This window comes from Acipenser ruthenus, chromosome 3 (genome assembly GCF_902713425.1).
Source record: "Acipenser ruthenus chromosome 3, fAciRut3.2 maternal haplotype, whole genome shotgun sequence".
Taxonomy (NCBI): Eukaryota; Metazoa; Chordata; class Actinopteri; order Acipenseriformes; family Acipenseridae; genus Acipenser; species Acipenser ruthenus.
This window is the reverse complement of record NC_081191.1, coordinates 55,498,023-55,553,463: the sequence shown is the minus strand read 5'-3', so window position 1 is coordinate 55,553,463 and position 55,441 is coordinate 55,498,023. Positions and strand designations below refer to the sequence as shown.

At 38.8% G+C, this 55,441-nt stretch overlaps 1 protein-coding gene across 6 annotated transcripts; it reads left to right on the top strand.

Annotated features, from left to right (window-relative positions):
• Positions 1 to 18,395: 18,395 nt before the first annotated feature.
• On the top strand, positions 18,396 to 47,142 carry sirt5 (sirtuin 5). Of its 6 annotated transcripts, none has more exons than XM_034058323.3 (9): positions 18,397 to 18,602; positions 23,382 to 23,508; positions 24,810 to 24,943; positions 30,839 to 31,064; positions 32,622 to 32,709; positions 32,829 to 32,882; positions 33,686 to 33,809; positions 41,880 to 41,995; positions 46,760 to 47,142. In XM_034058323.3, the coding sequence occupies exons 1-9, from the start codon at positions 18,489 to 18,491 to the stop codon at positions 46,833 to 46,835; spliced, it is 1,059 nt and encodes a 352-aa protein (XP_033914214.3). In that variant the 5' UTR covers positions 18,397 to 18,488; the 3' UTR covers positions 46,836 to 47,142. The 6 variants fall into 6 exon arrangements, with proteins under 6 accessions (XP_058870012.1, XP_033914214.3, XP_033914215.3 ...); XM_034058324.3 differs by having other exon boundaries at positions 18,470 to 18,602; positions 23,426 to 23,508; XM_059014003.1 differs by lacking the exon at positions 18,397 to 18,602 and adding an exon at positions 18,624 to 18,722.
• Positions 47,143 to 55,441: the final 8,299 nt, after the last annotated feature.

Genomic DNA, 55,441 nt, shown 5'->3' with positions numbered 1-55,441 from the left:
GCACAAAAGGGTTGTGAATGTGTAGTCTCAGTTCTATCCTTTGCTTTTGCCTTTGGAGTCTGCGTTTGGTGTCAGTAGGCATAATCCAACATGAAGACTAGGGAGCTGTCTATGAAAGAAAAGCAAGCAATTTGGATGCTAAAAGAAAAGAAAAATTCAATTAGAACCAATGCACAAAAGTTGGGCATAGCCAAATCAACAGTTTGGAATGTCCTTAAAAAGAAAGAAACCACTGGTGTCTTCAGCAAATCGGCAACGACCAGGTCGGCCAAGGAAAACAACAGCAGTTGATGATAGAAAAATGACCAGAGCTGTGAAAAACACCCCTAAAATAAGCGTCGGTGAAATCACCAACAACCTCCAGAATGCTGGGGTGAAAGTGTCACAATCTACTGTTCGCAGAAGACTTCGGCAGCAGAATTACAAAGGCTACACTGCAAGATGCAAACCTCTGATCAGCACCAAAAACAGAAAGGCCAGATTAGAATTTGCTAAAAAGTACAGAGATGAGCCAGTAGAGTTTTATGGACAGATGAGATGAAGAGTAACCTTTATCAAAGTGATGGGAAGGCAAAAGTGTGGAGAAAAAAAGGAACTGCAGATGATCTAAAGCATACCACCTCATCTGTGAAGCATGGTGGAGGTAGTGTCATCGCATGGGTATGCACGACTGCCTCTGGAACGGGCTCACTCATCTGATGGCAGCAGCAGAATGACTTCAGAAGTGTACAGAAGCATCTTGGCTACCAATGTACAAGAAGATGCCACCAGACTCATTGGGCGGCGCTTCACAATGCAACAGGACAATGACCCAAAACACACTGCCAAAGCAACCACGGAGTTCATCAGGGGAAAAAAGTGGAAAGTTTTAGACTGGCCAAGTCAATCTCCTGATTTAGATCTGATTGAACATGCATTTCACTTGCTGAAGAGGAGACCGAAGTCAGAAACTCCCCAAAACAAGCAACAGCTGAAAATGGCTGCAGTAAAGGCTTGGCAAAGCATCTCAAAGGACGATACCAAGCGTTTGTTGATGTCAATGGGTCACAGACTCACTGCTGTTATTGCATGCAAGGGATTTGCGACTAAATACTAGCTTTTATAATTCTTATATTTGCTTTAAGTTGAATACGCCTTATTCACGCAGCGGCCATGTTTGGTTGAAAACCAGGCTTGGTGTGCGAGCAACTGTCATGGCCACCGCAGCTACTGATAATATCACTATGTGGACGAAATCTTGAATATGTGTTCCTCAAATAAAAGTTGAAGAAATTGATAATTGGGCAGATAATAATGCGAGGATTCCAAAAAACATACAGCAGAAAGGGTACAGCAATTGGATCAAGGGTTATATTCATGAAGTAGAAGGTAAATTAGCAAGCGTATTTGTGATCGGAAAGTGAATAAGCTACTAGCCTATACTAGATTCGTAAAATATGTTTAGATCTCGCAGTTTTAGTTAGAGAATGTTTACTTTAATTAATATTAATGTTGATATTAAGCCTCTGTATTGTTTCACGTTTATTGGTTTGGTATAAGCATGTGTTAATTGTTTTCTAAATACAGTTAAGAGGCAGGAGAATGGATGTAGCATTAGGGCTAAGGTGTTCCGGTCAATGAAAAAGAATGAGTCACCTTACAGGGTTCAGGTAACACTATATCCAAAAACCAATGCTTGCTTTGTTTCTCCAAGCTTAGTTCTGTTCAGTTATTAATCCCATTATTAAGATTCTGTTCAGTTGTATATGTGAAAAAAGCAAGGGCTTCATCATCTCCAGGGCCTAATGGAGTTCCGTACAGAATGTACAAGAGTGCTTCAGGAGTTCTACGAATCCTGTGGAAATTGAGGAAAGTGGCATGGGAAAAACAGGTTGTATCAAGAGCATGGTGCCGAGCAGGTGGAGTCTTTATATCTAAAGAAAAAGATTCTACAAGCATCAGTCAGTTTCGCCCTATTTCCCTATTAAACGTAGAAGGCAAGATTTTCTTCAGCATTATTGCTCAGAGATTCTCAACTTACCTATTAAAGAACTGCTTCATTGACACTTCAATACAAAAAGCGGGCATTCCGGGTTTCCCAGGATGCTTAGAACACATCAGTGTGATCTGGCAACAACTTCAATCAGCTAAAAAGGAGAGGAAGGAGCTCCATGTGACATTCCTGGATTTGGCTAATGCATATGGTTCAGTGCCACATGAACTTCTTTGGGCAGCATTTGATTTTTTCAGTGTACCGATGACAGTAACAAAATTAGTGAAAGCCTACTTTGGTGATTTGCAATTTAGTTTTTCAACTTCAGAATTCAGCACTACATGGCAATGCCTAGAAGTTGGAATAATGGCAGGATGCACCATTTCTCCACTGGCTTTTACCATGGCAATGGAAGTAATCATTAGGGCATCAAAATGGGTAGCGGGAGGAGAGCGCTTGGCTTCTGGAATGCGACTACCACCAATTCGAGCATACATGGATGACATGACAACCATGACTACAACAGTAGCCTGCACTGATCGGTTATTGGGAAAATTAACCAATAACATTGAATGGGCACGAATGCAATTCAAGCCCACTAAACCAAGGAGCATCTCTAGAATTAAAGGTAAAGTAGTAGATAAAACGTTCTTCATTAATGGTGAGGCAATACCAACAGTGTCTGAGAAGCCAGTGAAGAGTCTTGAGAGATGGTACGACGGGGATCTAAAGGGCATATTTCGTGTGGGAGAAGTTAGACAACAAGCAGTGGAAGGGTTGAAGAGCATAGACAGCAGCGCTTTACCAGGCAAACTAAAACTCTGGTGCTTTCAGTTTGGTCTACTGCCGAGGTTGCTGTGGCCACTGACTGTGTACGAGTTTTCTTTGACAAAAGTAGAGAAGCTGGAAGCTTTAATCAGTTCATACATCAGGAAATGGTTGGGAGTTCCACGCTGCCTCAGCAGAGTGGGACTTTATGGTAAAGGAATACTGCAGCTACCAGTCTCCGCTCTAACCAAGGAGTTTAAGTGCGCCAAGGTCAGACTGGAAATGACATTAGTAGAGTCACGCGACAAATGTATAAGGGAGGCAGCACCTGTGTTGAAAACTGGAAGAAAGTGGTCGGCAAAGAAAGCTGTGGAAGATGCAAAGGCTGCCCTTCGAATTGGTGGTATCATGGGGCAAGTTCAGCATGGAAGAAGGGGTCTTGGTCTCAGCTCAGCTCCTCCTACATGGCACAAGGCAGCCCCAGCTCAAAGGAGGAAGCTGGTAGTCAACGAGGTGCAAAAGCAGGAGGAGAGGATGAGGTGTATAAAGGCCATTTCCCAGGCGAAGCAGGGAGAATGGATATGATGGGAGAGTGAGGAACAACGCAAGATTGGCTGGCAAGACCTATGGTCAATGGAACAGAGCAGGATCAGTTTCCTCATCACGTCAACATATGATGGTCTCCCATCACCACAGAACCTAAACCTCTGGTTAGGAGATTATCATTCATGTCCTTTGTGTTCATCACCTGCAACATTAAGGCACATTTTGACAGGATGTAAGGTGAAAGAAAGAAACGCTGATGTACAGGTAAGTAAGCTGGGCTGAGTTGAGTGGGGGACGGAGGGGGGTGATGCTGGGACGCCAGAATCACCGTCAAGCCCTCTTGAGGTGTCGTGGGCTAGTTGACGAAACACTAGGATGGAAGGTGCCCACTTGAAGACCCCAGAGATGTACCCTACTTAGCTCAATCCAGACGGTTGTCATGCTGATGCGCTGGGGAGACCGCACTGTGGTTGATCCCCGAAGCCAGCATCGCAGCCGTTGTGTGTGCTGATGCGCTAGGGAGGCAATAAGCTGATCCCTGGAGCCAGCATTACACTTCAGCCATTAACACCAGACAGAAGGATATCTACATCATCATATGGAAGGAAGCGCAAATGGATGGAGACACATATGGATCACATTAGTTTACTGTAAAGCTGCGTCTTAGTTGTTGCTTATCTTGGCAAGAGCTGAGTTCAAATCAGCATGAAGTTTTAACATCTACTCTCGTGTAATGGAAATCAGGATCTCATCCGGCCCAGGGGAGTTGTTTATTTTAAGAGCTCCTAGTCCCTTTAACACTTCTGCCTCTGTTATGCTAAAGTTATTTAAAATTGGATAGGAACAGGTCGACATGTGGGGCATGTTGTCCATGTCCTCCTTTGTAAAAACCTGTGAAAAGTAATCATTTAATATATTTGCTATTTTTTTTTCTTCATCTATGATTTTGCCATTTGTGTCTCTTAGACATTTAACCTCCTCTTTGAATGTTCTCTTCTGTTATAATATTGGAAAAACATTTTGGAATTGGTTTTAACCCCCTTAGCAATATTGATTTCTGTCTCTCTCTTGGCCTTTCTAACTTCCTTTTTGACTTGTGTTTGCAGTTCCAAGTGCTCTTTCTCTGTACTTTGTTTTTGGTCCCTTTTAAACGCTCTGTAAAGTGCCTTTTTGTTGCTGAATATTTTTTTTAATTGATCTATTAAACCATTTTGGCCATTTTGTTTTAGATTTAGATTTGTCTACTTTTGGGATGTAATTGTTTTGCGCATCTAGTACTACATTTTTTAAAAACAGCCATCCTTTTTCTGTGGATGTTCTCTCTATTTTACTCCAATCTACTTCTGTTAGTCTCGGTTTTATACCTTCATAGTTTGCTTTTCTAAAATTGTAAATCTTAGCTTTAGTCATTACTTTTGGGGTTTAAAAAAATACTTCAAATGAAACCATGTTGTGTTGAGTTTGACAATGGCTCTCTGACCTCTGTTTTAGTTATTCTGTCTTCATTATTTGAAAAGACTAAATCAAGACATGCCTCCCCTCTAGTCGGTGCCTTGACAAATTGCGATAGGAAGCAGTCATTTGTCATTTCCACCATTTCAATTTCGTCCGTCGTGCTCCCCACCGGGTTCTCCCATTTTATACAGGGGAAGTTGAAATCCCCCTTTAGTATGGCTTCTCCTTTTCTACATGCATTTCGAATGTGATTGTATAATTAGGAGGCTGTGTGGTCCAGTGGTTAAAGAAAAGGACTTATAACCAGGAGGTCCCCGGTTCACATCCCACCTCAGCCACTGACTCATTGTGTGACCCTGAGCAAGTCACTTAACCTCCTTATGCTCAGTCTTTCGGGTGAGACGTAATTGTAAGTGACTCTGCAGCTGATGCATAGCTCACACATCCTAGTCTCTGTAAGTCGCCTTGGATAAAGGCGTCTGCTAAATAAACAAATAATAATAATAACAGATTATTTTGCTCAGCGTCTGAATTTGGCGGTCTATAGCATGCTCCTATTATTATGCCCTTTGAATTTTTGTCCATTATTCTGACCCATATTGATTCTGCATTGTTTTCTTTGTCCTTATTTAACACCTGGGCTTCAAGCTTTCTTATGTATAGCGTTACCCCTCCGCCTCTTCTGTCCTGCTTGTCTTTCCTATACAGTGTGTACCCACTAATATTATATTTGTCTCCATCACTCTCAGACAACCAAGTTTCTGTAACACCTATCACATCGTAGTTACTTGTTAGTGCAGTAGCTTCAAGTTCTAACATTTTGTTTCTGAGACTTTTAGCATTAGATAAATACATTTAATAGTTGTCTTACCTGAGTTGTTGCCCTTGTTTTGATGTGGTCTCCCTTCTGTTTTTTTGTTTTCTCCCCCCCTTCCTTGCCTGTTTTAAATGCTTCTGGACCTCCTCAAGGATCCTTTCTCTGAGTAGATTAGTTCCCTTTTAGTTTAAGTGCAGTCCGTCCCACCTATATAGATAGTCCTTGTTGTAGAATGTGCTCCAATTTTCAAGAAAGGTGAAGCCTTCCTGTGTGCACCACGATTTTAGCCATGCATTTTGATTTTGTATTTCCAGCTGTCCATATGGTCCTTTGCAAGGTGTCGGCAGTATCCCAGAAAATACCACAGTTTTGGTCTTGTCTTTTAATTTCCTTCCTAGCTCTCTGAATTTGTTTTGCAGGGATCTTGGTCTATCTCTTCCAATGTTGTTTGTACCGATGTGGACGACTACTACCGGGTCGTCTCTTGTTCGTTCTAGGAGCCTGTCCACGTTCTCAGTGATGTGCTTGACAGAGGCTCCTGGAAGGCAGCACACTGTTGTAGTAAGGGGGTCCAAACTGCGAACTGAACTTGCTGTGTTTCTCAATATGGAGTCCCCAACAATCATGACCTCCCTTCTTTTTGCTGCCTGGTCAGCACTGTTTATAGGGTCCTGGATGTTGTTCCCTTCATTCTCTTGATGTTGGTTTTGGTCATCTAAATGTTGAAGTGGCTCAAATTTGTTGGATGTCTGGATTTCTGGTGGTTGTGTTTGACGAAGTTTCTTTTTTTCCCTGCTTCTGCCTATCTGAACCCAGCTGTTTCGACTCTCTTCCATCTCCCTGGTGGCTTTCAGTCTGCTAGGGGTGCAGACTTCCATGAATTGTGGGTGTGTCAGCTCCTCAAGCTCCTGTTGCTGTCTCATTTCCTCCAGCTCCTTTTCTAGCAGGCTTAATCGTTGAAGCAAGTCCTGGATCGTGTAGCACTTTACACAAACTTGGTTGAGCTCTGTTGGGTTTTCTCGGATTTCCCACATCATGCAGTTGTCACAGATTACTGGCTTGAAGACCATGTTGTTTTTTTGGTTTTTTTTGGAAGTTTAGTTTAGCTTCTGCAGCTGTCAACCTGCTTTCAAACTGCTTCTAACTGCGTAGTACTTGTCCACAACTGTACTTCTCCCACGATGTCGCTTCCACACGCTGTCGCTGGGAAACCTGGCTGCCTTTGTTTGTGTTTGTGCTGCGGGCTCCACCCCTGCCCCGTGTCTCAGAACGCTGCGGAAATTGAATCAGCTGCTCCGAGTTTCCGTTTGTTATCAGAAAAATACACGCAGCTGTAAGGCTTTAAGCTGCAATGTTTTCTGATTAAAGCAACTCCAGATTTAATTTAAAGATGTAATTCCTCCTTTCTGCTTCTAACTGCATTGTACTTGTCCACGACTGTACTTCTCCCACAATGTCACTTCCACACGCTGTCGCTGGGAAGCAAATACAATGTGAACAATGTGCAAAAATGCAGAAAATCAGACAGGGGGCAAATACTTTTTCACGGCACTGTATGTGTGGCAAAGTGGCTGATTGTGTACAGGTGCAGGAGTGATGCAGTGCGTGATGAAACAAACAAGGAGTTATAATAGAGTTGGAAAGGTATTTTTATCCAGGTCTGGTGACCAAATAATAAGACCGCCCCACAATAATACTAACACGGTCACCAGTCCTGGGTGCGTGCAGTAGTGCTTGTGGTGGGTGATACAGTTTATTAGTGACAATCGTGCAGAGCTGTTCCAGGTTAGTACTGGCCCTTAGCAACAGCTCCGGAAACGTATTTAGCCGTCTAGTAATATACAAAACAAGACAATTACAGACAAACAAAACCAAACACTCACTAACATTTTTTTTTATCTCTCGCGGGGTCTCTCACAGTCCTTACAGTTCAAAAGTTTAAGCCAAGTGAAGGAATAGATTGCGATTCTCCATCCCCTTTTATGCCATCACACATGACCCCTTGGTAAACGAATGCAACTGCCTCTCCAATCTGCGGCTGCCACATCGTTTCCCTTCTGGGTCAATGCGTTCTTGCAATGCAGTCTTGCCTTCATCCAGACTGCCCGACTTCCTGACCCTGGGAAAGAACTGTTAGACCAGCCCGTCCAAAGAACGCTGCTTAGCACCCTCACAGGTTGGGAGGGAGATTTACAACCAATAATCATTGTATTTCTGTCACAGTATGGTATAGGATTGGTTCCTGTAAAAATGTAGTTAATAACTGACAGTTGTCTTTATCAGGGTTGCTAATAAGCGTCATCTACTTTATTTCACTTCAACCAAGTGTATACTTTAAGGTGAAAATTGACATAGTTTTAATAGTTTTATCCATTTGATCTTTCTTTCAGAGTCACCTCTAACAGACTGGCTACCAACCAGTTTTAGAGTTCTAAGCATTACTATTACCCATGTGTGGAAGGGTGGTGGGCAATTCACTGACACACACGGGAGACAGAAGTTTTATTTGATTTGGATATTTCTATTAGCCCACAGAGGGCGCTGTTGTCCGAGTACCGACAATGGTAAACAGGACCACAGAAATACCAATACTGGTAAACAGTTAAAAGCTGGCGCACTCACAGGTGCTCAAAATAATAATGAAAACAAAAGGCAAAATGAAAAGGGAAAATAAAACACAGTAATAAAACTACAAAATAAAGGTGCTGCTACGCAGTGCCCCGACTGCCGCTAAGCCGGTCAGCTCGGGATCTCCGTCCTGCGCTGTTATGCACTATATACTGGGGTGGCCAAGGTTCCCCTATCACTACACATGTCCTCTTGGGTACGTAACAATATATTTTAATAAATTGTTTGTTTATTGCTGGCTGTCTTCCTCAGCCGTGCTTGCCTGTTTTGGTCACTCGCTCCAAGGGCATAGGTTTGGTTTGAACATTGGTGGGGACACAATTTTTTATGGGGGCGGAGTCGCGGTCGCTAAGGGGGTCCGGGGGCATGCCCGCCCGGGAAGAAATTTTTTAGGAGACAGCTATTAAATGGTCACTTCTGGGGGCTTGAAATGAATGATGGACATGAATCGAGGACAATTTGATTGACATGAAGTTGGCTGGTATACACTCAAAACACTATGATAAAGTGGCCCTCCTGGAAGCTGGTTTGACATCCCTGCTATAGAATTATAATAACCTGAATTATAACCTATCCCAGCCTTACTGTATGCTACCAATACCCCTGCCGCTACAAGCATGAGCACATGCAAGCTTACGTGCACGCACACACACACACACACACACACAACATACTGCATTGTAGAGGGCATAAGTTTCAAAAAACAGTTATAGGTTTATTCACATAGAGTGCAGTTTTTTTATTTTTTTTATTTTAAATTTAGTCGTCGCCAATTATTTTTACCCCGGTTTTCACCCCAATTTAGCATGCCCAATTATTATCTGTATCCCCGGCTCACCGCTCGCAACCCCCCCGCCGACTCAGGAAACGGAGGCTGAAACACGCGTCCTCCGAAACGTGCTCCTTCCAAGCCGTCATTTTTCGCACTGCAGATCCACAGCAATGCTACCAGACCTATAGTGCCGGAGGACAACACAGATCTGACGGCTCCGCTGCAGAGCCACAGGCGCCCTATCGGCCACAGGGGTCGCTGATGCGCGGTGAGCCGTGGATTCCCCTGCCGACCTAAGCCCTCCCTACCCGGGCAGCGCTCAGCCAATTGTGCGCCGCCCCCTAGGAACTCTCGGTCACGGTCAGCTGTGACATAGCCTGGATTCAAACCAGCGATCTCCAGGCTATAGGGCACATCCTGCGAGGAGCGCCTTTACTGGATGCGCCACTCGGGAGCCCCCAAGAGTGCAGTTAACAGTCTTGCTTTTAGGTCTGTAGTTATCTGACACAAACATTTATCCCTAGCTAACATTAGCTGGCTTGCCAGCTACATTTGCTTCCTCCTGCTGAAAAGTGCAGCTTCCTCTTCCTTGCTTCTATGTAAAAGACCCAAACACATGCCTACGTCTGTCATTGACAGAAACGAATTGTTGGCAGATCGCTCTGAGTTCAATAAGGTCCAGTTTGTCCTGATGGACATGGCACACTGCAGCGTTGTTTAGGCGCATTTGTGACATTGTGGATCTGAGCCACATTTTCAGTCTTCTGAGTGCGCTGAAGCTTCTTTCAGATTCTGCTGAGGACACAGGAATGACCAACAACAGCCTAACAAGGGCCTCAACCTGATCAAACAAGCCTCTAACCTCACCTGACATTCCTCTTAGGATATCTGCAGCTTGAGCGCTGGACTTGTAGGTGTTGTTTGAGAGGAACATAGGTAGTTGCACTTTCAAACTCTCCCTGTTCAGCTCTGGGTACTGATCTACAACCTCATCCATTTCCCCAGTAAGGAGAACTTTCTCCAGTTTCAGAAGGATTTGTAAATCTGTCTGGTTAAACCGCTCTGTAAACTGCAAATCCACTGTGTCTAACATTTTATAGAATTCAATCCTGTAGTATTCTTCAGGTGACTTTGGAGCATGCTGGCTTGCCCTACCAGTATACCATTTCGGTGGCTGTCTTTGGTGAGGCATTTGAATGGGCTCAATACCAAGGGAGTCAACCATTGCCACTGCCTTGTCAAACACATCCTGGAAGCTTTCCTTATTTATTTTGCCTTGAAGAGTGGATTTAACATACTCTATTGCAGCTTGCATTCCTGCAATGGTTTGTGTCTGTTTTTGCAGAGACTTATTCAAACACTCTAGTTCCCCTATCACTTCTGATGCTAGAAGGAGTCCAAGGACAGTTTTCCCTTTCTGGAATCTGTCTAGGAGACCATTAGCCCTCACACCTGTGTCTGATCCATTAGAAGCCATCTCTTCCAAACTAGACAACACACTGTCATACTGACAGAGAACTGAGTTCACAGCCTTCCCTCGGACCGTCCACCTGGTCGGACATAGTGGTTTTAGTGTTGTGTGGTGTCCTTCTGATCCTGCCTTTACCTCAAACATCGCCTTGAATTTTCCTGATTGATTGCTCAGATTCCCCAGCTCATGGACCCACTGCAAGGAGTCACGTATTAAGGGAGAGGCTGTGCAAGCAGACTGTGTGATAAGATTCAAACAGTGTGCACCACAGTGCACATAGAGAGCCAATGGCTGCTGTCTCTTCAGCACAGCCTGTGCTCCTGTGTACTTCCCTGCCATATTGGCAGCACCATCATATGTCTGACCGCGTAAGCCAGACATTGGAAGATTCAATCTCAAAAGGACATCAACAGCTACTTTTGCTATCTCTTCTCCAGTGGTCCCTGAGACTGCATACAAACCAATGAACAACTCATGTGGCACCAGGTCATGGTCCACATATCTGAAACATACAGACTCTTGCTCTTTCCCTGCTACATCTTGAGTGCCATCAATTATTATGGAGTACTGCAGAACTGGTAGAGACCTGATGGATGTTGCAGTGTCTCTGACAATTGTATTGCCCAACAAGTTCAAAAACTCATTTTGGGCCTGAGGACTGGCATAATCATGACAACGGGATAACCAAGTAGAGAGAGTGGGGTCATCCTTCCCTATGAATTTTAAAAGGTGGAATACATTCCCATCATTTGCCTCATGGCCTCGAAAGGCTCCACCCTGCCTAGCAAGGTACTGCACTGAACACACAATCTTCTCAAGACAATGCCTTGCCTCTTTCTGTTTTATTGCCCAGACACTTGACAGCTGTGCATCTATTGGCCTTGCCTCTTGGGCGTTAACTGTGACAGCATGATGGTGGGATTTACTACATTGATGACGATCAAAGCTAACTAGAGCATTCTTCCAGTCATTGAATCCCTTTGAGGAAAAAGCAGTGTCTGTTTTTTTTTCCAATGTGCACTTCTTGATGTTGTATGCATTGACACACTGGAAACATAGAACTCTTTTCAAGGAGGGGCTATAGTGAAGCTATGGATATTGCTTGTACCAGCTGTCTTGAAAACGCAGGACCTTATTTGACAATCTCTGTACTTCTATATACTTAGGGTCAGGTTGGTTTGGCTTGTTTTCAACGATGTCCATAACATTGACATCTTCGCTGCTACACTGATCTTCAACCGTCACTGCCACTCTCACTGTCACTGCTACTGTCACTGTTGCTGTCTACATCCTTCCTAGCATGCAACCCTATTGCTCTGCCTGCCTCTCCTGTGTCTGTGCTGCTGCTCGCACCTGGTTGCATTGCTTCATTCACCTGATAAAATAATAAATTGATGCATGCCATATAAAGAGAAAATATATGGCTATGCTAACTTTATTTGCTGAGTATTACTATACAGCATTAGCCTACTATCATATCACAATGTGCCTCAAACAATAATATAGCTCAAAAGAGTCTAACACTTTCAAAGTTATAATCACTAAGTCATTACAGACCTCACCTGCGACCCTGTTGCTCCACCTGCCTCTGTACTGCTTTTACCAGGTTGCACTGCTTCATTTGCCTGATAAAATGATAAATTGATGCATGCTGTTTAGAGAGAAAGTATGACTCTGCTAACTTCATTAGTAAATTATTTTTTCATTTGCTATGAGAATCAGTATCAATTGTGTTTATTACTTTAACGACATCTTCCATCCTACTTACACTTTGACTTTTTGTAAAAAACGTCCTTACGTCCATCTTTCTTTTTTTGGCTGCCATTCTGCTTTAGTCACCTAAAGCCAAACTGAAGTGATTAGCTAATGTTAGTTGGTTGACGATATCAAAACATGCTCACGCACACGCACACTCTCTCTCTCTCTCTCTCTCTCTCTCTCTCTCTCTCTCTCTCTCTCTCTCTCTCTCTCTCTCTCTCTCTCTCTCTCTCTCTCTCACAATGATTTAGCTGTGAAACAAGCTACAGGGTTCATACACCTTTTCAACATCAAAATTCCGTTCTTTTTCCAGACTTGTTTTTTAGTTAGTTTCTACTAGGTTTTTTTTTATAGTTATCCACATAGGCGGGCAGCCACAGAGCATTATAGCTTTTTGGTCCAGAGAAGAAGTTACTCCTGGTTTTCTAAAAGTATCTGTCAGAATCTGGAGGTGCATGTCTAGCAAGAGACAATGCAGGTATGCAAAAGAGAAGTAAGATACAATCTAAGAAATGTCCAATATATTTGAGAACTATGTTGCATTATTTACAAAGAGAATATAAAAAGTTGTATACTGCAAGTATACTTGTGTCAAAATAGGATAGTATAATGGTACCAATAGTATATTAAAACCAGACAACCCTGTTTGGGTTCAAAACCTTTTGTTCACTATAGTAAAAGGACAATACAAAACGAACAATATAAACTGCTGGAGTAAGTTAAGGAGGTCACCTTGGATAAAGGCATTAACAAGATTATTAATAATATTAGTACTGTTTTTATTCTTTGATTTTCTTTATTATTACAGTACTTGTCACTACTACCACTTATATTATAATAATAATAATAATAATAATAATAATAATAATAATAATAATAATAATAATAATAATGAGATTGTGTGAATAAAAGTAGAATTACAAGTACAGTACCTATTTGTGGCGTGCTGCAGCCAGTATTCTGGCTATATCCTATTCGTTGAAGAACACAGTACAACCCCCCCCCCCCCCCCCCCCCCCCAAAAAAAAAAACAACGCATTAACAAAGCTTCAGTTTTGTGTTTCCTTATTAACAAAAACACACACACACACACACACACACACACACACACACACATCAATGTTACTTTGCCGTGGCGGTTGCATAGAGCTGTACAAGCCAACATCAGCAGCAGTTTTATAATTATTTTTATTTATTATTATTATTATTTTAAAATCAGTATTTAATCGTATAATGAAGGCCATATAGCAAGGATGTAAATAGTATATCTACACTCGGCTGACGGTTTGGACCCGACACTGTTGCTGCACTTGGGACTGTAAGTTACAAGCAAGCACCATACATTTAAAATACAATTACCGGTACATTTTATTAATCACATTAAATAAATGAAAAAAAGCGACGTTAACATGCTACGTTTATACACACTATAGGGGCTACAGAATTTTTTTTTTTTTTTTAAATCCGAGTCAGTGATGACAATAACTTGTTTTGTATTCGTATTCCCCCCCCCCCCCCCCCCCCACCCCCCTGGGTTGGGAAATAACATTAATGATTTAATAAAGGTAACAACTAGATAACAAAATGTGAGTCTGGGTGAACAGAGTACAGTAGCTTGTAATTATTTTGCCCTTCGTTTCACTGGAGCAGACAGGGTCATATACCAGTGTGCTGACTGGATAGGATTGCTTGAGTTGTGATGACGTCATCAGCGGTGATACACGGGGCAATCCTCGCGCGATTTGGTCGCAAGCAATATAGTTGCTACTACTATCAAATTGCTTAGACAGTTGTCGCTGCTGACCCTCTTTCAAAATCAATTATTATTAATAATAAAAAATAAAAATAAACGCGGAATTATTTTCATTCTCCCGTGATACTAGTAAAGTTCCAGACTTTTTCAAGACTTTCATAATGGAGACATGGTTTTTCAAGCATTTTCAAGCCCTGGAAATCAGTTTGGCATTTTTCCAGACTTCCAGACTAACGTACGAACCCTGAACTTTAGCTAGCTAGCCACCAAGGACGTGGGGTTAGCAGCTAGCAATGGGTCGCTGTCAGCAACCACCGTTCTAGTTCTCCTAAAAATGCCCCCCCTATTTGGTTTATGCATCGTGTAAGCGTACTGGTCTGTTAACCAATTCTGTTAACCAATTTGACACTTATTTTCTTTATACAGACACCCCGCTATTCTGAGCACTTAACAGGCTACCCGGAATAGTTTTTCGTGCAGTTTTCTGTAAATACATAACAGTTCTATGTATGAAAAACTTTAAAACGGGAGTGACATACTGTGTAACGAGAAGTGTTCTATGTCATTATTGAGAGGGGCTATGTATACAATAAATGACTTTTTTTTTATTTATTTACACAAACACTAACACAGCCAATTCTTGTTTTAATTAATTTATAAATTGTTTACCATTCCCCTCTTTAAAACTGTTCTCATTCTACCTAAATGAATTACAACAAACTCTTGAACAGCATCTCAAAATAAAACACACCAGTCACTATCGCTATAGCCTATCACCACAGGCCATTAATCCCCTGCCCCTCGCCCATGAGGGGGGTTCTGTCGCTTGTACAATTATCTCTCAGTTTGCCATGCTCACACAAGAATAGACCCAGCCTAAGTTTGTCGCATTTTATTTTAAAACTGTTTTTTGTTTTTGTTTTAAGTAAATATGTTGTAACAAAGTTGGAAATGGTCTAAAATACGACTGCTGATGTTTGTATCATATTGTTTTGACATTTTTAAGCTTTAAACTAAATACATTTAAATAGACATTCATGATCCGTGCATTTCAGCATAAACGCCTGATTTCAAAGTGTTTAAATATGTGCCTAAAGACTGTTTTGTTCAGTTGATAATCCTTCAGTCTGTACTTTTGAAAACTTTTGTGTTTGTTTACTTCTGCATAAGTTTACAGGCTGCTCCAGCATTGCCAAGAGAGACCCAAACCAGTCTTTCTGCACGGCTGGGTCAACATATGCCTTATTTCATTTGTATACATTAAAATATACAACAACAACTCTATACTTTAGTTTTATTTACCGCTTTACTGTAACAATTTGTTTTCTTAAGATCAAAATTGACTTGAAACTACAATCTTTAAAACTGTTGCTTTAAAACTACACACATGGCCCTTACCCGAGGTACAACTTCTGTAAAAACTACAAACCCGTGACAGGAAGGGGTAGTGGCACTTCCACAACGCCCTCAGCACACTGGGGGAACTGCCAGCCACACTCGCAATTCTCTGTCAGTTTGTTCAGTCAGATACAGACAAGCACTGACACTGAAAAGGTTTGTAGCGTTTTATTTTAAAACTGTTTTTTTTTTCTTCAGTTTAAGTAAATACATTGTAACAAGTCTAACATAGCGGCAGCCGATAGTCAAAGTTTGTATTGTTTTTTTTTATTGGACATTTTATTGTTTTAAACTCAAGACACTTGGTACGGACATTTCAGAAGCTGACCGTACTGTTTTACACGTGCTTGTATATCCAGCTGTGTAAAATAAAAAATGCAATAAGGTTTTTAAAATGTTAACTTAACAATGTATACAGGGTCTCACATTATTATTATTATTATTGTTAATGTTAAAAAAACACTTTATTTTTTAAATATACACATCCTTCTATATCGGGGCAATATAGATCTGGACATGCAGCCTGCACACGTGTTAACAATTCACATTTCTCACATTTTAAATTGTTTTTCATTTGTAAGTAACTGCATTGCAACCTTGTTTTTACCATTTACTGCAGCGATTCACTGTTGATTCTGGACCGTTTCTTATCTTCTAAACTGAGCGACCAGCAACAACCTTAGCACATGACCAGCAATGCTGTCAGCCAGTGCTGGGGCCCCTAGTTTCTTATTTTCGAGCGACGCCCCTTAGCTCCATGTGGGGCACAGTTTCAGTTTAGTGTAAAACTGTGTTATCTTTGCCTCAGACACAGGTACATATAGACACATTTAAGGTTTGTAGCATTTTATTTTTAAAATGATTTTTCTTTAAGCAAATACGTTGTAACAAGTCTAACATAATGGTAGCCGATAGTCATGGTTTGTATTCTTTTTTTTGGGGGGGGGGGGGGGGGGGGGGGGCTTTTTAATGTTTTAAACTCAAGACACTTTGTAGGGACATTTCAAAAGCGCTGTGTTGCATTTACACGTGCTTGTACATCCAGCTGTGTAAATAGATAATGCAAGAAGGTTTTTTTAAAAATGTTAACTTAACAATGTATACAGGGTCTCGCATTTTATTTTGTTTATGTGTTTATTTTATTTATTTATTTATTTGTGTTGGTTAACAAGCGTTTTAAAGTGTTTAACACGTTTTAGTCGTTTTTCAACAAACACGCTTCTTTGTTCTCTGCACGTTTTAACAATTCATATTTCACCACTTTTAAACTGTTTTTTTATTATTTAATTACACGCATTGTAACCTTGTTTTAACATTTTACTGCTCATTTTATTTTCAAAACTTATTTTATTTTTCAACTCTATACATTTTAACAAACTGTTTTAACATTTCCAAGCTTATTTTATTTTTTAACAATATCTATTTGTATCAATAAAAGCTGCATCTACCACGTGGACATACATCCTTTGGATCTTAAGTCTTTTCTTGAAGTCATTTTTTTTAAATATCCTTGTTTTAACATTTTAATGCTTTAACACTTTCAAGCTTATTTTATTTATTTATCTTTTCAACACTTTGTACCTTTTAGTTTTTCCCATTTTTACTGCTCATTTTATTTTTCTGAAATAAAGAATATAACAAACTGTATACCCATTTTCAAACTTATTTTATTTTTCTAAAAAGCTTATTTATATTTACATATAACAAAACAATGCATACCTCTGTTTACCCATTTCACTTTTAAAAATACATTTAAAATAAAAAATAATATTCCAAACCTTTGTTTAATTCCCCATTTTAATGTGATAAACTACAATCACAGAACATGGCTTCCATAAGTGCATTAAAAACTACATACAAGTGACCGGAAGGGAAGTGAGATTTCCATATTTGCTTTAGAACTGCAAACACGTGACAGGACGGGAGGGTGGGACTTCCGGAATTGTTTAAAGACTAGAAACACATGACAGGGATCGGGAGGCAGGACTTTTTGTCTATTCTGATTGGCTAAGGGCGCCTGTGAAAACCAAATGCTGCATTCTCATTGGTTAAAAATTAACATGGTGATCTCTTATAGCGTATACTACTGGTAATGTTATAGTCTGTGCTTACTGTAACTGTACCTAAATATTGTACTTTGTAATATTGTATCCTTGTACTGCCCTGTAACACTTGTAAGTCACCTTGGATAAAGGCATCTGCTAAATAAAGAAATAAATAATAATGTGTTTTCAAATAACCTGTTCAATCTATTGATATCAAATATAACTATTTATGAGGCAAGTGCTGATTAAAGAAAATACAGGTATGTACATTAGAAAAATGCATTTCACTGTATTGTCAATTACACAATTACACTTTATTCAGTAGCTGTCAGAATACACAAAGAAATACGCATTTCAGAAGCATATAGTTAAAGTACAAAATGTTACCTGAGTAAATGTTTTATTTTCTCTCTTTCTTTCATTCCTTGTCTGCTGCTTTAATAAGGGTGCACTCTTTGGGTGAGGATTTTAAATGTAAAATCATCATAAGGACAAGCTTTGAATGATTAATTTCATATGATTAAGACAATTGAAAGAAAACTAAATCTTACAAAAGTTGTATTAGATATACTTAGTACTCAATAAATAGCATTCTAGCACTACTGCGATAGTACAGCACAGATAATGTAATCATATTTAAATGCTGTTACAGTATGTACTGCACATTCACAATTCACAAAATAGCAATACTGCAGTAGAAAAGTCAAACTGCAAATGTACTTCATGTATATTGCAGTCATACTGCAGTACTACTGCATTGTAATACAGTTAACTGCATTAGTACTGCAGCTTATTTTTGCAAGGGGGGAGAACGACAAATACAGCTAAACTACTCAATATTCTGATTAAATGAATTTTAAACATTTGTATTGCAGGAGTTTATATTCATTTTACATGTAATAGCTCACTATTCCCCCCTCTCAGTAATTATGTGTTTCTCATGGAGAGTTTTGAGAAGAGCACGTACATATGTGGAAATGTCTCATAAAACAAACACCATCTGTCTCGATGAGAGATGTACGTGCTATCCTTCACGGTTGGCAGGAACTAGTCAGTTTCACCAGCAGAGGGCAGAGCTTCTATGGTGTAATGGTGTGTGGTGTTTATGTCTGTCTTTGCTGAGTGTACTTTAATACGGAACAGAGACGGGCCTTTTCACGACAGGACTTTACGACACGGCCACGGGTCTGTTTATAAACATTTGCACGAAGCTACAGAGGTGGGTCATATAAATTTGTGTCAAATATATTGAGCTAAAGTTTATTAGGGACGTTTAGTAAGCCTTGCAAGCATGTGCTGGGTGTCACTTTATGCGAGACGGCTGCACAGTACATTGAAGGTTTTTAGGTGTTTTCCTTGTTTAGTTGTATTTAGAAATAGCAATGATTCCTTTTAAATGGTGTCTTTAGGAACCATGGGCGTACCGCTAATTTTGACTTAATCCCGCTGAAATGTGTGAGTAATGTTGTATTGTGTTTATTTAGGCGGTGTGGGGAAGCATGTTGTGGAAATATCAATTACTTTTTAAACTGGAGTAAACGTAAAGTATTTTTTGTTTCTATGTTTGTTTTAAGTCAAAATAGTATGAATATTTCTTAAATATATATTTTCTCAAGGATTTTTATGATATTGAAGTTAAAAATGCATGGGGTATGTGATGGTACTGTATGTGATTGGAAACTGTTCGCCAGAATTTGATTAACTTTTCCTAGGCATTTATTATGATATAATCTACATGCTGTGGATAAGGTCATCATACCTGGTCATTATTTCTTAGTTGAACTTTTCATTGTGTTGCTGAAGATTTCAAAAAGATTTTCAGTGCTCCCTGTGTCGTTGTTTAATGAAACCCTTCCCTAAAAGGTGTTGTTGCTAATATTTTAAAATACATTTTCTTACATCTGGCATTTTCACTGCTCCCCATATCACTCCTACCCTGCCCATCACATCTCAGAATCAGTATGATAAACCTACTCTGGATGCAGCCGAGTGTTGGGTGGTGTGGCTTAAACCATAACCAAAAACATAAGACATATCTCTTGCCGCATGCCTGGGTGCGTTGTGAGGCACAAGACTACAAATTGTCTTGAACTTATTGCCTCTGAATTCATTGTTCATTTATTTTTGAGGATATGCGAATGTATTTAGTTGTTTATTTTTATTCTGCTTGAATGTGTTGTTTTTCTGTAAAGTAAAACTAAAAAAAAGTAGAATAAAGCTGCTTACGTCCATGTTTTTATACACACTGGTATGTAAATGTGATGTTTACAGTAATGACGCTCTGCACCTTCACATTTTAAACACCAAGCCGTTGTCTGTTCTGCCCACCAGTTAGGCTCACAGACAGACAGACAGGCAGGCTTGCTTGCTGGAGGTCACTCAGCACAAACAAAACTGCTTACTGCATTTTAATACACACTGATGTCTGCCACTACTTTATTACTTCTTGCATCGACTTTAAAATCTGAACCCAATTGCTTTTTGTTTAGTTTTTTTTCAACGCAACCACACACTACCCCGGCTATAGAAACTGCTGATGGGCTGTATTTCGTACAAAAGACCCGGGCGCTCAGAGGTGCTCTCACAGTAGGCGACCAGATTTTGAGATTTAAAAAACACATCAAAGGAAGTTGATTAACATTTTAAATGTATACATTTACTTTTATTTTCTGGCTCTGTTATACTAATGTATAATTATGAAAAAAACAGAATATCTAAAGTTCCTTTCACATTGCCATGCATTGTTTGCGACCCGGTCATGCTGTCGGCTATGAGATTTCACACTGCTTTTTGAAGATGCAGGGTCGACCTGGGCGACAGAAAGAAGTACACAATGCGCGTATGCAATGCCCCGGAAGCAGCGTTCACATGACCACCCTTTAATCTGTACAGCTTCTCTGGATTGAATCGTCAGCACAAATGTTGATTAGAGCCAATGTTTCTTCATACCTGCTGCATGTGGCTGATGGTGTGTCTCAAAGTGTGTCAACCCACATCCTGAGGTGGGTGCTGCTGACCCGGGTACCTGGTTTCACACGACATGGGATTGTGACCCGGGTAGGCGCGCCAGCAGTGTGAAAGCGGCTTAAATGACCTGTGGTTCCTAACCACCTGTAATGGCGGAAAAAATGTCCTTTTTTAAAAGCTGTTGACCCAGACGCCCTTTGATTTTTATACTGTTAATTTAAGTCCATAATGTTATGCCTTACAGTTCTAAATTTAATGTAATTTAACTTACATTTTTAATGTTACTGTACAAACTCATCATTTTAAAGTGAATAATCTTTACAAAGAACAGCAGAAACAGCAAATCAGTACAAATACAAAATATTTAAATAATACAATATATTTATCATTACGTAAAACATTTTTGTATTGTCAGTAGCAGACACATTTCATATAATTGTAGCAATTGATGTACCATTGCATTAAATAACAACGAATGGTTTGGGGAAAATCTGCCACCATATGAAATTATTAAAGTAGTCTTAATTGCTGAACACTTTGATTTCGTTCCCTTTGATATTAACATTCTGTACTAAAACGACAACATATGTCGATCAATACAATTAACCCCCAATAGTTATTTGCAATTTGAGTATGTGAAGCGGTAGCGTCACTGGCAGAGCTGGTTACCGGCAGGAGAGAGACTCGGAGACAGAGCTGCAGTTAAAGCGTGGAGGCGCGTTTATTTACAAACCAAAAAAAAAAATGTAAAACTACATTGAACAAAGTGATTGTGGTGGCTCTTAACACAAGGCGTTGTTTGGCAGGCACTATGTTTTAATTGAAATATTTTTTCTACTCTGATTTATATCATTTCTATATGGATGTATCTATTTACTTAAATGCATTTTGACCATTATTGGTTGTAAATCAGAGTAACATAAAAATGAAATTGAAACCATAAGTCGTGTAAGGAAAAGGAAGAATTTATAGCAACCATTAAGTTTTTTTATTTAAAATCACTACTAACAGTTTAAAAGAAACATGTGAAGATATAGAGATAGAAGTCAGCACTGGAAGGCACGCTGCCTGAAATTAGTTCCACGATGTCGGCTGCAGAGAGCCAATATCCCCAGCCGAACGTGCAGCATTCTCACGCAACACCTTGAGTTATGGGCTAGGGCGTCTACGATTTAAATAGATTTTTTTTTTTTTTATCGATTCCATTCCTCATTACATACATAAAGATAAATACTGGATAATTGATTAAATAATTACATTTTTGTAGCATGCATAGTTCATAACATTTAAGTCTATCAAAGAAACTGCACCCAATGCCCTACTTTGCTATTTACAGTGTTTCTGCCAAAGACAAGCAGTGGGCGTGTCATTTTTGTCTTGCTCAAGTGTTAACTATCTGACTACCAGCAAATCAGTTTTGAGGATGCTTTGTAAGTACCCTCTGTGTATTCAATGTAAACAAAAAGCGTGCCGCCTTGGATGCAGAGGAGGTCGACAGGCTTGTATTCCTGGCAAACAGCATGTACTGTGTACAGTTTGCACATCTTTGTAGTTTCAAAATGAACTGTTAAACCTGGGAATAATACTATGTTGTGTTTTTTATTTTATTTTTTACAATGCATTTTTCAAACTGGGCTGCATGCTCCGCCTGGGTTTCCTGATTGATGACCACATCTAGTCGATGCGTGTACAATCAGTGCCGACCACAGCAGAGAAAATTCCTACCATGCTCAAAGCTATATTACAGTTAATCACCCCTCGCATTCCATTGTTGTGCACAAGCTTTTACTGAACAGCAATTATATTAAAATAATCACATCTCAGGGGAGGGGGAAGCGATTTCTGTGGGCGGCACAGAGTACAATTATTGATATTATTTCAAATGATTATATTTTGTGTGCCCAATTAATAGATTGGTATTTGGAGGTTTAAATGACAGCCCTGTTATGGGCATGTGTAGTCTATGTCTTAGTGGACCTGATGGAAAACCACCAACTCACAAACACTCAGCAAAAAACGACAATAAAAATAAAATAAGTTTTAAAACCACTACCTCAACACCATGTACTATAGGCCTAGCTGTGTAGGTTTTATAGTTTTCTCTCCAGGTCTACTGAATAATTGCATTATAATCCATACACTGGGGAAATTTTACATTTTGAACCCCCTTTCTATCTTTTAAAATACTAATCCTATTGAAAAAATGTTTACACATTTAAAGAGATAGTCACAAAGTGTTTATGTTCCAAGGAGATATTAATGGTTGAGATCATAACTATAGCGGCACTAGCGTGCCTCAATAATGTTAATGTTCTCTTTATCTGTTTACAGAATAGGCTTAAATAAATAGGGTTACCCAATATATAGACTATACATTCATGTTTTATAAGGTTGCATTTGTCTGAAATTGGGTACTAGTACCAACCATTACATCACACAGAACTAAACAGTTAGGCCTACACAACCCACTGCTCATCAATACTGTAAAATGTACATATCACCACCACCAGTTGTTTTGCAAGTCATGAATGGCAGGAGCAGCACCCATACTGTTTGCCTTTCTATTTTGTGTACCATCTCATTATAAATTGATTTCCATGCTCCAGGTATCAGCACAAAGCTGTGTGTTTGAACAATTGAAGTACAGTTTACTCATCAGTCACTGCCCCTGTTTGACAGTCGCTATGCAAAAATTAATACATAAAATCAAAACGTGGTGCATGGCACAGTATTTTTCCCCTTCGGCTTTTCCTTCTCATGGAAAACTTGGAAACCTGTACAATTCCTATTGTAAGCTTGCCAACGCAGAGCTGCAAGAGCCCAGTGTAATCACTGGCTCATCCCCTGTGAATTCCACTTTCATTTCAGATCCCTGCCCCATGTTCCTCCCATGTCACCACATGCTCACAGATTAGGGGGCGGAGAAGGAAAAGGTTTATAAAAATAATTGCTTAGTGTAGGCTAGTGTAAACTAGGCACCTGGTACAGTAAGTATGAGATCTTAACAAATTTGCTGTATTTCTCTTTCCAGGACTGCAAAATAATTCTAATGATTCTTCTTCAATTTACCTCAAGGAGGCTGGTATCGCATGTGTGCAGATTAACAAACTCTGTATCCAGACAAAGAAGTTTAGTTGAGATGGCTCGTCCTAGCTCAGGTAAATACTCCTATCAATTAAAGATTTGTAATCGACATTATGTAGAGGTTGCTAAAAAATACACTGTTTGTTGCCTGAAGACAAAAAAATGATGGTACATTTAGTTTGCCAACAAAACAAAAACAGAATTAAATTTATTCAACTGTTGAACAGTCTCTGTAAGGTGATATGTAGCCAAAATATCTGAATGCTTTAGGCCTAACAAATCTAATGTATCAGTTTTGTCAGGTTCAGTTCCTTTACAGTGGCAATGTCAATGTTGCAGAGTTATTTGGCTTACAGTAACTCAATATAACGATTGAGTGCCCCTTTACAAAGAATACAATTTAATTTAATAACCTAGAGTATGTTGTCAAGGCAAGACCATAAATAATTCACAGGCTTCAAATCAGTGTAATTTTACTAGCAGTGCATGAGATCACTGTGTGCTAATCATGCTACCAAGCCTTAATTTAAAGAAATGTATCTGTTGGTGCCAGGCTGTATATTTAGAACCACAAGGTAACGGTTAATATAAAACTTGCCCAACTTTTTACAGTGCTACAGATGTTATGTAATGCATAACAGGATACAACAGGAAAAACTATGTCTAAATACTCAAAAGCAAGTTGTGGGAGTCAGCATGACTTTGCTTTTAAGTTACATTTGTCTCGCTCTAATTGTTTGCTTTATGATAAAGCACCTCCCATTGTATTGTAAAATGTTTTATCTGCGCATAGCCTATCAGTAAAAGACTGGCAGCTCTGTGGCATACCAGTCTTCAAAATCAAATAGAATAAAAACAAATTGAATATATTTGTTTGTATCTGATTATTGAAACTTCATCTGAACAAAGTCATCTGGTGACTAAACATCAATGATGGAGAAAAACTATAGGGCACTAATATGTGGTAGGTTCAGAGGTTTAATCCATATGTTGTTAATGTAATTTGACATTGCTTCTGATGCATAATAAAGGTGTATGAGCCATTCAATAATATGTTAATGTTTTTAATAATCTTTATTTTTTTTTAAATATATTTTTTTATATTCAAGGTCAGCATGGTTTCTTTGCTGGACACAAGTAACCTGTTGTCCACGAAGAGCTGCAGTTTGGTACAGTGCAGATGCTTGTTAATAAAATGTGTATTTATTAGGGGCACACTGTTCCCCCTATGGGTAACATAATGCATCATTAACCTAAAAAATATCTACTATTTCACTTACCTGCACAAAAGCAATTTAGATGGATAATTAATGCACCTTAATGCGCTCAGCATTTTAAATAATGTATTGCGTTTCAATTGACATTTTACTTACAGATATGGCTGAATTCCGACAGATCTTTGCCAAAGCCAAACACATAGCAGTCATTACTGGAGCTGGTGTCAGTGCAGAAAGTGGAGTTCCTACCTTCAGAGGAGCAGGAGGCTATTGGAGGAAGTGGCAATCCCAGGTGCATGGTTTTAGCACACAGTAGGGAATCGTTCTCTGGGTTTGTGCTCATGTTAACCCTCTTGTCTGACTGTCCCATGTAGTAATATTTGTCAAGTGTTTGTATAATTTAATATATGACTACAACTTTCTTTAATAGTTATTTCTTATTAAATATTCTTATGTAATGTGTTTATTAGTTGTTTTTTTTTCTGGATTGTTCTAGTAGTTACCATAATATTCAATAAGAAAAACAGTACACAGTTAAGCCAGTAAAAAGGTGTGTAATAATTTGAAATATGAGAAGACTGCCGGACAAGCTTGAAGTTTGAATGTCCCAAAGTTTTTACATCTGTTTTTTTCAAGTTATGTTTAACAAGCTAAAGAGAGAAAGGAAAAAAAAATTATTATATATATATAGAGAGAGAGAGGGAGAGAGGGAGAGAGAGGGAGAGGCAGAGGCAACAGTGGATTGCATCAGGGGTTCTGTAGCTTGGTTTACATACAAAAATAAAAATAAGTCAACTTTTTAGGCACTGTATTTTGGTAGTACTGTTCGGGCAATTTGGATTTTACATGTAGTTTTCTTTTAGAAAACTGACCTAATTAATAATAACATTTAAGAGGGTAAATGTTGCAACATGGCCTTGCACGACTACTGATATCATGCAACTTTTAAACTGGGTTTATAAGAAGTTTTTAGGTTGTGTTGAAGAACACAGCAAGTGCAGCCTGCCTCATTTGGCTACCAAACAAATTTAATTAAAAAAAGCGAAGGAAACAAAACGGATACAGAAATACCAACATTCCATAAAACAGCAATTTGCACTATCCATGCATTATATTTACTAAACATTTTTGACAGCATATATATCTATACACATATTATACACATACATTATATACAAGGTTTCCTACAGAAGGGTAGCTTCAGCAATTCTGATCTTTATGGTAGTCTACAAATGGAGTTAAAGGTTTATGATATAAAAAATATCCATTCAGAATGTTTAGGGGAATACAATTTCAAAATACTGTTAGTAAATCTGCAATATCAGGGCTCAAAATTAACGGCAGCCATGCATCAATTGCTGCAGGGGCCCTTATCAGTTGCCGCAATGCCCTTCAAAATGTATGTCCATTCACAGCCAATATGGCCGCAGTGTCCTAGCAGCTACAGCAACTAGAGAGACGCCTGTATTAGGAAGTGCTTGGGTCTAAACAATAACATGATTACATAATTAAGTCGCACCTATTCCATACACAACACTTGTGCCAATATGAATGAGCTATGATGTCGGTCTGTAAAGGGAAAAAAAACGGCATATCACATGTTTTAAACTGAAGCGTGAGAGGGACGATAACAATCTGATCAAACACAAATGCCTGGCAGTCTAGAGGTGCTGTATTAACACCAGCAGAATACGGGAACCCCCGTTTCATGCATCAGTTGTGACGGTGACCAAATGTGTGTGAGTACTACTGTTGTGTACATTTTGCTTCAAATAAAACGTTGCATTTATGAAATTTTGAACAACGAGAAAATAAAAATAGTTAAGGCTTGTGTGTTGCACACATGCCATTAACAAAATTCCCTGAACACTTAAAATAAAGACATTATTATAGAAGGTCTGAAATGCACCAAAAGGTCAGTAATTAAAATTAAAAATTAAATGATCAAGCTGAAAAAAATGTCTCTCAATGTTATCTTTTCGACACTTAAAACGTTTGAGTTAACATATTTATATAGTTTGTTGCAGCTTCTTTAGCAGCTGTATCTATCCCAGATATATTTGGTTACATGGCTTACCTTCAGAAGTCTGAGGATGATTGAATTCGCAATAACTTACTAGGGATGTGCAATTGCCAAACCCATTCCTTTTTATAATATCCACCCTTACTCTGGCTCCACAGAAAACCAGCAACATTTCGTACGCTGCATTGACTCTCCATAGAATTGTTTTGCCTAACTCTCTATATACCACAATGCTTTGCGCGCAGTGAGACGGAAGTCTGCATTGAAAATCAGTGGAGGCGAGTATCTTGTTAAATAGAATATCTTTTGAAACGCCCGTCTAAATATTATTGGCTAAAGCAGTTTTGAGTGAGGCTGGATTTTCGTTGATTTAAAATATTAGTGTGTGCTTCCATTGGCTAGAAAGGTTGCATTTTCTTCACACAGTGCGAGATTGACAGTTTGTCTGATCGTTGGGAAGTTTGTCTGGTTGATTGGAAATTTGCAGGTCCGTACAGCCTTTTGTATTAATGAATTTACAAATTAATTAATAAATTATTAGATGAATTAACAAATATGTTTATGAATTACTGTATGAATTGACAAATTTATGGATGAATTGCTGGACAAATTGACCAATTCACAAATTGACAAACAAATTGACAAACAAATTGACAAACTAACGGCTTGATAGTTTTGGCACAAATGGCGCTCCATAAAATACTGTACTAATAATTCAGATAGCTCTCCAATTTAATGTAGTACCCTGTGCAAATCTATGGTCCTCACTTCTACAATAAAAGTCCCCACACCAGTCGTTGTATTTCAGGAAAGATAAAACAACATATCACAGGTTATACTTTTTACTTGTAGATTATTATGTGAAACTGTGAGAACTTGCTCTTAACGTTATCTGATTTGTTTTAATTATGTTTTACACCAAATCTCATGAATCAAATATAAATATATCATGAATATAATAAAGATTATTATTTATTATTATTTGTTTATTTAGCAGACGCTTTTATCCAAGGTGACTTACAGAGACTGTGTGAACTATGCATCAGCTGCAGAGTCACTTACAACTACGTCTCACCCGAAAGACGGAGCACAAGGAGGTTAAGTGACTTGCTCAGGGTCACACAATGAGTCAGTGGTTGAGGTGGGATTTGAACCAGGGACCTCCTGGTTACAAGCCCTTTTCTTTAACCTCTGGACCACACAGCCTCCTTGTCATGCAGAATTCATTGCATACCATACAGTAATACTTATGTCTAGATACATTTCTCAGTAACAAAGATATTTAAAAAATACACTTTTATTAAAACAAAACAATATACACAATGCATGTACACAATTCAAAATATACATTATATACAATAAAAACACAAAAAAACGTTTTCTTTAACCACTGGATCACACAGCCTCCTCATGAGGGGAGTATGTGCATCAAGTTTCAGATCTCTGCTGTAAACTGGTTTGGAGAAGATTTTTTAAAATTGTCCAAAATTCTCAAAAAATCCAATATGGCCACCACACAATGTGATCTGTGACCTTCATTTTCACTCTTACATAACTTCCCTTTGGTGCCTACAACCCTACCAAGTTTCGTGAGTTTCTGTGCAACTGTGTGATTTTAGAGATTTTTTGAAAAAAAAAGAGCAGAAGAAAAAAAATAACTAGAGTTGCAAGCAACTTCACGGCTTCCAAGCAGTTATCGTGAAATTTAAGCGCATTGGTTATTATAGATGAAATGTTATCATCACAACTTTAACGTATACCCAAGATTCACATCAATCAGCCAAAGGGCTCAAGAGGAGTTGTCGTAAGCATTTTACGCAAAATCCAACATAGCTGCCACACCATGTGACTGATCCAATTTTCCTGAAGTAGAATCAGTCGTGGACATGAGCGCACTATGTATAAAATATTTCACAGCTGTGCTATTTACCATTCATGAGAAGACTTTTGAATATTGTCCAAAATTTTCATTAAATCCAAGATGGCTGCCACACCATGTGACCAAAGGCCACCATATTGACCACGACACAACATCCCATAGTCCTCTACATCCATGTCAACTTTTGTGCGTTTTGGTGCAGCCGATAAGAAGTTATAGGCAGTTTTATAGTCAGTTGCGTATGTTGATGATGTCATGCAGCGTGGACGCCATGATTTTAACAGTAGCAACTTCCCTTGAACAAGCGTAACAGATGACCATACTGAGATGTTTTATTCCAATTTTTGTTTCAATCGGATAAGTGGTTTCAGAGAAAAAGATGTTTGAATTTTGATGATTTTATATTTTTATGGTAATTTTATGTCATTAATCAATGTGGTTGCCAAACCACAGAACCAATCAGCTTCATATTAACAACAGTTAATCATGGACTATCCCTCAACATTGCATAGCAATTTTCAGAACTCTGCAGTAAGCGGTTTCCGATACATAGGCGTTTTAACAAATTCCGCAAAATCCAATATGGCTGCCGAACCATGTGACTTGCACAAATTTGCTGAATATCACCGACTATCATCCATAGGCATCTACCAGTGTACCGAATTTCGTGAGTTTTTGAGAATGTTTTGGCAGAAAAATAATAATAATAATCCTAACAAAAACAATAGGCTTCCCCAGCCTATGGCTTGGAAGCCTAATAACTAGAGTTGCGAGCAACTTTACGGCTTCCAAGCAGTTATCGTGAAATTTAAGCGCATTGGTTAGCGCACTATGTACAACATTTTTCAAAGCTGTGCTATTTACTGTTCATGGGAAGATTTTTGAAAATTGCCCGAAATTTTCATTAAATCCAAGATGGCTGCCACACCATGTGACCAAAGGCCGCCATATTGACCAGGGCACAACATCCCATAGTCCTCTACATCCATGTCAAATTCTGTGCGTTTTGGTGCAGCCGATAAGAAGTTATAGGCAGTTTTGTAGCCAGTTGCGTATGTTGATGATGTCATGCATCACGTTTTACCTTTAGGAGAGGTCAGAGGTCACGGGCGATGATATTTTTTCATAGAGCACATATGACTTCCTATACGTGTTCCATTATAACTTTGACCCTGTCGGCACACCGTAGGAGTTAAAATTTCAACGTAAATTCCAATATGGCTGCCGCGCCGTGTGAGCAATCGGTTTCAATCTTCAGCAGTTATTACTTTCCAACGGTCTGTACAATTGTGTTGACACTGAAGAGCATAAGTGTAACAGTGTTCTTGTTATGGGTTGCAAAAGTTTTTTTTACAATTATCAATATGGCCGCCAAACCATGTGACCAAAATGTGTCATTTTCATATCACCAGTACTTTATGTGAGTCTCTATGGTCATATAAAGTTTCATGACTGTAGTGTATTGCACTTTGGATTTATGCACGAATGTATGAAAATAGAGCTGTCGTGAAACGGTTATTTGCATGCCGCGGCCATGTTTTTTAGCGAAAAAGCGTGGATTTTACAAACGGTAGAAAGGACCTGGTCATGAACATGGGTGCCAATTTAGGTGTCGATTGATGTTGCGGTTTAAGACAGGAAGATTGTTGAATATTTGGCGCCAATCCAGCGTAGCGGGCAAAGTAATTGTTCAGTCGACCTCGATTGAACATATGTTTTTTATAGGCCATTGCTGCACTATCTGCTGCCATTGTCACAGTTCCACCTTAAATTGTTTTTAAAGGCAAGAGTTTTGAAAAATTCCCAAAATTTCCACGAAATCCAATATGGCGGTCGAACCACGTGACTTTTTCATTTGGGGACGCCAGTCTGTTTGTCTAGCCATAGGCATCTACTTAGGTCTGCGTTTTCATAACTCTGCGATGATGTTTGGGAATAATAATAATAATAATAATAATAATAATAATAATAAACACAGCAATAACAATAGTCTTCCCCAGCCTTTGGCTTGGAAGCCTAATAATAAACACAGCAATAACAATAGGCTTTCCCAGCCTTTGGCTTGGAAGCCTAATAATCCTAACAAAAGCAATAGGCCTCCCCAGCCTACGGCTTGGAAGCCTAAAAATCCTAACAGAAACAATAATTTATAGGTAGATGGACATACCAAATAGATACAAATAAATACTGTAAGTAACTCACTTTGTGACAGATACACTGGTTGATATAAAGACAGCGGTATATAAAGTTTAAGCATTAAACATTGCTTTGTACTCTCTTGGAAGGATTTGGCCACACCAGAAGCATTTTCAAGGAACCCTTCCAGAGTATGGGAATTCTACCACTACCGCCGGGAGGTGATGCTGACCAAGAACCCAAATCCTGCTCACCTGGCCATTGCAGAATGTGAGGCGAGACTCAGCAAGCAGGGACGGACAGTGATAGTCATCACACAGAATATAGATGAGCTACACAAGAGAGCCGGCTCCAAACACATGTGGGAGATTCATGGTAAGAATTGTCAACAAATAAAGGTGTTTTGAAAAAACAGCTTATTGCTGGCATTACAATATACAGACCAGTCGAAAACGAGGGGCATTATTACAAAAATATACAATTTTCATAAAATTGCAAATTAAATACAATGTTCAGGACAGTTGTCTCTCACATCTGTAGTTTCATCTGCAACAACGCAGACTGGTTTATGCTGTACTTGCTGTAAAACTGCTTGCATGTGTTTCTCGTATACCCTGGACAGATAGAGTTGCCTTAGTTAGAGCAGGGCTCTTCAACTCGTTTTTTAAATTTAAGGGGGCCAGATTGGAAATAAGTTAGGAGTAGGCGGGCCAGAGTATTTTACTATTATATAAATATTATATAACTTAATGTTCATATATTGAACAAGACTTACACATTTTACCGTATGAATAGTACTTTAATAATAGAACAGTGTGAGAATTTAAATGTATGTGGCATATTAATAGTATAACTATTAAGAAAAGATCAACGCTTCTACTTGTTTGGTTTCAAAATGCCTTTTCATATTGTATTCTATTGACATTGACTGCACAATAAACACATTGGCTTTGCATTCAGTACAGTTGATAAATTAAAGTATTTATTGGTCCACTCGTTGAATCTACAGTTTTCACCATTTTCTGTTCTTACTACAGTAGCTAGAGTAGAGATAGCCATGTTATAGCAAAAACTCTGAGTACGTAGTATTAAGGAGTTCATGATAAATTAGAAATAATAAGTTATAAAACTAAAGGTTTCACCACAACCACAGTGTTGTTTCCTTGTGTTGAGTGGGTGACAGAGTAGCGGATTTGTGATAATAAAATAAATGAATACATAAATTAAATTACGTTTTTTTAATCGGGGGGGGGGGTTGACAATCGGTTTTTTCAGGTACTTTTCAATTTTCTGTATATACAACTCCAAAATTATTCCACAGAATAGAACTCTTACAAAACAGCTAGTTGCTCTTTTAAACAACTCGACTCACATAGCACACAGGCAGCGCCACAACAGACAGTCCATCAGCGTAACACCCACAAAACCACCTGTTTTCTCATTATCCAATGATCCAAATAAACATTCAAAAATGTTTTATACAAGCATCATCGCTGGGCTTTTGGGTAGTGTAGTTTTCAAAGCAATCCATTAATGTTTACAGGAGAATAACAGCGGCAAAAGACTGCACAGTGTGTTTTTTTTTTTTTTTTTAAAGAAACGTGCAGTTGCAAAGCAGAATTCCATTCACAAAATGCCAATTCTGTCCCCAATGCCTAATTCCGCGATTCCGTCCATGATTCTGCGATCGTGGAAAATCAGTAGCCCTATATGCTAAACGTTTTATTCGTGAAATGTCTATTTACCATAAATTGAAAGTTTATGTTGTCCACCAATTTCAACAACAATACAAAACTGGCTATACTGTTTACAGCAACAACAATCACTAGGATTTTCAATTAAAATGTTAAATAACTTTTAAAGCATTAAGTGTATATAAAAAAATAAACTGCCAATACACTGCTTATCCCAATGCTTTCCCACTATTAACAGGAAGTTTATTCAAAACCAGATGCATCACCTGTGGAAATGTTACAGAGAATCACAATAGTCCAATATGTCCTGCATTAGAGGGAAAGGGGTAAGAAAACCTTTCATCTGTTATGAGATAACATTGTAAGCCCTTTTTAGTATACTATTTTAAAATGCCCAAGCACACATCCTGATTATTTACTTGTCAATTTTTCTGCTTTTCTTTAGTGCCCCTGATCCAGATACAGATGATGCCAGGATACCAGTTGAAAATCTGCCAAGGTGTGTCTACTGTAATGCAATAAGTAATACTGCTTATGGATGACTCATGTCATGGAGTAGTGCAGTGTATTTAAACATCAGAATCAACCATGAGCTAATCTAGGAAATAATTAAGGAAAAACAGTTCCTGTGCTTTAAGTCATGTGCTCCAGTTAAATATTGTCTATATATCTTAAGGGCAAGACCCAGTGGCCTGGTGAGTCTAGTTTTGCCCGGGCCAATCTAGTTCCGCCAAGGGTTTCTGGGCGAATCCTGAAGTTACCACTGTTTTTCAGCACTTGCCCTTGTCCAATCGGGCGAATCTAGATTGGCCCAGAACTTGAAATAGATGACTGGGCCAAACCCATTTTTTCAGCAGTTTTCACTGAATTTCAGGACTAGCCCAGGCGAGTCTAGTTTCGTCCAACGTTTCAAAGTTGATGCTGGGCGAATCTGGTTCGCCCATGCCATTAATTTGAGCTAGTCTAGTTTCGTCCAAAACTTCAGCGTCGATGCTGGGCCAATCTAGTTTTGCCTATGCCAATTATTTGGGTGAGCCTAGTTTTGCATTTCTACTCTCTTCCCCTGCCAGTTTCCAAGTGCCTGCCGGGGTACCTGCCTCGCCTCCACTTCTGACAACAATGTAGCGACGGTGTGCTGAAAAACTTGATCAAAAAGTTCAGTATTGTTTATAGGGTGTGCAATATTTGTGAGTTTAATATAATACTGCACAGGTCCACCACTTAATAATTATGTTAAAAGTATCTGACGTACCTATCTAGAAATCTTCACTGTAATGCAGAGTGAAACACATGTACTTGCAGGTGTGAGGAAAATGGCTGCAATGGCCTGCTACGCCCCCATGTTGTGTGGTTTGGAGAGACATTGGATTCAAATGTCTTGACTCAGGTGGAAGAGCAACTTGAAATGTGCGACCTCTGCCTTGTTGTAAGTATTTTAAAATGTATTTGTAGAGCATACAGTATGTACAGTGGGATAGCATGTTTCTGTCACGATGATGGTTGCATGGCAGCAATTGTGAATTTTCTGAAAAACATTGAATCAGCAGCACTTCATTATTTCTGTCACTTAAGATTAAAATAACAGCAGGGGCCACTGGGGTCTTCCATTGAATTCTAACCCTAACCAAGGGTGCAGCTACAAAACAGACAAAGTCAATTTTTAAAAAAATCTAAACACAGCGAAAGTTTCATTGAAAGTTATTTATTTTTGTGGTTTCTGTCCAGGCACGTCACAACCTAACATTAAAAACTGTCCATCGCCATGTAATAGTGAATGAAAAGCAATTAGATTAATATATTTTATATATAAATCTTATTTACAAACCATGAATGTTAAATTAAGAGGTGACGGGGTATGTTTTTTTTTGAGTGAACACAATGGGATAGATAATACAAAACCTTATTTTTACATCCCTGTCATCTAAATGAAGCACAGAAGTGTCAATAAAATAAGTTACTTGCAAACCTAAAAACATTCATATCTCATTGTATTAAATGCTTTGTGCATACAACCTAACTTTTAGCGAAATGTATAAAAGCTGGGACAGCAACATGGTCAGCTTGCTAATAAACTGGAATATTGTATCCATAAACACAATTAAGTATCCCATACAGACATTACAGGGGGGGTGGGGTGGTATGCCTACTGCTTTAAGAGAGTGGATCAACGAGAAACCTGAAGGACTTTGAATTCGCAAGCTGGGCGAGTGGGGGAAGGGGACAATTCTATATATTTTGACTTAGCCTACCTGTAATTATCAAACCTAGACATACCTAGTGTGGTTTCAATAAAATGTATCCTTGATCCATTTGTATGTATTTTGTTCTCGATTTATAATAAATCTTGTTTAGACTGTCCTTCAAAAGGCTACACATTTAGTTTTACAGCATGTGCATTCTCTAATTTGGTGAAATCCACTTAAAGAAGTTAATGTTAGTTTGAGTCAAGTCGCTGATAAGAGATTATAAAATTGGTCAATCACACGTTCTACCCATTCTAGCCTCATCACAAAATATTGAGAATGAAATATTAGGGGTGCACTGATAAAGATTTTCGTGGCCGATATCGATAGCCAATGATTATCTGCCCATATCGGCCAATACCGATTGCATACCGATAATTAATAGATGCAGGTAAGCTATTGTAAACTACTAGAACAAGACATAGGGCCTATATTTAAACTGTTTTATAATTATAAATGTTAAAAAATGAACAGGTATTGTTTACTTATTGCATTTACTTCAGAAAATGAATAAAAAGAATAACGTAGTATTATATTGTGTGCTTGACAGCAATTTCTACATTTGTTTTACAACAGGCACACAAATAACACTTTCCATTTGTACTATTAAAAACACTATATATAAAGAAAGAAAAAATATACATAATGTGACATTAACTTGTATAGCCACTTGCTGTCAAACATTGCGTATTATAACTTCCACCTTTACTGTACAATAGAAAAGAAAAATGTAGCCTACGCAGAGTCAACTACAACAACTTGTTAAGAGGACTTGTTTTTTTTTTATTTGGGTGCGGAAAATATTAAAAGAGCTTTTTAAAAAAAGCATCAGAATAATATTCTACTCGCAGTTCATCGTTGGATTTATTTTTCTTGCAAAACTATCACCTAAATATTAAACTGAAACATTTTTGTTATTCTAATTACTGCATGTTGTTGCCTAAACTTGTAGTCTATATTTCGTTTTTATAGTGAACCCCCTATTTAGATGTAATTTCAGCAACAATATCTTGTTCGGTCACCATTGCTGTAATGTAACTTCATTGGTTTTGGTTTAATTTCGTGTTTATTAAATTAGACTGTGTAACAATTTGATTTACAACAAATACCAGTCGCTAAAAATGAGGCTATGTAAAGAATGGTGTTCACCTGGCGTTTTGCAGCTGCTATCAAATTTGCACTTAATCCATTAAAATTATATTGAAATGCATTCAAATAAAGAAAAGACCATGGAATTGGGTGGGATCTAGATACTAATCGAGCACAAACATTGTAATGTGTAATGGAAGGATTTTGCCTCCAAAAACTTTACAGCTCTTCTTACAAGGTGCAAACCATTGAAGAAGCGAGTAATTAAGAGCTGTATGAAAGCACACACCTGAAGAGACCTGTCAATGGCTTTAGGATGACTGCTGTGGTACACTTCCTGATATTGCGACACTTTGCTGTTGTTGAGGAGAGGCAGGAACACATTTGGAGGAGAAGAGCAAGACGAAGAAGACCCTGCATGTTCAATCCCAGGGTCACTTTGTTTGGGATGCCGGAGGATGCGGTGCTAAAGCATTATCGTCTTACTGCACAGATCATCCTAGACCTAATAGCTGAATTGAAGGATGAGCTAGACCCCCACTGCTACCCCTGCACATGTTCCTTTCAGACCACAGTTGGAATGTCTGGAGGGATAGCCCAATCCAGCTTTTCCAGATTGCTAGGCAAATTTCTGAAAAGGGCAGGCCAATACATATCATTTTCTAAGGATACTCGCATAACTGATGTTGGCTGAGGCTTTTCCAAACAGCTCCGTTTCATGCTGAGTGACCTCAACCATAAGGACTGTCAGCTCCTTCTCTGAAAGCTTTTTTTTTTTTCGTGCGCAAAGAGGACTTTGCTGCCCTTCCTCTGACGTATTTTTTTTTGCTTTGTATTTTCGTGCTCCACAAATGTCATACAGTGACTACTGCTCTCTGTACTCCTAACTCAGCAAGTGCGGCCGCTTAAAAGACCGATGTGCTCATTGAGACCCTCATTATCATAATTGTGGATCGTTATTTGTGCTTGTTTAGTAATTTGCATTGCTCTTAAGCAGGGCCGGCATAGCCATATAGGCAGAACAGGCAGCCGCCTTGGGCGGCAAATTGAAGGGCAGCAAAAACGGTATATAATTACATTCTGTACTTCACATTTCTTTAATCATAAAGTGTTCAGCATCTTAGATCACTGTTTCTTGTTCTGCAAAACGTATTGCTGATGTTACAGAACCATGTCATCAGCAGTGATGTAGTCCTAAATCTGGAAGTACAGGAATGCTGGGGGGGCGGGGTGATCATGTCGGTGCCGTGTCACACGAAATCTGGTCTCCCCTGGGAACAGGCTTGTGGTTATTGAGCCCGTTGCTAAGCAAAGGATGTGTTGAAGTTCCTTGCGTATTCAAATGGGGCGGGACATTATTGGATTTCATTTAATTACCCAATGACTCTTATAAAATGACAATGACTCTTAGAAAATGACAATAACTCTTATAAAAGGACATTGCTAATACAGGATAATCGAAACCGATTTTTATCTCTGAAATTCTCCAATGACTATCCTGGAAATCGCTACATTTGTAGCTAGTTGCTTTTGACCACAAATCTCGCCAAGTCAGCCTTTAAAGTCACTAGATTTGTCGAGAAATTTGCTAAATTGGCAACACTGCTTGAAGGTGCAGAAAAAAATATTTGATTTCCGCACAGCTTTTATTGCCTTGACACAACAAGGAAAAGAGATCGCTTCATCGGTGCCCAGGCACTGAAATTAGAGCGGTTGTGTGCCATTTAAGCATTTTCATAACACATTGGTAAAGATTCTTTAATTTTTTTGAGTTAATTGTTAATCAAGGATTTGCCTATAGAAAAAAGTACCGGAGGATTTGCTCTTGTACAATTATATGATCAATAACCTACACGTTAGATACCAGTTTTATACTACTTAAGGAACGCAATCATAAATATTGTCATTGTAGAGCTGACAGTAGATGTCACTACCGTTTGTAACCATGTGATGATTGTATATAGTGTGATGTGATGATTGTATATAGTTTTGTGACAATGTAAAAAAAATCTGGTGTACAATAATTTGTTTATACATTGATTTTATATATATATATATATATATATATATATATATATATATATATATATATATATATATATATATATACAGTGCCTTGCATAAGTATTCACCCCCCTTTGGACTTTTCCACATTTTGTAGTGTTACAACCTGGAATTAAAATGGATTTAATTGGGATTTTTACCATTTGATTTACACAACATACTTAACACTTTCAAGGTGCAAAATATTTTTTATTGTGACACAAAAGTTAATTAAAATAAAAAAAGACATTTGTTGGTTGCATAAGTATTCACCCCCCTGAGTCAATACTTGGTAGAAGCACCTTTGGCAGCAATTACAGCTGTGAGTCTTTTTGGGTAAGTCTCTACCAGCTTTGCACATCTGGATCCTGCAGTTGTTGCCCATTCTTCTTGGCAAAATTGCTCAAGCTCTGTCAAGTTGGATGGGGACCTTTGGTGAACAGCAATTTTCAAGTCTTGCCACAGATTCTCAGTCGGATTGAGGTCTGGGCTTTGACTGTGCCATTCTAAGACATTCAGGTTCTTGTTTTTAAACCACTCCAGTGTAGCTTTGGCTGTGTGTTTAGGGTCATTGTCCTGCTGGAAGGTGAACCTCCGCCCCAGTCCCAGGTCTCTTGCAGACTGAAACAGGTTTTCCTCTAGAATTTCCCTGTATTTGGCTCCATCCATCTTGCCCTCAATCCTGACCAGTTTCCCAGTCCCTGCTGATGAAAAGCATCCCCATAACATGGTGCTGCCACCACCATGCTTCACCGTGGGGACGGTGTTCTCAGGGTGATGAGCAGTGTTTGGTTTGCGCCACACATAGCGTTTTGCGCTAAGGCCAAAAAGTTCAATTTTGGCCTCATCAGACCAGAGAACCTTTTTCCATATGTTTGCTGTGTCTCCCACATGCCTTTTGGCAAAATCCAAACAGGATTTAATATGGGTTTTTTTCAGCAATGGCTTTCTTCTCGCCACTTTTCCATAAAGCTCAGCTTTGTGGAGCGTCCGGGTTATAGTTGTCCCATGGACGGTTTCTCCCATCTCAGCTGTGGATCTCTCCAGCTCCTTCAGAGTTACCATTGGCTTCTTGGTTGCTTCTCTGACTAATGCCCTCCTTACCTGGTCACTGAGTTTTGGTGGACGGCCTTCTCTAGGCAGAGTCGCGGTTGTGCCATATTTAACGGTGCTCCGGGGATGTTCAGAGTTTGGAATATTTTTTTTTATAACCCAACCCTGATTGGTGCTTCTCCAGAACTTTATCCCGGACTTGTTTTGATAGCTCCTTGGTCTTCATGATGCTGTTTGTTTAGATATGCTCTCTAACAAACTCTGGGGCCTTCCAGAAATAGGTGTATTTAATCTGAGATCATGTGACACTTTAATTGCACACAGGTAGACTCCATTCAACTAATTATGTGACTTCTGAAGGCAATTGGTTGCTCCAGAGCTTATTTAGGGGTGTCACAGCAAAGGGGGTGAATACTTATGCAATCAAGACTTTTCAGTTTTTTATTTGTAAATAATTTTGAAAAATATGTAGATTTTTTTCCCCACTTCGACATTATGGACTATTTTGTGTAGATCAGTGACAAAAAAACCTAATTAAGTCCATTTTAATTCCAGGTTGTAACACTACAAAATGTGGAAAAGTCCAAAGGGGGTGAATACTTATGCAAGGCACTGTGTGTGTATATATATATATATACACACTACCGGTCAAAAGTTTTAGAACACCTCCATTTTCCCAGTTTTTATTGAAATTTATGCAGTTTAATGTCTCAATGTACTCTAAAATTAAAGCATAGAACAAATAAACAATTGGAGATAAAAAAGAAATCATGGAATCGTTTTGTTTAACAAAATTTAATCTAAATTTTTGACTCATCAAAGCAGCCACCTTTTGCAGGAAATCAAATATTGTTCGTAAAGTTCTTCCCAACACTGTTGCAGAAGTTCCCACAAATGTGTTGCACTTGTAGGTTGCTTTGCTTTCACCCTTCTGTCCAGTTCATCCCAAACCAGCTCGATAGGGTTTAAGTCTGGAGACTGTGCTGGCCATTCCATGATTTGAAGCCTACCGTCTTGTTCTTTTCTTCTAAGGTAGTTCTGACATAGCCTGGAGGTATGTTTTGGGTCATTATCTTGCTGTAGGATGAACCTCTGACCAACTAGGCGTATACCAGCGGGTATTGCATGGCGCTGCAAAATGCTGTGGTAGCAGTTTTGGTTCAGGGTGCCACTCACTCTGTGCAAGTCCAGCAAAAGAGCCCCAGACCATCACGCTTCCTCCTCCATGTTTGACAGTTGGTGTCACACACCGAGGAACCATCCTTTCGCCTACTCGACGGCGTACAAAAACCCTGCGTGATGAACCGAAGATTTCAAATTTTGATTCATCGGTCCATAAGACCTTCTTCCAGTCTTCAGTAGTCCACTGGCGGTGCTTCATGGCCCAGGCAAGCCTCTTTTTCTTATTTTGCCATCTTAGCAATGGCTTTCTTACTGCCACTCGACCTGTCAAACCTGCAGCTCGAAGTCTTCTCTTCACAGTTGAAACTGAGACTTGCTTACTTCGACCAGTGTTAAGCTGTGCTTGAAGCTGTTGTCCTGTGAGCCGCCTATCACACAAGCTGTTGACTTTCAGAAACTTGTCTTATTCTGTTGTGGCTTTGGGTCTGCCAGACCTCTTCCTGTCAGAGTTTCCTCCAGTTTCCAAGTGCCTTTTGATGGTGTAGGAAACTGTACTCACTGACACCTTGGCTTTCTTTGCAATTTCTCTAAAGGAAAGACCTACACTTTTAAGGATTATAATGGTCTGTCTGTCTTCCTTTGTTAATTGCCTTTTTCTTGCCATTATGAGAGCAATATACTACTTCCTGCAGTACAATACTGTCCAAATAATGCTTAAGAGGGTGTAGTAACACAGTCTGTTCCAACACTGCTTTTATACAGACAGAGGGTTTGTAAGTAATCAACAAAAGTTGGGACACCTGTAGGAATTGTTAGCATCAACTTTCAAGGCTTAATTTACTTCCATTGCTGCAGAACAGCTGTAAGTTGTTAACCCATTACTTGTTCCCTGAAAAAGGCCTTTTTGTATAACTCTGAAATGTACATTATTTTTCAGTTTTTGGTAACCTAAACTTATATATATATATATATATATATATATATATATATATATATATATATATACACACACACATATATACATACATGTATAATTTTAAAAAAGAGTGAAAAGGGAGGGGGCAAAATTTAGTTTGCCTAGGGCGGCAAGAATCCTTGCACCGGCCCTGCTCTTAAGCTTACATAGGGTGCAGTGCAAAATAATTGCCTGGCCGCAATGCAATTTGAATTTTGCATCTGCAACTATTTGCACTGCGCCTATACTTACATCGCCCCCATAGTGCCTTCTAGTGTGCAAAACAGGTAATGGCTGGTTAAATAAATAGAACATTGCACCAACTTCAATTGTGCTGCAAATTCTGCCAGAAGATTTTGCGTCACTGTGGTCGGAACATTTGGATCTCACTGTAATTAATCAATGATGTAACCTCAAGCATGTTGTGAAAGGCTTTACAGTTACCTATACTCATTATTCTTAAGCACCTTTGTTATGATTTTTTTTTGGTTGTTGTAATAAATGGTTATTTTACATTTATATTATGTATTACATTACAATTTTAGAATTCAGATTTTTTTGTAAGGGGTAACTTTATTTCCATAAATTGTTTTGGTTTTTCTATAGATGGTATGTTGGTTATTCTTGGAACACTATAAAATATTGAGGTCTAAAAATCAGTCAGATCACTCACATGTATGCCATATATAACATGTACTGTGTTACTCACTGAAATTAATTTACGGTAGTATTTAAGGGGTATAGTTCTTCATAGTTAATAGTGTTAAAAGTGATAGAAAATGTAATAATCAGGGATAAAATGAAAGTAAAACATCAAATAGTTGAACATAAATACAACCGTGGTCAAAACAGTAACTACTTTCATATTGGCGATGATGAGAGAAGATTATGATCCTTCCAATACCATGGTTTCTGCATTACAATCTAGAGAGACCCTGACTTGAGACACTTTGGTATCTGTAACAGAGCTCTCTCTTCCTTGTCCTTGTAGGTCGGTACCTCTTCCATAGTCTATCCTGCTGCCATGTTCGCCCCTCAGGTAGCAGCTAGAGGTGTGCCAGTGGCAGAGTTCAACATGGAAACCACACCAGCCACTACAAGGTTCAGGTAAGAGTAATCCAGTACATGACATTTAAAATGGAAAATGTACACATCAGATTGGTCACTATAGTGGTATGTTTTGTATGTGGTGTGATGGGCCACCGATGGCTGGAGTTGGAATAACACAAACTGGTTTTTTGAGTTCACAATACAGTAAACAAAGAAAATACTAACTCCCTTGTTGGAGCACCGACTACACAGTGATACTTTGTTTTCCTTGACTATCGTCAGGACGGATAAGTTGTTTCCCTGACAATACACAAAACAAAAGGATCGTATTTTACAGTGACACACAGTATACACGATTTAGATGTTAGAAATCACTGAGATACACACGGTATACATGGGATAGATGTTTAACTCGGATTCACTAGAGTTACAAAGGTCTTGCTTGTAATTATGTTTGTTTCTCGTTCGCCTCTCTTCCCACCAATACCGCTCAAAAGCTCTCCTACACACCCTCGTCGAGACTGACACACAGTGTCTTTTATACAGGTGGACTAATTAGATAACAAAACAACCAATTATCTAATAAAACAATGAACACAACATTCATTTATTCTATTTGACCATGTTTTTGGCTTACATACATTTGAAAAAATCACAGTCAAAATGCAATAGGCAGGGAACAATGCACTTTTTTTTGTTTAAAACTTTGATATCTTCCTTGAACTTTACCACATACCCCTCCCCTCAGGTCACACTGGTCAACGTTGAATTTCTTTAAACATAAAATGTGTGGAAATTGTAAAATACAGAAGTCCAAGAGTAAGGTTATACTTCCAATACTATACTTTCTTAAATGATTTGTCCTTTGTTCATTCTGTTGCTAGAAAGACACTTCAGGTATATGTATAGAGAGCCACGCAAATTTCTGAAAACTGAATTGCGGAAGCCTAGCACGAACATTTTTAAAAGTGTTTTACGTCCCACCCCTATCACTTCTGATTGGCTAGCTGTGGAAGAAGCTGATTTTCTATTGGTTACTAAGAAACACAGAAATGGCTGCCTGAGAGCGAGAGCCTCTGTCAAGGCACAGGCTAATCTTTTAAACTTAAGGTATTATTTACGTTTTTATTAAATGAGCAAATAAGTTATGCTGCTTTCTTAATACATGAACCTGACATTTTACAGTGCCTTGCATTCAACCCCTTGGACTTTTCCACATTTTGTAGTGTTACAACATGGAATTAAAATGGATTTAATTGGGATTTTTTTTCACTGAGCTACACAAAATAGTCCATAAATGTCGAAGTGGGGAAAAAAATCTACATATTTTTCAAAATGATTTACAAATAAAAAACTGAAAAGTCTTGATTGCATAAGTATTCACCCCCTTTGCTGTGACACCCCTAAATAAGCTCTGGAGCAACCAATTGCCTTCAGAAGTCACATAATTAGTTGAATGGAGTCTACCTGTGTGCAATTAAAGTGTCACATGATCTCGGATTAAATACACCTATTTCTGGAAGGCCCCAGAGTTTGTTGGAGAGCATATCTAAACAAACAGCATCATGACGACCAAGGAGCTATCAAAACAAGTCCGGGATAAAGAAGCACCAATCAGGGTTGGGTTATAAAAAAAATATTCCAAACTCTGAACATCCCCGGAACACCGTTAAATATGGCACAACCGCGACTCTGCCTAGAGAAGGCCGTCCACCAAAACTTAGTGACCAGGTAAGGAGGGCATTAGTCAGAGAAGCAACCAAGAGGCCAATGGTAACTCTGAAGGAGCTGGAGAGATCCACAGCTGAGATGGGAGAAACCGTCCATGGGACAACTATAACCCGGACGCTCCACAAAGCTGGGCTTTATGGAAAAGTGGCGAGAAGAAAGCCATTGCTGAAAAAAACCCATATCAAATCCCGTTTGGATTTTGCCAAAAGGCATGTGGGAGACACAGCAAGCACGTGGAAAAAGATTTTCTGGTCTGATGAGACCAAAATTGAACTTTTTGGCCTTAGCGCAAAACGTTATGTGTGGCGCAAAGCCAACACTGCTCATCACCCTGAGAACACCATCCCCACGGTGAAGCATGGTGGTGGCAGCACCATGTTATGGGGATATTTTTCATCTGCAGGGAGTGGGAAACTGGTCAGGATTGAGGGCAAGATGGATGGAGCCAAATACAGGGAAATTCTAGAGGAAAACCTGTTTCAGTCTGCAAGAGACCTGGGACTGGGGTGGAGGTTCACCTTCCAGCAGGACAATGACCCTAAACACACAGCCAAAGCTACACTGGAGTGGTTTAAAAACAAGAACCTGAATGGCCCAGTCAAAGCCCAGACCTCAATCCGATTGAGAATCTGTGGCAAGACTTGAAAATTGCTGTTCACCAACGGTCCCCATCCAACTGGACAGAGCTTGAGCAATTTTGCCAAGGAGACTGGGCAACAATTGCAGGATCCAGATGTGCAAAGCTGGTAGAGACTTACCCAAAAAGACTCGCAGCTGTAATTGCTGCCAAAGATGCTTCTACCAAGTATTGACTCAGGGGGGTGAATACTTATGCAACCAACAAATGTCTTTATTTTTTTTGTTTAATTAACTTGTGTGTCACAATAAAAAATATTTTGCACCTTCAAAGTGTTAAGTATGTTGTGTAAATCAAATGGTAAAAATCCCAATTAAATCCATTTTAATTCCAGGTTGTAACACTACAAAATGTGGACAAGTCCAAGGGGGTGAATATTTATGCAAGGCACTGCAAATGCAGCAATCTAGTAAAGTTAAAAAAATAAATAAATAAAAAAAAAATCACCACAGTCGGTAAGGTATTTGTCAGGATGTTTAAAAAAAAAACAAAAAAAAACTAAAGTTTACTGTTTTTAGAAGCAGTTCAAGACAAACATTCCCTGGTAAAAAAAAAAGTGTAATGATTTTTTTTCGTTCAATTTTAGTGTTGCTAACCTAGTTTGCTATTTACCATATTTACATATTTTCTTTAGATTTAAATGCTATACAAGTCTTAGACATGTTGCATTTTTCTACTCTGATGTATTATGCGCATCAACAATTTACTCAAAGCCTCCACTAGTGTTTTCTACTATTATAACAACCTTGACTTGGATAAAGAAGGAAAAACACTGAATGAAATAGACAAGACGACAAGCGTTGAATTGACAACAGAACTGGCAGAAGGCACAGGTGTCGTTGTCGAACAAATCAACAGTACGAAGGTCACTCTTGAAATCAGGACTTAAAGGATGTGTTGAAGTAAGAATACCTCTGTTAAGAAAGGGGAACAAGACTAAAAGGCTAAAATATGCACAAGAACACAGATATTGGACTATGGAACAATGATCAAAGGTGCTTTGGACTGTTGATGGATGGACAACGACACCTATGCCTTCTGCCAGTTCTGTTGTCAATTTAACGCTTGTGTTCATTCTATTCCTTAAGGATATTATCTTCAAGTATTGCTCATCCTTGTTAGACAGCTTTCTGGGTCTTCCAGTCCTGGGTTTGTCAATTACAGATGATGTATCTCTGTACTTGTTGATTATGCTTCGGGTACCACACCTTGAAAAAAGAGATGCGATCTATTTCACTCAGTGTTTTTCCTTCTTTATGCAAGTCAAGGTTGTTATAATAGTAGAAAACACTGGTGGAGGTAAATTGTTCATGCTCATAATGCATCAGAGTAGAAAAATGCAACATATCTAAGACTTTTGCACAGCAGTGTGTGTGTATAATTATAGATATATAATAATTTTTTAATTTTTTAATTTTTATTTTTTTATTTTTTTTAAAGCCGTCAGGGTATGGAACTAGGATCACCCTGCTGCCACTAAAATGTTGTACACTGTTTTAAAAAAAAAAGTATATAATAGAAATAAACAAAATAAAATATATTTTGTCTTTGCAGAATTTGCTGGACCCTACACTAATTATTGTGTGCATTTCTGGTAGAAAAACAATAAAAATCTGAGAAACTTGACAGGTTATACACAAGTCCTTTTTATAAATCTGGGATTCAGCAGTTACAAAACTGAAAGAATGTCAATGATGCAACAAACTAAAACACCTGTACATCAGGAATTGGATTCAGCTTATAGAGAAATAGTGGAATAACTCCAAGTATTGCTTATTATAGTTGTACTCTTAGTATTGTACTTAATTTTACTAGTGGATGTGTTCCAAACTGCAATAAAAGGAACATTTCCTTAAAGTATGTTATAAATTTGTTGAGGTGAGGTCCTGTCACAGGGAACCTTTTGTGTATCTTGAAGAATTTAGTGAACCAGTCAAGCTACAAGGCTAGATTCCCTCCCCCCCCCCATTAATTACCAATTGGTTGATTCTTAAAATTTTTGGGAAAAGGCCATATGACCTATAATTAGCTTGTTTACAACGGCGTCCAACAACAACAAATCAGTGATTGTGTTCACTGTTAAACGAACGCAAAATCCTACAAATTACGTTCTACAAGTAGATTTTTTTAGCATTTTGTCCATTGGACAAGTTTTTTTTGCTTTGTTTTTTTGTTTGTTTTCAAAAGATTGCACACCACTGCTGTCTGATTAATTGTTGGTGCCACTGTCCTTTTTGTAGTTACATTTTGGTACGACCTCTCCTTTACTCTAAACGGCAGGACACTGTCTCTCAGATTACGAATTTAAGACTAGATAGCACCAGATTAAAAGGGGGGAGGGGGTCCTTGTCCTTGTAATATTGACACCTCATCAACTTAATACAGGTTATCTAGGTAATACATGTCTGTTACATGAGCAATAATAACTAATATGAATTTGGTCTCTGTTGCAGGTTTCATTTTCAGGGTCCCTGTGGATTGACTTTGCCACCTGCGCTGGCTCGCCATGACAGCGAAATAATCTCGTGAACATAGAAAGATAAAATAAAGCAAACTCGAAAAGCACCTAAAACAACAAGTAGTAATCATATGTAAATTTGACATTTGTTTAAAGGTGTTCAAATTACTGCTGCACTTTTAAAACAGATACTGAAGTTTCATGTGTAATTTCTTGTAAGGGGTTCAGTGAGGCCCACAGCCCCACATTAGTTATGACAGGGTCTGTATGCTTCATTGATTTAATCATTGTGATTAACATGCAATAATTTCAGTGTGACATGTAAACTCGCCTTTCAAATTATATACAATTATCATAATAAATAATCTATGCCTCTTTGCCTTGTGTCGATACAATATTTATTTTTATTTCTGGCTGACTGGTGAATAGAATGGAACATCTAGATTTAAAAAAAAAATACAAGGAAATCCAAGAACTAAAACCCTGCTTATCTTATATTTCCTTGGTAGTTGACTGCACCAGGAAAGTAGAGTCTGAGCCTTGGACTCCGCTGCCTGCTATTCAGTGTTTTATTGTTTTAATTCGAAAACGATTCAGTATCAACAGCCAATCAGCTTCCAGCTCTAGTGTGCTTCAACTGTGAATCAAACTTAAAATCAATCAGTGCAAGTGCCAGCTTTTTCATTTTGACTTGCTGTACTGAAAACATATATTGGACAGCAAATACTAAACAAATGTTATTAACCACCAAAACCATCCAACCAACTGTCAAGTCAGCCAATCACAGCCTGTCAGCTCGTCTGGAGCTCAGACAGCATCTTTCAACAACAAACCAAGACAGACAGGTCAGTAATATTGCTCCATTCAGATATCTGGCACTGTCCAGATAAACTGTAAGCAGCTCTGACAAGTAAATATACTATCATTTTTCACTAATAATGTATGTGATCCATTATGAACATTTTTAGGTCTATTTTCCTAAAACGTCTCAGTGGAAGGATACCCAACGAATCATTACAAATTCTTACATTTTTTATGCAAATAATGAGGGTTGTTTTTGTTTTTTTTTTTTTGTTTTTTTTTTTTCTCCTAATAGCGATAGTGCCCTCTCAATGAAGGACCATGTTGTAGTTGACTTTCATTAGCGCCTTCAGCTCAGGGCGCATAATTCGAGTCGCGGTCAACTACCACATGGTAGAGCCTTCATGGACTGGCACTATCGCTTAATTAGTGCATTAGTATTTTAGTGAAAAATGTAAATACAAATTTACAATTTGCTGGACTTACAATATGCATTCTTAAATAACATAGATGCTTGGTAAACTTTCGCACTAAGCAACTTCGTAGCATGCAAGAGCTTCAAACCCAATGTCGATTTGTATCCTGCACACAAGTGACTAGTGGTACATACGGACCTTTTTATTTTATTGTGTTACATGTTTCCATGTGTTGCTACAACTGTACGTAAGGTGTGTGTATTGTTTTATTATTTCTTTTTTTTTTTTTTTACATTTTGACCACTTTTTTAAACTTAAATTGCATTCCCTGCCTCCAAGATGGCTTCACATGTACCCACATGGACCTCTCAGAACTACATTTCCCATCATCTTCCTGCTCACATATGTAACTGAGGTGGATTTACCAGTGAGCAGGAGGATGATGGGAAATGTAGTTCTGAGAGGTCCATGTAGGCAACTTGATAAGAAAACATTTGATCAGCAGTGTGTTTGTTTATTTTTCCCCAAAAAATAGCATCATAAGACATACAAAAAAACATGTTTAGATTTGGATTACTCACATCTTTGTGTGTGTGTCTATATATATTTTACCTTTTTCTTGAGGTTGCAGGGATATCCACACCCAGAGACAGACAACTTCTACCAAAGACAGACAACTAACAACATTAAGACCTGCTTAAATAGGCAGGTGTCCCTGAGACTTAGACCCAGGTGTTTCTCATTCTGACTAATTACAGCCAGAGGCGGCACAGTCTCTGCTGTGCCTATCTATCTATATATCTATCTTTCTTTCTATCTATCTATCTATCTATCTATCTATCTATATAGCTATAGATATATAATAGATAGATAGCTATAGAGAGAGAGAGATGTTATGGACTGATGCCGAATTAGCATCGACTTTTATATCTTTTTGGCAACTGCCCACAGCCACCCGGGCTGATGGCGAAGAAAGATTTTTAACAGATACAGTATACTACTAATAGAGAGTGAATTACCTCTGGCAAAAGCACACCACTTACAGACGTGCTCAAATTTGTTGGTACCCCTCCACAAAAAACGAAGAATGCACAATTTTCTCTGAAATAACTTGAAACTGACAAAAGTAATTGGCATCCACCATTGTTTATTCCATATTTAATAGAAATCAGACTTTGATTTTGATTTTTTATTCAACATAATATTGTAAATAATAAAACACATGAAAATGGCATGGACAAAAATGATGGGACCGCTAACCTAATATTTTGTTGCACAACCTTTAGAGGCAATCACTGCAATCAAACGTTTTCTGTAGCTCTCAATGAGACTTCTGCACCTGTTAACAGGTAGTTTGGCCCACTCTTCCTGAGCAAACTGCTCCAGCTGTCTCAGGTTTGATGGGTGCCTTCTCCAGACTGCAAGTTTCAGCTTTTTCCATAGATGTTCGATAGGATTCAGATCAGGACTCATAGAAGGCCACTTCAGAATAGTCCAATGTTTTGTTCTTATCCATTCTTGGGTGCTTTTAGCTGTGTGTTTTGGGTCATTATCCTGTTGGAGGACCCATGACTGAGACAGAGCTTTCTGACACTGGGCAGTATGTTTCGCTCCAGAATGCCTTGATAGTCTTGAGATTTCATTGTGCCCTGCACAGATTCAAGGCACCCTGTGCCAGGCGCAGCAAAGCAGCCCCAAAACATAACCGAGCCTCCTCTATGTTTCACTGTAGGTATGGTGTTCTTTTCTTTGAAAGCTTCATTTTTTCATCTGTGAACATAGAGCTGATGTGACTTGCCAAAAAGCTCCAGTTTTGACTCATCTGTCCAAAGGACATTCTCCCAGAAGGATTGTGGCTTGTCAATATGCATTTTAGCAAATTCCAGTCTGGCTTTTTTATGTTTTTCTTTCAAAAGTGGAGTCCTCCTGGGTCTTCTTCCATGGAGCCCACTTTCGCTCAAAAAGCGACAGATGGTGCGATCAGAAACTGACGTACCTTCACCTTGGAGTTCAGCTTGTATCTCTTTGGCAGTTATCCTTGGTTCTTTTACTACCATTCGCACTATCCTTCTGTTCACTCTGGGGTCAATTTTCCTCTTGCGGCCTCGCCCAGGGAGGTTGGCTACAGTTCCATGGACCTTAAACTTCTTAATAATATTTGCAACTGTTGTCACAGGAACATCAAGCTGCTTGGAGATGGTCTTGTAGCCTTTACCTTTACCATGCTTGTCTATTATTTTCTTTCTGATCTCCTCAGACAACTCTCTCCTTTGCTTTCTCTGGTCCATGTTCAGTGTGGTGCACACAATGATACCAAACAGCACAGTGACTACTTTTCTCCATTTAAATAGGCTAAATGACTGATTACAAGATTGGAGACATGTGTGATATTAATTAAATAAACTAATTAGTTTGAAATATCACTATAATCCAATTATTTATTATCTTTTCTAAGGGGTACCAACAATTTTAGAATATCTTTGTAGAATAAGCAATAGTTCATCTCTTTTCACAGCTTCTTTGCTTTATTCTATGACATACCAAAGGCATGCAAGTATACATGATAAAATAGCTTTTAATTTCATCACTTTTCAGGAGGAATGAAGCATTATTTCAATGAGCTGTAAGGGTACCAACAAATTTGAGCACGTCTGTAAATACTTTCTGACAATGCAGTTTAGAACAATGGAACTCAACAAAATATCAGAATAAAATGCAGGAATGTTTTATTGTATTCTTATTGCAGTAATGCATACAGATCTCAGTACAGAGTTGCTTTGTTTGAATGAGAGATCTTAAAACAGGCAAAGATACAGAAGCTCAGTTATTTATTATTTTAATATTATTTATTTCTTAGCAGACACCCTTATCCAGGGCAACTTACAATTGTTACAAGATATCACATTATACATTATTTCACATTATACAGATATCACATTACTTTTACATACAATTACCCATTTATACAGTTGGGTTTTTACTGGAGCAATCTAGGTAAAGTACCTTGCTCAAGGGTACAGCAGCAGTGTCCTCCACCTGGGATTGAACCCACAACCCTCCGGTCAAGAGTCCAGAGACCTAACCACTACTCCACACTGCTGCCTTAACTGTCTGTGAAACTAAACCCTGGATGCAGTACCATGATTGACAGCGCTAGTTGTTCATGTAGCAACAAATTAAATTGTACATCTTTTAAATATTTACAGCCAAGATATTAGTCAGTATATATTTAGTTTATATGCATTATATACACTTTAAAACATAAACATAAAACATCTATATTTGTAATACTAATATATTGTGTACGATAACGTATTACAAACAATATAATGTGCATAATAACTAATATTACCAAATGTTTGAGGGTTTGTTTCTGAACACAAAAATCATGTAATAAATTGCACACAAACAATTATGGATTTGCAGCATTTGACAATCATTTATGTTCAGAACCCTCCTGTGTGAACTGTGACGCACAAAACATACAGTACAGCTGTGAATACACTAGGGTAGCTGCATTTGAAAAAAAAAAAAATTAAAGGCAGCTCTTAAAAGTGCTTCTCTATTTTTTTTGGATGTGATTTACCCCAGCGTTTTGTTTACATGTTGAAATCCCTAGTTAACGGAGTTACAAGTATCCTATTGTACATTATTAGATTATTATCTTGTTTGTTAAGTGATGAAATGGTTGAATCGATTGTATGGAAATGTGCCGTTCTCCTCCTAATGACGCCATTTGAATCAATGTACATTTTTAAACAAGGTATAAATATAAAATAATTTATGAATATATTCTTGTTGTTATTAATAATCAGTCACATAGCTAACCTAATATAAACGTAACTAAAGTATTCATCTTTTTAAAAATTGTTAAAAAATATAATACCCTAATAACACTGTGTAACAATTTTTTTTTTTTTTTTTTTGGTTCCTCGGTAGTAAGTGTTATTTCCTAATTGTTTATGCCTCAAAAGTATAGAAAATGGCTATTATTCCCCACAAACTTTGCTTTTGTGACCAGGACAGTGATATTTTGAAATTTACCTATTTTCCAGAACATTCCAGATAGATTCAGTGCTGAGTAAACTTGGAGTAACTTCTAGAACTTTCTAGAACTTTCCAGTAATATAAATAGTAGTATAAATACAGGGGCCTTAAGCCCACCAGTTCAGTTTAGTTCCAGCTGCCTAAGTGGATACATATCTGCATTTTTCTGAGATGGCATCAAGAGGCTGCAATGGTGGCATTCCTGATGGGTCTCCAAGGCGGTTTTACCAAGTTTCCCTGCTATTTTTGCCTTTGGGACAGCAGGGACACCAAGGCGCACTACCACAGGCGGGACTGGCCACAGCGGACCGAGTTCTCTGTGGGGAGGAACAACGTCAAGTGGGAGCCACTGGTGGACCCCCGGAAGGTGCTGATGCCACCACTGCACATCAAATTGGGCCTTATGAAACAATTTGTCAGAGCTCTAGATAAGGAGTCGGCAGCCTTCAAGTACCTTCAAGACTTCTTCCCTAAGCTGTCTGAGGCAAAGGTCAAAGCCGGTGTCTTCGTCGGACCACAGATAAAGAAGATCCTGGAGTGCAATGAATTCCCCAAGAAGCTCACTAGTAAGGAGAAAGCAGCTTGGAACAGCTTTGTCGCAGTGGTTCGGGGCTTCCTGGGCAATCACAAGGCCGAAAACTATGTGGAGCTGGTTGAGACTCTGGTGAAGAACTACGGCACAATGGGCTGTAGGATGTCCCTCAAAGTCCATATCCTTGATGCTCATCTTGATAAATTCAAGGAGAACATGGGAGCGTACTCAGAGGAGCAAGGCGAGCGCTTCCACCAGGATATACTGGACTTTGAACGCTGCTACCATGGACAGTATAACGAGAACATGATGGGAGACTACATTTGGGGGCTGATTCGTGAAAGTGATTTACAGTATAATCGTAAATCTTGAAAAACTACTCACTTCTAAATCTTTTGTAGTCATTTTTGTATTACTTTAGTATAAATACATGTTAATTTGGATTCATATGTTGTTTTTTTCTGACTTTATGTGAACGAAAAGACACATTCGCCCGTTTTCTCATTGGAAATAGGTAAATTTCAAAATATCACTGTCTGGTCACAAAAGCAAAGTTTGTGGGGAATAATAGCCATTTTCTATACTTTTGAGGCATAAGCAATTAGGAAATAACACTTACTACCCAGGAACAGAAATTGTGTTACATAGTGTAATAATAGCTTGTTTTATGTATGAGAAGAATATGTATATGTGTATAAGGTATCTAAAATGTGGTCCTACTTGGGAATGTTTGTTATAATAGTAGAGAATTTTTCTTATAAAAACCAAAAACTTCTTTTAAGATATACAGAGAGGTTTACAATCTAAATGGAGGGATCTACTTTCCATTGCATATAAATATCATGTTTTAAAATCAGCCATCCAGTGAAAAAAGAATGGATATTAAACACAAAAAACTACGTTTTACTTGACGGTAAGAGCTGATAATTCCAAAAAAACTAAAACAAAATCCCCCCCAAAAAAGAAAAAAGCTGAAATGCTTATGACAGTTGTAAATATTTGTATACTTGGAAAAGTATCCAATAAATAACTTTTCACTGCAGATGTGTTAATATTCCAACTATTCTAAATTAGCTTTTCCACATATAATTCTATGACAGCATGAAAGCAACCATGGTTGTTATGGTTTTAGACCTGACCTGACCTGCCCAGTGGTGACTACAGAGGTTGTCTGAAGGAGTGTGTGCTGGAAAGACTCATCAGAACATGGGTCAAGTAAGGGCACAGTGCCCGTCTTTTCCTGTCATTTTCGGAATTGTCTTCTCTTTCCGTCAAGTAAAACATAGTTTTTTGTGTTTAATATATAATTGCAAAAAACTACATTAATGCAGCAGTTAGGGTTGAACTCATCACCACAAAAGCAAGGAAATGTGGCGTTAGGGTTTTTAACCAGAACTCACCATTCTAACTCCCACACAAGTAGCCAAAGGAACCAGACAACACAAGCAACCGCAGACTGCCGTCATCAGGTAAGACATAGAACATGCAACTTTTTCCGGATGACACAAGAGACATCCATCATCATGGTCCACCGGTGTTGTAGCAATGGGTATACATGTACACTTCAACACATATACACCCACTTCAGGCTGCAGAATCAACTTTACAAAAATAGAACTATATTTGCAGCCCACGCCTGGTATGAAGAGATGGTTGCCAAGTGCACTTTGAGGGTCATCAACCGTAAGCCCAACTGGGAGAGACCAGAGGTAATCCAGGATGCTGACCACTGGGCAGGACAGGTGGTCTAGCTCCGTGCCCTGACACCAAATGAAAAATCTCTTCAATTTGAAGGCATAGCACTGGTGGGTCGACAGCTTCGGAGAGGCCTGAACGACATGCAGATAATATTCTTTTCCCCTTTAATTCTGGTTGGAAGGTCTTTGGCTTGCTCCTCATACCCACCCGAGGGGTATCCTCCACAGCACAGACCTGTGATGTCAGATCTTACACGCTGGAAGCAAGAATCGGTGTGCCATATGCCAGGGGAGGTCGTGGGTTGTTGGATGTGCATCATATACCACTCTTAGAACTACGGTTACATGTGAGTAACCCTCATTTCTAGGGACATGGATAAGGTACACTATCCACACTTATGGCAGACTGTGGCAAAGTGGTTTGAAGTGTGCAGGTGCAGGAGTGATGTTGTGATCAATGAAAGACAGACAACGATAATCCAAAGTGCAATGAGTTTTATTTTTAATGCTGGTCTGGTGACCGTAAATGATAATCACAGGCAATAGACAGCAATGTGTATTGCACTGTTCTAAATAAAGGGTTTGCAGTCCCAAATAATAAAGACAGTCAAGTTACACACACAATATACAAACACAGTCACCAGTCCTGGGTGTGTGCTGTAGTGCTCATAGTGCAAATACAATATATATCATGATACTGGTGCAGTGATGAGTGGGTTGGTGCTGGCCTCTGGCGACAGCTCCGGAACATGTTAGCTGTCTACTTATAACAACAAGCAACATAGAGACAAAACAAACAAATCACTCACGGTATGATATATAAACACTGGTCGTTTCTTAACCATAAACAAAGGAACAGCTCACGTCACTCCATCCCCTGTTTGTACCATAACTCATGACCCCTTTGTAAACGATTGCAACTGCTCCTCCAATCCACGGCTGCTACATCGTTTCCCTTCCGGGTCGGTGAGTTAGTGTACCGGAGTTTCATCCCCTTTCTAGATGACCGACTTACTTTTAACCCTGGGAATTGTCAGGCCAACCAGTCCAGGGTACTCTGTTCCCTTTACTTAGTGCCCTCACAGGTCGGGAGGGAGATTTACGACCAAGAATCATTCTGTTTCTGTCACACAGACTCACAGCAGTTCTCTGGGAGGAGGGGTAAAGGCGCCCTTATGGAATTA

Bases quoted from the DNA above. Each gene is read 5' to 3' on its own strand.
- sirt5 (XM_034058323.3), top strand. From the start codon at position 18,489: ATGTCTGTCTTTGCTGAGTGTACTTTAATACGGAACAGAGACGGGCCT. The intron at 32,710-32,828 runs GTAAGAAAACCT...GCTTTTCTTTAG, and splicing joins CCTGCATTAGAGGGAAAGGG to TGCCCCTGATCCAGATACAG. The intron at 32,883-33,685 runs GTGTGTCTACTG...ATGTACTTGCAG, and splicing joins CCAGTTGAAAATCTGCCAAG to GTGTGAGGAAAATGGCTGCA.